The sequence below is a fragment of the Girardinichthys multiradiatus genome, chromosome Y (genome assembly GCF_021462225.1).
Source record: "Girardinichthys multiradiatus isolate DD_20200921_A chromosome Y, DD_fGirMul_XY1, whole genome shotgun sequence".
NCBI lineage: Eukaryota > Metazoa > Chordata > Actinopteri > Cyprinodontiformes > Goodeidae > Girardinichthys > Girardinichthys multiradiatus.
Window position 1 is genome coordinate 24,442,175 of NC_061818.1, and position 72,089 is coordinate 24,514,263.

The 72,089-nt window shown below is 38.3% G+C and overlaps 1 protein-coding gene and 1 long non-coding RNA gene across 2 annotated transcripts; one reads left to right on the forward strand and one right to left on the reverse strand.

Moving 5' to 3' along the window:
* Positions 1 to 3,649: 3,649 nt before the first annotated feature.
* On the reverse strand, positions 3,650 to 35,762 carry LOC124864901. Its single transcript, XR_007037378.1, has 4 exons — positions 34,450 to 35,762; positions 23,740 to 23,854; positions 21,538 to 21,678; positions 3,650 to 3,844 (listed from the first exon to the last, which is right to left on the reverse strand). It is a non-coding gene; the product is annotated as an uncharacterized LOC124864901 (long non-coding RNA).
* Positions 35,763 to 36,307: 545 nt separating this feature from the next.
* On the forward strand, positions 36,308 to 39,884 carry LOC124864900 (transcription factor Sox-8). The gene is made up of 3 exons (XM_047359860.1): positions 36,308 to 36,935; positions 37,238 to 37,473; positions 37,579 to 39,884. Exons 1-3 carry the CDS (start codon positions 36,520 to 36,522, stop codon positions 38,322 to 38,324), a joined length of 1,398 nt encoding a protein of 465 aa, XP_047215816.1. The 5' UTR covers positions 36,308 to 36,519; the 3' UTR covers positions 38,325 to 39,884.
* The last annotated feature ends 32,205 nt before the right edge of the window (positions 39,885 to 72,089 follow it).

Genomic DNA, 72,089 nt, shown 5'->3' on the forward strand with positions numbered 1-72,089 from the left:
AACTTCCGCAAAGTGGAACTTAAACCAAAGTTGCTGAAATTGATAGACTGAAAAGTTGATGTGAGTGTGTCATATAGTATTTGTGGTTATAAAAAGAGGAGAAATATCTTTTTTGACAGGTTAACAGGTTAATGAGACAGAGATCAGACTTCAAAGAAGCCATACATTTACTGGCTGATCAGTGTTACAGGTGGCCCAGAAGATTGTTCCTCCTTAGACAGCCATGCAAATTTCCAGTTAGGAGAAGGAGGAAGTGCACCTGTTAGCTGGGCAAACTCTGGTATTCATTTGCACACTGGTTTTCTGGACTTAATTTTGATGCTCAAGGGTGGATTTTGTTTTCCTTACCTGAAATTCTAACTTTATTGATTTAGTCACACAGCTTAACAGATGTTTAGGTTGGATTTTGAATAAACAGACAATTTAAAGTCAACTTCGGTTTAATTGCAAACTAAATGACGGGACCAGTTCTTGTGAGGATCTCCTGTGTTTCAGAAGTTACCAAATGAATGACAAATATTCTTTTAGTTCACAAAAACATCTCTAAATGGCTCCTTTCATCGAAGATTTTTGCCTTTTAGCATTAGCAAACAGAGATTGTTGATGGACAGAATGCTGATTATGCAGCATGTGTTTGGTACTGAAAGATGATTGGGGGTGTTAGATGAAATAACAGTGGTGGGACTGTTTAAAATCCCATCCCAAGCACAAAGTTTCATTAATAAGAAAGGGTCTTGTCATGAACTTGTGGACTGGTCAAATAATGACAACATTTGTAGCCGTGCTATAAAAAAAAAGTTGCTTAACTTCTTCTGTTCCTCAAAGTAGCTACTGAAGGCAATTTGTTACATTCCTACTGATTTTGTTAATGCGCTCTTTTGATGGCTGTGTTGATGTAACTTATCTGGAGCTTGGCGAATCTGTGGGGCTGTGTGGAACACCAGATGTGCTGGGCACCTGTAGTGTGCCGTCAACACTGAAGAGAGGACCAGGCCGCACGCAGGACAGTGGACCTTGTCCGAGCAGACACAGATGCACAGGGTCACACAGGGCGGTCATTGTGTAGACGCCATTTATGCACAGACACACACTCATACATGAGCGCACACACCTGGAAACACAGGCAGCAGCAAAGTGCCACAGTGATGAACTGAGTCAGAGAGCCAGCTGCTGTCTTGCTGTTATAGGGATCCACCAGTATACCAGTTTATACTGGCCTTAAATCTGTAGCAGTTAACCAGAGGCTGGCTGTTTTAACTCTGAATGCCCTGACATGCAGAGTGGCCAGAGATGGGTAATCATCTTTTATCTATTAATTACAACAAAAAATGGCATTTTGCTTCTTTTGACTCAATCTTTTTTTCGATTGTTTCTTTGTTTTCTGAGTTATGAATTACTCATACACAAAAGCTCCTACACTCAGAGAAAGGAACAGACTGTCATAAAAACATGCTTGTCTTCTTTCTCTTGCTTAATGGGAAATACTGAAATAAGGTTATCAGGGGTTTCACTTCTCTTTCATTTTATTAGAAACACCTGCTTTTACTTTGAGTCAACCTTATGCATGTATGTGTGTTTCTTTTAAAAGCTAATTTTTCCGCTGGCTTTGAAAGGTTTCTTTATATCTGTAGTTTTAAAAGTTAACCTTTTAAAAGCCTAATAGGCAGGGGCTGCCAGTTAGCCTCTGGCTAGAGGACAGCACAGTTGTTTCTTTACAGAAAAAATAAATGTAACATCGTTATATATTTTGTCCCTGGTTAAATAGGAAGTGAGTAAACTATTTGTATAGCACCCTTCACAAGTCAAGAACCATAAAGTGCTTTACAATACAAATATCCATGGAAAAAATGAGGAAAGGATAAAACACATGGGCATAAAGGTGAAGCTCAAACAGCATATACCATGACATAGAAAGCCCAAATCTAGTTAAAAGTCAGTCTGAATGAATAAATATGTTCTAAAAAAATAAAAAGAAATAAAATGAAAAATAAGCCTCAAATGCTGTGATTTAGTTTACACAGGATTTTTAAAGACAGGCCCAGTTATTTAATTCCACCTCATCTCGAAAAGTTGTCAGCTTTTAAATTTGTTAAAAAAAACATTTAACAATATTTTTAATTAATTGCTAAATCTGAATAAACTGCTGCAGCAGCAGCAGCAGCAGCATTCACTAAACATCTTCCTCTTCTTTATTGAACTGCTTCACCTCTACACACCAACTATCCCACGGCTTCATTCCACACAGAGAAACAATTTTTTTTCATATTAGTGTGGACATGAACTGTTTTAAAGTTGTAAACAACCCTTAAATTATACTTTCCCTTCTTTATAGAAAGCATGCTTCGAATATTTCCAGAAAAAATTATAATTTTTTGCTCTAAATTTGGATTTCACTAAAACAACAAGCTTGAGGGCTTCATGCTTTAAGTGCAAAGCAGCTGTCAATGTCCCTATAACCTACATTGTAAATGAACCTAGCTGCTATTTTTGAAAAAAAGAAACTTACAATTTATTGTTGTTGTTACTGCCACATACATCGGCAAATAACAAGTGAGCAGTAGAGCGAATAACAAGTGATGGACTATCCAATACTAATGTCATCCAAAGTCACAGAATTTTAAATCCAGCTTCCTGGCTTCACATTGTGACATAATTCTTCTCCTATTTGAGTCAGTTTTCACAGACCATTGTCCTGCATGTTTCAGATTATGTCCTAATATATCACACTTAAATCAAATGAATGGGTTCATGAGCAGGCCTCAGCTGAGCTAAATGACATGCTGAGGAAGTCATTTAGTCATTTAAATAAGCTGTGTTGGAGTAAGAACACACAATAAACCTGCAGAACACCGGCCCTTTAGGACTGAACCTGAACACTCCTGCTCTATAACCTCCAGGTATGATATTGCTATACTTGCCACAAAGCACTAGGTCTCCGTGTTAGGAAAACAGTCCAACAAAGGGCACTGACAGTAATAAAATTAGATTGTTCAAGATAAATTAAGTTAAAAAGGAACTGATGCACACAAATATTGTTTGTACAGAACAGTACAGGCTTCACTTTTACTCTTGAAATTTACAAAATTAACACTGCATGACAGATGGTTAACTGTGCTTTAAAACAAATATATAAAAAAAATATTTCCCATGGAGATCCTTTGATCTTTTATCAGCAAGTCACATGATTACATTAGCAAACGCTTTAAATGAACAAAGTGAGAAGGCCTGCTTTTTATAGTTGAAGATGTAAAACCAATAAAACATCAGTAAAAACTAGTTTAAGTTAAAAAGTTAGAAAATTAAAATTAAAATTCCTGATCAAATCAGCACAAATAGCATCACAGTAACTTTAAGCTGTTGACACATCCTGTGATGGCATGTGTTTGACAACTCAGGGGTTCCAGCTAACTTAGCAAAATAAAAATACAGGGATGACAAAAGCAATATAATAAACAAAAATCTGTTAAGTGTCAGGTTGACAGCACCACAGGGGAACAGAGGTGTAAATCTGATCAGAGGTAAAATCCTACTTAAATGTTAATTTCTTCAGCATTGTGGCATTTGTGACATGAAGATACCATTATTACAGAGCTAAATGCTCCGTCGTTTAAGAATGCAGATGTCAGATAGACCCCCCCCCCCTCCCCCCTTCTTGCCATTCCCTCTTCTCCTCCACTCTTGATCTCTCCACTTTGATTTATTCATTTTCTATGTCGGCGAGGCAGACGGGACAATGGTGTCTTTCATAACAGAGGCAATGTTCCCACTACCAGCACCTTGCGGCCCCCCGGTGATCCTCATCCGCCAGGCCGATCTGATGTGACCTGGTCATGAAGGACTGGTCCTACATCAGAAGACAACACAGAGGAATATAGATAATATATTTCAAATGTATTAATTTATATTTTAGCACAGCAATGTGAGAACAAAACAAATTTACTGTAAATACTTGCTGTTTTGATGCACTTTTGGTTGTGGTAAAATAAGTATAAAAGAACACAACCAAGCAGTGTGTTAAAATTTTACCTCTGGAAGCATTTGTAAATAAAATCAATGTTTTTGTTGCTTTAAAAAGAAGTTGCTTTGATGGAGATGTTTCACTTCTCCAACACCTGACAAATTTTGACATTTAGGCTTCTAAGAACAACTAAATTGGTGGTTAATTCTTCAAAGACAAACAAGAAAAAATAAAAATGAAACAAAGCTTAATGTAAAGATTCCTCAAACATCTGACATAATATTAGGAATGCCTGAGTTTGATATAGCATCAGATTAAACAGTCGTCGTGGGAGGAAAACACAGAATATGAATGAAGTTTTAGAGGGACTGAATGAGAGAGGAAAGCAGGCACATGAGAAGGATGGTGGTTGTGGGGAGAGTGGGCACCAGGGGTCATTTTGCCTCCCCCTGAATTTGCACTCAGAGGTGCACGAATAGTGGTTGACTGCACAGTTAAGATTCATGGTTAGAAAGAGCGCCTTTCTTTTCTCCAACCCCCCTCTGCTAATGCAATTCAAGAAATTAGTATAATTATGCTCCATGTTGCTAATTGAGGAGGTAATGTGGCCCATGGGATGTGGACAGGGAGGGTGAGCAAGTGTGGGTATTTGCTGACGAGAAAAAGTAATTTATTGGGTACTTTTGCCATTTATGCAAGTGCATTCTTGCATTTATGACATTAAGTCTAATCAAATAAAGGGGTCCTGGAATGCTGCATCACTCTCAAAATGAGATTCTGCTAATGTGAAAATGACTCCTCCTCCCTCTGCTTCTGTGGTCATCCTGTTAACCACATGTGTTTAGTTGCCACCACAGAACAACCTGTCTAAGGCAACAGACTCACTCGTAAAAAGTGTTAAAAGTATGCTGCATAAATACATGAGCTGATAACTTAAAATTCCAAAGTCCAAAAAAAATCAAGAAAACATGCTTCAACTTAAATAAGTCAAACTCTTTAGTTTTCCCTTAAAAAGAGGAAAATGTATTTTTCTACTGTGCATACCTAAAATATTGAGAAGAGAAGAATAGAAAGATCCGAACCTGGAGGAACATGGAGGAAAGGAACAGACTGCGTGTGCTCAGATTTTCTGCATGACAATAACATTCAACGGTGGTAAACACATATGTTAACTGTAATGTAATCAATATAGGCTAAGCTAGCTAATCCATTTATTTAGCTTGAGTCCATTAGATATTATATCACATTTTTGCTAAATCAATTTTTAAGTGTACCCTGCCTTTCGCCCATAGACTGCTGGAGATAGGCACCAGCTTCCCCGTGACCCACTATGGAATAAGCGGTAGAAAATGACTGACTGACTGACTGACAATTTTTAAGTTGCAAGCTTAGGACAAAGAAGTATTCAGCTTCCTCTAAAAATTCAAAATTAACACGAGGTAAATGACATCAAAAGAGATGGCTTTTCAGTCAAACAATAGTAGGTTATTTGTTAGGTCTCCACATTTTACATCATTATTGGGATTTAAATAATAAACAAATGTAACAATGTATTTTGCTATGTTTTGCATAGACAGCACATTTGGGAAACAATCACAGGTCAGTGGTTGTCCCAGTAGTTGTCATGTTTTGTGGTGTAAAAGGACCCTAGAGCAAGTGGGAAGCAGGAATAATTATATTAGAATTGATTCAATGAAAAGCTAAAACTAACTTACGTAAACTTAAAGTAATATGAAGAAGACAGGGAGACATGGGGGTAAGTAGAGAATACAATACTGAAAGGACTAGTCGACAACTAAGGCTGATTGCAGGTGAGACAGGTTGGGCAGGACAGCCGTTATATATTTTTTTAATAGCTGTTATTGAAAATAAGCACAACAAATGTGCGCAGAAGGCACCAAGAAAACAAAAAACTTCTTCCATTTATTTTTCTGCCAGATTTTAATAAGACAGTCAAAGAAGTAAACTCAGTTCACTTATGCACTCTAGTTAAAGTAATATTAATTGATGGAATAAAACAAAATTTCACAATTTACATGAAGCCTTTCTGGGTGAAATTGTGTCAAAATCTATAATCTACACTAACTAAATTAACAACATATTGTTAACAAAACATACATTTAGTTGGTATAACGTTATTAAGCATGGAGACATCATGTGAAATCGTGTTGTGTTTACTTAAACAAGACCCAAATGCTGGGAACTATATCAAAAAGTCCACGGAAACTGTTATCTAATTTTTTTGTAGCTGAATCAGTGTATTTTCTTTTTAGAGTGTAGCCAAAAGTCATTTGACTATTCCTCCAAGGCAAAACCAGACCATACATTTACACAGTGTAACATGATTTTGGGGCCCCAATCTCCCATTATACATCCAACAATTATCAAAGAATGCCGGAATAAGAGGTCAGAATGAAAATACATAATGACGATGATGATATTGATACTGATAAGTTTGTACGTGTAACAATATATAACCTTGAAACACACTTCAGGGTGATCTCGTCAGGCCCCACCCTGGAGAAGCGGAGGAACCAGTGGGAAGGCGGAAGAACATCATTTGATCCCTGCTCCAGAGAGCGCGGGCCTACACACCATGTATATCCTGTTTGGGAGAGCAACTGTTTGAAAGTCATCTCACTGGTCCCAACGGCATCATCAAAGACGGATACTAGACAAGAGCAGAGAAGAGGAAGAGGCCGGAAACCGGACACTGCTTTTTATGATTGGAGATGCAGAATTCGTTTTCAAGACATTCAAGGACAAAGTTTTTGAAGAAGATGAAAAGCTTAATTTTAAATAAATATCATCAGTTGAAAAAACAGAAAGTAAATAGATAAAAGGAAGTTCTCAGGAGCCACAAGCTCACATCCTCCCACTCTGATCATTTATTCAACTGTATTTTCAGGGAAATCCAGGTCAAATAACAGATGATGCCTAGATTTAGCCTGCTTTATTATTATCTGTCTTTTATAAGTGTGACCAAGAGTCTAAATAAGTAACTCAAGCTCACAGAGAAAAGACAGTTAAGATACAATTAACTAACAGGCAGAGCAAAGGGTTTAAAAATGGGAAACTAACTGAATTCAGATAGCAAGATAAAAGGCTTAAAAAAATATTAGAGGAAAAACAAGATTACTGCCAGAAACAATTACTAAGTTTGAATAGCTACTTAAAAACAAACAAACAAACAAAAAATAGATTTAAATTTAATTAAAAATCTTTGAAAGGTTTTTAATTTTTTTCACCAATGAAAAATGTAAAACAAGCCTAATATGTGAAAGAAAGAAAAAAAGAATCCATGCGAATTATATTTAAAAAATAATTAAAACAAAAACAAGATAAAAAGCCTTTTTATAATAATCATTAAGTCCTGCTAATATGCTTTAGTCACATCAAAAAAAAAAAAGGTATCGTTTAACTGCTTTACCTTGAAAAAGTGGTCTGAGGGAAAATTTTCACTGGAGATTTGTGGCAGTGCAGACCCATAAAAAGTTTTGTGACCGAAATAAAAAAAAAGAAAAATGACTGTCAAAGTTGTCAAGACACATAATGTTGACTGTTAATCAATGATGGAGTGGAGGGATGTGGCTCCCTCAGGAAACAATTAGCTGTGTTGGACCAGTTGCTAATAAAATACTTGGGTTACAAACTACCCAAAGCCCAGCCAGGCCGGAGGGGGGAGGGGGGCACCATGCACTTTGTTGCTTTTAATACATGTGTGTGTGACTGTGTTTGTGCATGGTGCATGTGTGTGTATAGTCAAGGAAAGGTACTGGTAGCATCTGGTCAAGATTGACATGCTGTTACAGCAACCTCCTAGGATTACATTTAAAGAATCGAATCTTAAGCCTGTTTTAAAACCGTCATAAGATGTGAGCTTTTTCATGTGGTTAATAATTAATTTCAGTACATCCAAATGTTATCATTGTTAAAAACAACTAAGTATGGTCATTAATGGAGAATTTGCATAATTATGACACACTTTTAGCGGTGTGGTTTAGAGATTTGAGAACGGAAACTAATGATATAAACTTCTCACTAAACGGAAGGAAACCTACAGGGGAATAAAAGCTTTAAATCAACCTTACAGATGTTGTGTATAGTAGTAGATTGTGTATAGTAACAAATAGTAATCCCCTCCTCCCTGTTACAAACTCTTCTGCAAGTCCTAATTATTTCTGTGCATGTCTTCCTGGTTCTTGCATCCAAAGAGCTGTATTTAAAATCCTTCTATCGAAATACAGTATTTCCAAATGTGATGAAAATGGGTTCATTCTAAATTTAGATTTAATTTCAAATTAAATTACTTTCCTGAGTAATACTTACCGTAGACCTTAAATAAATTAGCGGTCTTGGACAATAAAACATTTTCGGCAGTTCTTTGTGTACTTTGGAGATTTTGTTTAGCTTTATTTCCCTCAAGCACTTGGCATACCTCTTGCTTTCTGTTGGAACATGCGAAAATACACTTGCTCCTGATTATACCACTATACTCCTATGCTTTATACTACACTCCTATTAACACTATTTGTACCAGGGGTGTCTGAAGTGCAACCCGGGGGCCATTTACGGCCCTTGGAATGATTTTATGCAGACCCCGACTGCAGTTCAAGAGTGATACAAATTTGGCCTGCCAACGGGGGTTGATGCAAATTGAGACTTTTTATTAGGGCAGAATTATTACCAACAAATAAAAGTCTTCGCACAATAGGAAATGTTAGGTACAACACAAGGTAGTTGTCTTTAAATAACCACGCTTTTTGCATTCTCTTTAATTTCATGGTCAGTAGGACCAAATCTATCCAGACACTTTTACACAAAAGCAGACTTTGGTGAACCCAAATCTGCTTTTAATTAATCAATTAAACTTGGCTAAATAAAGCAAACAATTTCAAAGAAAGTGTTACTCAAATCCTCTTCTTATTGCAGAGAATAGAATATTTTTTCAGGTTTTTCTTTCAATCGAGCCCAAAAGGATTTGCAAACTGGACACCTTGCAGAAACCTCAAGTCTACAATGAGTTACACGCCCCTTTCTAAGAAAAAAAATCCAACTACTTTGTTTGTTTAAATAAACTATTGAATGCATATTTTACTGTTAAGCAGGTAAGAAAAATGAACAATAATGAACAATATCTTTTTTAATTTTTGCTTTTACATTTTTTTTGGCCAATGAATACTTTTACGTTTTGGCCCATGTGACAAAAAGTTTGGACACCACTGTTTTATACTGAAGCTAAGCTGAGCAACTGCGTAGTCTACCATACAGAATTATACAGTTTGTACTACAGCCTTAGGCGGTGATAACGGGCTGGTTTATGATCTGTCTTATCAGAAAAGAAGAGGAAAAAAAAGAAAGAATAAACATCAGTCAGTCATTTTCTACTGCTTATTTCATAGTGGGTCGCGGGGGAGCTGGTGCCTATCTCCAGCAGTCTATGGGCGAGAGGCAGGGTACACCCTGGACAGGTCAACAGTCCATCACAGGGCAACACACAAACAACCAAGCACACACACACTCATTCATACACTATGGGCAATTTAGAGAGACCAATTAACCTAACAGGCATGTCTTTGGACTGTGGGAGGAAGCCAGAGTACCCGGTGAGAACCCACACATGCACAGGGAGAACATGCAAACTCCATGCAGAAAGACCCCCGGTTGGGAATTGAACCCAGGACCTTCTTGCTGCAAGGCAAAAGTGCTACCAACTGCACCACCGTGCACACTTTTCCAGTTGCTTTATTAATAGCTCTGATGGTAGATACGGCCGACCTTACGTTTGTACTACTTTCTGACTCATGAAGGTCAACACACATCTGTATTACTTGAATGGTATATTGTCCTGTCTTTCGCATTTTGAGAAAAAGATCTGTGTATCAGGAAATACAAGATGACATACAGATATTGTTATTTTCTGCATTTTAGTTCTGTATTCTAGTAGTAGTGTCTGAAGGAATATATATCAGCAATTCTTTGTTCGTGCCACTGTCCCAGATCACATTTTAGGATAAATGGAAAAGAGTAAAACATCAAAGGTTTAATGTCTGTGCAATAAATGTGGAAAAATGAACTGGCCTTCACAAAGAATGAGAGACAATGTACTGAAATGCATTTCAAGAACATTCAGAATGAAGCAGAAAACCAACTTCTTCTGTAGTTGGGAAGCCTTTGACCTCAGTATGGAGGAGTCCAGAAAATAGCGACCAGCAGCCACCAAGAGAATCTAAAAAAAAAACTTCTTGTGGTGTGGTGAAGTGCAACATTAGATTTGAGTTAGAATCAAGGCCCCGGTAGAACTCAGGCAGCATACATAATAAACCAAGCAAATCTGACAAACAAAGCACACGCAATGCCTATTCATACTCTCCATGGGAGAGAGATAAGTTCAGAGAAGAGTATGGAAAGAAAGACAAAGTGGAGAGAAAGAGGAATAGGAGGATGTAAGTGGATGTAAGTGGATGCATATTGGAGGATGTAAGTGGATGCATATTGAAAAGCTGTACTAAGGCCTTTCTCTGCAAGTTTAATGCCCAGTATCACCTCCGTTGTTTATGGCCTCTTCACACTAGACTAAAACTGTCCCACGGTCTTCAGGATCACCATGACAGACAAGCATGATTGATGCTAACCTGGAATTTTTTCAAGAATAAAGGCAGTGAGGATAGAACAGCTGTCTGTAATGACCAAATAGGCTTTTCCAAGTAGTTTCCCTGGACACCGTCCCATACTGCTACCACCACAGCTATCACATAAACGCACTACAATGTCTTCTAATAATCTTGATTATTTCCCTATACACAGCGCTGTAAAAAAGTACCTAAAGCTGATTACTGGTTTTTCTACACTTAGTGGCAACAACTGCCATTAAGTGTTTGAGATATAAATTATGAGTATTTTACATCATTGTACAGAAATTGTTTTTAATTTATCCACATTGGATGGCTTTTCACATATGAACAGCCTGTGTCACAGCATTTCAAACAGATTTTAGTCTGAATTTTGACTATGCCACTCCAAATCCTTCATTTTGATGCTTTCTGAGTCAATCAATTTTCAATTGTTCACAGGTTTCTTTAAAAAAAAGGGGAAAAAAGGGGAGGCATGTTTACTTTAGATTACAGGTCCTTCTCAAAATATTAGCATATTGTGATAAAGTTCATTATTTTCCATAATGTCATGATGAAAATGTAACATTCATATATTTTAGATTTTTGCACACTAACTGAAATATTTCAGGTCTTTTATTGTCTTAATACGGATGATTTTGGCATACAGCTCATGAAAACCCAAAATTCCTATCTCACAAAATTAGCATATTTCATCCGACCAATAAAAGAAAAGTGTTTTTAATACAAAAAACGTCAACCTTCAAATAATCATGTACAGTTATGCACTCAATACTTGGTCGGGAATCCTTTGGCAGAAATGACTGCTTCAATGCGGCGTGACATGGAGGCAATCAGCCTGTGGCACTGCTGAGGTCTTATGGAGGCCCAGGATGCTTCGATAGCGGCCTTTAGCTCATCCAGAGTGTTGGGTCTTGAGTCTCTCAACGTTCTCTTCACAATATCCCACAGATTCTCTATGGGGTTCAGGTCAGGAGAGTTGGCAGGCCAATTGAGCACAGTGATACCATGGTCAGTAAACCATTTACCAGTGGTTTTGGCACTGTGAGCAGGTGCCAGGTCGGGCTGAAAAATGAAATCTTCATCTCCATAAAGCTTTTCAGCAGATGGAAGCATAAAGTGCTCCAAAATCTCCTGATAGCTAGCTGCATTGACCCTGCCCTTGATAAAACACAGTGGACCAACACCAGCAGCTGACACGGCACCCCAGACCATCACTGACTGTGGGTACTTGACACTGGACTTCTGGCATTTTGGCATTTCCTTCTCCCCAGTCTTCCTCCAGACTCTGGCACCTTGATTTCCGAATGACATGCAGAATTTGCTTTCATCCGAAAAAAGTACTTTGGACCACTGAGCAACAGTCCAGTGCTGCTTCTCTGTAGCCCAGGTCAGGCGCTTCTGCCGCTGTTTCTGGTTCAAAAGTGGCTTGACCTGGGGAATGCGGCACCTGTAGCCCATTTCCTGCACACGCCTGTGCACGGTGGCTCTGGATGTTTCTACTCCAGACTCAGTCCACTGCTTCCGCAGGTCCCCCAAGGTCTGGAATCGGCCCTTCTCCACAATCTTCCTCAGGGTCCGGTCACCTCTTCTCGTTGTGCAGCGTTTTCTGCCACACTTTTTTCTTCCCACAGACTTCCCACTGAGGTGCCTTGATACAGCACTCTGGGAACAGCCTATTCGTTCAGAAATTTCTTTCTGTGTCTTACCCTCTTGCTTGAGGGTGTCAATAGTGGCCTTCTGGACAGCAGTCAGGTCGGCAGTCTTACCCATGATTGGGGTTTTGAGTGATGAACCAGGCTGGGAGTTTTAAAGGCCTCAGGAATCTTTTGCAGGTGTTTAGAGTTAACTCGTTGATTCAGATGATTAGGTTCATAGCTCGTTTAGAGACCCTTTTAATGATATGCTAATTTTGTGAGATAGGAATTTTGGGTTTTCATGAGCTGTATGCCAAAATCATCCGTATTAAGACAATAAAAGACCTGAAATATTTCAGTTAGTGTGCAATGAATCTAAAATATATGAATGTTAAATTTTCATCATTACATTATGGAAAATAATGAACTTTATCACAATATGCTAATATTTTGAGAAGGACCTGTATAGGTATGGTGTGTTGCTTTTTGATATCTTTTAGCCTGTTGTCAGTCAGGTTTTCTTTAAGTGATTTTCTGATTCTGCAGGTGTGGCAATAATCACTCCTTTGTGTTGCTAGAGAAATTTAACTCCAATTCCCAGGAAATGTGGTTAATCACGGTTAATTGATCATTAACTGTGAGTAGGTGTCCAGCACATACTGATTTTTTTGTTTGTTTTTTTGGTGCTGGTCCTGGTTTGTTTAAACTACTTTGCAAGATCCTTTGTTTGCTGCCAGAGCTTTGGAGGGATATGATGTGCTAAGCAATCATACTGCTAAAACTTTAGTTAATTTCTCTGAGTGCTGCTGTTGTGAGGATTTATGAGGTTGCAGTTTTGACTTGAGGCCACTGTTGTCAGTCCCCCACACTAGGGCAGTCCACATGTTGCTGGCAAGCTGCCACCTTTGCTACCAGGCTAGTCTACGCTGAAGAAAAGACCCAGACATGAGGCCAACAGCCTCATCACAGGTATTTAGTGCATCCTCCAAATAGTTGGAAGAACTTTAATACTCTCTCACACATAAAAGGGAGGGCACTGCATGTTTGACCCCTTCAGACCTCTCCAAGAACCAAGAAAGACCATCCATGATAAGTTAATTTTAAATGTCCTGGTTGGAATTTAGTCTGGTGTGAAGGATGCATTGGGACATTTTAAAAAGTCAAGAAATGTCAGTTACAATATGTCTTTTTTCAAGCTAAATCAAACTATATCACACCTGGTCTTCGGGGTCATTATGTTAACACGCACCAATACGATCACTGTCAGAGTGGCCCTCCTCTACTGAGAGAACCCAGTAGTAATACAACTTATACAGATCAAATTAATAAACAAATACAAAAAGAAAAAGAAAAAACATTACATTATTACAACATTTAAAAATATACAAAACAAATAAAACAACTTTTTTGCTGTATTTTGAGCTGTTTTTCTTAGAATTTGCTTGAAATTTGACAGAACGGGGGTGAAGACTAATGATATTGTAGCATCTAATCAGATTATTAAGTTAAATCAAATTTATTTATATTGGATTTTTTTCGGGTAAACGCATAAATGTCTGTTTGTGAACGGCTAGCAAAAATTGTATTCATTACAATTGCAAAGTGATTTCTGTGTCTCAGCGTAATATTCTTTAGCCTCACATCTTAGTTTATCTTGAAACATTCAAGATCTGTTTTTAAAACAAAACAATAATCTGAATGACCAAGCAGCAAGAACCATTGTTGTGGAAGGTGTGTGAATAAAACGAGACATTAGTAAAATTAGATTAGGTGTTTGACATCTCAAGAAATGTCTCAGTGGTGAATTCAGATTAATACTGACAAACAAGAAGCTGGTGGACACACGGACAAATTGCAATTAGTTGCACCAGGTGCTCAAAGGGAATTACAAAATCAAATATGATTCCAGCCAGGCCAAACTCAGTGTGATGTAAATTTGGAGTCTTCCAGGAATGGTTCATAAATAATAATAATAAAATACACCAACAAGTGAATGGAAATCAGCTGGTGCCCATAAAGACAAGGACAACTGAGGAACATTTTTGGTTTCCACAACTGATGTCAATTTTAAATGTTTTTTTTTCTGTTTGGTAGACTCATTAAGTGACATGCTGGTGCTGATGAACTGCAGGCAATTACTTTATGTGTTTGGAGTTGTTTAGACAGCACAATCCGTCTTCAGTGGCTGCTTGTTTCCAGTGCTCTGCATAATTCAGCTAATAGTTCCATTCTGTAAAAAAGTGGCGATGTGTTTGCATCTCTCAGCTGAATTGTGAAGCCATTTGTGGTGAGAAAACATGTATGTGTGTTTTATTGTGCACAGAAACCGAGGTGTGTCTGTGGAGCAGATTTTCACACACTGTGTGGTCTCTTTGTGGCCTCAAGAGGTTAGGAAAAGAACCTCACCCTTTGTAAACAGAAATGGAAAGAGGACTGGAAACAGTGGAAGTACAACTTTTTCCAAGAGAATGACTCAATTTAAAGTTAAAAAGAGCAAGATATCACATAATTAGTCTCTGCTCTATCAGACTTGTGGGAGCCAATGGCAGGACAAAGACTCCCAAGAAGGTGGGCTTACATGGATAGATGAGTCAGCAAGCATGAGTAAGCTGGAAGCCTCTTTGCTAACATTCAGATGATTTAAGAAGAAAAATAAGAAAACAATGTGAAATCTGAAAGTAGGAGGGTCTGGAAAAGGGGAAGACCCGAGGCCCACCGAAGGCACCGGAATGTAGGAGAACTAGGGAATTCATCTGCATCTTTGTTTTTTTTTTTAATAAACAGATTAGATCAGATCCAACTCACCAATCCTTCCCACAGACCTACATATGTGCACATTTTTATTTTTATTATACACAACAGCTATTACTCAATCCTTCCAGCCTGGCAGGTGCACCTTCACGCTCTGAACAGCCGAACGAAGACCCTCGGCCCTGCCTAAAATACAAAACTAGCATGATGTTCACTGTTTCTTTGTAGGGAGAAGAAGAGTCAACACTGCCTTTATCAACCCTTAAAGCAACAATTAAAAAAACTGGAACTATGACAAACAAGGCTGGAAGAAGAAACAAGTGTATACTTGTATTGCCACCGGTAACAGTGAGAAGGATGGTAAGGGAGGTAAAAAAAATCTACTCCAAAGCTCACTTTTGGAGAACTGCAGCATAGAGTGTCATTTTGGAATCTTTAAGTCTCAATATCAAAAATTAGACATGCCATCTGGAAGATTGGGAAGTATGCCAGGAAAAAGCCTTTCCTGTCCTACCATGATAAATGTAAACGTGTGGAATTCACTAAACTCTACTGGGATTTTAACTGGAACTGAGTGCTTTGGTCAGATGAGACTTAGACTATGCTTTTGGCAATAATCACTTCAGAGGGGTCCCTTATCTTCTCTTCATTTTTCACCCTTTCTGTGAGAAAATGAAAAAATAAATCATCTTTTGGTCCAGCAGGGTAATGATCTAAAACATATGGCCAAATCAACACAAAAAGTGTTTCACCAGACACAAATACCAAACTTCTTTCATGGACGTGAAAATCCTATAGGAAACCTGTTTGGTGAGCCGAAAGAAATAAGCATAAGAGAACATTCTGGAGTCTTTGGAGAAGAAAGGTCAAAATCCGCTCTTTCTGTGCTTCAAATGTTACAGGACAAGAACAAGTGCTATTTTAATAGTCAAAGATAGTTGAGCAAAGGTTTAAGAGCAGCAGGCAAAGTGAGGCACCAGGAATTTTGTAAAAAATAAGTGAAAATATATTAAGAAATCCTGAAAAAGGATATTTTCTCCACTGAGTAGAAAAGGATAAATGTTTTTTTTTTCAGTAGGAGCTGATGCTACTACAACTAAAACTGGACGTATTTAAGTTTTTTTTTTACACATCTCTCCCAATAAGTGTAGAAAGTCAGTCAGTCCTCATATTAAAACATGTTTTTTACACATGTTTATTTCACCTCCCAGGAAAGCTCTATGAAAAAAGAAGACAAGGCTCTCTTTTGACAATATTCCGGCAAAAACAGGAGAACAGTGAAACTTCTACATCTTACCTCAGCTGCTTGTTTGAACCTTTTAATTAATAAAGGAGTCTTGCAGTAGAAATGACCTTACCCTCAACATGTTAAAGAAAACATAATCAGTCATCCATAGGATGGACTGTGGTTGTCCACAAAACACTATCAAAGGCAATTTTATTTAACTTGAAAGTATTTGTAGTGGTCTAAAATCCTTGTTTTGGGGTAAAAACGAACCTTTTAGATTTGCATTTTAAAATGAGAAAATGAATTCACGAAAATAAAAAACTATTTAAATTCTTAAAGAATTGCTCTTTGCTTTTACCTCTTTTTTACTGCTAATATCTTTAGTATAGTTCTTATAATTAGTTTCAGTCCCTATAAATCTGCTCTAGCTTTTTTACAGCCGTTAAAACTAAAGAAAAATTATATTCTTGGCACTGGCCGCACATGCCCTGGTCCATGGAAGTCTGATCGAAAAAACACCTCCAACAGCAGCCGCCTAATTGTTTGGCAGGCAGACAGGCAGCCGGTACAAGGAAACTGTACTATTCATTAAATACAAGAAAAGGCAAGAAAAGCAGACATTTTGCTTGTCTGCTTCGATGTTTACTGTTTCAGAGGCACTGTTAAGTTTTTTACACTGTGTAGTTACTGGCTGGAGAGGAATAGAGTGTAAAACAAATTAAAACTCAAGAGAAAGAATGTTGGACTGTTTCTGCAAAACAATTGTGCATACAACAGGTCAGATTGCCAAATGTTAAGTGAAATCCCCATTTGACTAGTGCCTCTGCAGTTCTGAACTGAAACTTTACTGTAATGCAAATGTGCAACTTTGCATCCTATTTTGCATTCAAAACTTTCCAGTTTGCTGTGACAGCTGGACGATGTACAGTGTGTTACGGGCAAATGAGAGAGAGTGATGGCTTTGAATAAGCAAATAAGTTCAGTTTACCTCTTTACATTTTCCATATTACCTGGGCCTTTTTTTCAATGCAAAGTGGCCCAATTGGAGTAACGCTTATCATGTTACTGCGGCCGCTGTAAAAATAAGGAAATGATGGTGTGACCATGACAGTTGGCAGGCATGGGTGAGGATCCTTTGCTTCCTCATTCTCCTAGAGTTCAGTTTGGTTGTTTGCATGTTTTCCTTTCTCACACGAAGCTTAGAAGTGAAAGGTGTCAAAAAAAGGAATTTGTCAAATCTTTACAGAAAATGTACAGTTCTGGACTACAGTTAGATACTTAGTTACTCTACCTACCCTGCAAACACACAGGGAATTATATTCTGCCTTGTTTGTGTTGTTTTCTAAACATAAAACGATTACAGAGTCCGTCCATCCTTTCCTAATCTCAACCCCCCCCTCCCCAGCTATGTCCCAGGGAGGTGAAATCCAAACCGGAGTGCAGAGAGCTCTCTCATCTCCTCAACCTCTCAACACATCCTCAGCACTACCCTTTGAAAATACCCCCCCCCCCCCCTCCCCCCCCCCCCCCATATATATGTGAGCACACATGCCACACACTCCACTGGGAGCTCTTTGGAGACTTCCCCACTGCAGTTCCAGGAAGCAGATGTGAGAATGGTGGCAATCAGGCGAGATGCTTCTCAAGGCAATGTGCAGACCATAACTCTCACTGCAAAGACATGGAAGTGAGATGAGAAATGTTGCATCTTAAGGCAGTTGCCCAGAATCAGTTAACATGATACAGCACTGAGCAAAGGGCAACTGCATCTGGTTTCATTTTGTCAAACTTCAGAAATATGGGTTGGACATATTTACAGGGCTTCAACAAATTCCTATTGACAAATGAATTGATGTAGATGATGGTAAATGACAATGATGGACTAGTAATTGGTCACAAAGAAACAGCCTTAGACAATAACTTCCACACACCCACCAGTGAGCAAAGGGTTGATGAAACATTTAGGGATTTGATATAAACCAGTGACAAGCTTTTGCAGCTTCCCACACTCTAAAACACAAGGACACGTAGCTCCAGATGGCTGAAAGTCTGCATTTTTTAAAATGTCCACCTTCTAATGATGATTGCGCTCCCACAGAAACTATTATCTGAACAGCTAAGACACCCAGAATGATCCAGAATGTGTTGTTTCTTCAATATCACATGAACCAGAGTGACAGATAAGACAGTGAATAATAACCAGGAGCACTGCATGAAGAAATGGAGCAATGCTTTTCCCCTGTGTGGGAGGGAGCAGTGAGCCTGCAGGGTGTGTGAGATGGAGCCATGTTGGAGCTGATATCATGTCACTAAACTCGAAACTATACATCTATGTAGGTGCGTTGGAAAGCGGGCAATATATATAATTTATATGGCAGTAGGCCCTGAACAATTTTTCTATTAGTTTTATACATGGGCAGAAAATAGAAAGTTGGCACTCCCATGTGTTGAATTGGTTGAGTTGCTTGCTGCTGAGAATAGGGAGACTAGGTTACGTGTAAGGGACTACATTGCATTTATCCCACTACAGAATCTCACATGGTTTCCACAGAAGAAGGGACTCATCCAGGGCACCATTTATGCAAGATCTGCCACTGCATGCATGATGTAGGTCAACTGATGAATTAAATAAAACCAAAAATCACAAATAGATTGTTTGTTGCAAGTTGAACTATCTTTTTGTTTAGTTTTTTTTTAATGATTCATATATCTGTTGGATTAAAGTGACAGTGTTACAAAAAGCAAAATGTTTTTTTCAAGTAGGTGAAGCTATTTTGAAAAAAATCTCTTATAAAACACAATTCGAGGTTTGTGGATCATTAAAAAAAATATTTGCATGCTAGTGTTGAAACTAGAAAATGTTTTTCAGGATTACAGGGCAGAAATGTCAAAGCAAAACACGAGGATTCACTCTGGAGCAGCATATGATCCTCAATATTGACAATATTGAAGTATAGATATATGCATTTGTCCAGAGAGGAAGAGGAAGTCAGGAATAATATCTTAGCTTACAGTATCTTACAGACCTAAATGACCGGCAACCTACCCATCTTTTAAGAAGTGCTCTGAGGCAAGCCCAGTCTGTCTGAAATTTACCACAGTGGTGAATGACTACTTGTGTCCTAGAATTCTGGGAGCATTCAGGTAGACAATATGATATCATAAATGTTACAGTGACAGGCGTGAGCTCCTGGTTTTTCAAGAGAACAATTTTTAGCAGATAATATATATTAGCCAGCCATGCAGAGTTTTGTAAAACTTAAGAGCAATAAACGGAAGAAGCTGGAAGTCTCACTTTTCCACATGTAATCAGTCCACTGCTTACTTCTGAGAATCTGCAGTGATGTAGCTGTCAAAATGATATTATGAAGATATCATCTGTTGCACACTTAAGCTCTATATTGCAGTCAACAGTTTTGCAAAATATGTCATTTGGTCCCAGATATTCACTTCAAGCTAATGCTGGACAAGTAGTTGACTGAAGGGAAGTGAAGATACTGATAAAATATATATTCTATCATTCATTTGGCTCAGATACTGACAAGGGATTTGTAAACACAACAGATGTTTTGTACTGACAGGGAACAGATAAACTAAAAATCCCCCAAAAAACAATAGATTGGTTGGCTAGAGCTTTATGTTGTTTTTTATACTAGTCCCTTAACCTTGGGTGGCTGTCTACCTTGAAACCAACAATTTAGATGCTCTACAATCCAAAACGTATTCCCAAAAGAGGGACTTATGAAAATAGGTGAGGAAAAATCTACCCTCTTCACTTGTTTACTCATAAATATCACAAATTTTTCCTGCATAGAAAGATTTTTGGAGAAAGTCAAAGTGCTTTCTTTATTCTGTTTCTGTGTTGCCGATAAGTGGATTGCATCAATTTAACATATTCCTATTAGAAAGGTATTTGTATCTGTTTTTAGTTTAAAACAAGTTAATTGCACTCTGCTGTTAAATACTGTGGATGATGATGTAGAAGTACATCATCATCCACATATGAAATGATGATTCTATATTGGAGTGCCATGCCTTCAAAGGCTCTTTTGTTGTACAAAAAATACACTTAAAAATTACTTATTTGCTTAAAAAATGATTGGGATTATATTTTATTTCTGTTTCATACTTTAAAGAGTTGTTTTTATTTTTTGGCTCTAGGATATTTCCCCATTAAAAATGTTTTGAACAAATGAAATTAAGCGTTTATTATATATATATATAAATACCAGCTCTACCTGTTTGTGAAAAAGGATTCAGACATTTTCAGAGAGAAACAGAAGGGGTTATTATCAACATAGCTTAATATTGGATCCATACCGGGGGATGGGCATACTTACGGGTTATGCATGCCTATCAAAACCATTTCCAAAGATATCGAGGGTCATTTATTGTTATTTAGTAATGCTAGAAAAATAGTTAAGAAGATTTCATTCCCTAAAAGCCCACATCGTTCACATACTATTTGTTTTTTGATTACAAAAAACGTATTTATGTTGGGATGTTACATCACAGTAAAAACATGTTGATCCAAAAATTCTTTCAGAATTTCCTTAGTATTATAGATGAAGATTTAGTTTAACAGATCCTGTGAGTGTCTACAGCTATGCACCTAAACTAATAACAATTACATATAGGTGGACGGCATACCACTTTGATCCAACATTATGTCCCCTGTAAGGAGGATGATTAGACATCTGAACCCATTCAGCAAACAGAACCACTCACCAGTACAACTTCCTCTCCGTTCTTTCATTCCTTTCCTCTCTCCATCCCCTACCACCTAGCGCTACAAAGCTGGATGAGGGTCAACTTACAAACGTCCCCCATTGTGATGCAGAAATCCAGCATTTTGGCAGCATCCTGGCCTGTTAAGATCTCCACTTCACAAAACTGACAGGATCTTCTTCTGTTTTCTGCTTTCTTTCCTCATCCTCACTGCTTGTAACGGATATAGAGAACAAAGCAACTAAGATTTAACTCAGAAATAGAATAAGCCTTTATAGGTACAACCAATTTTAGTGTTAGAAGGGTTTATTTTTGTGTTGCTAATTATCTGCCAACATTCTCCTACTGTATGAGGGGGCAGTATTTCCACTGAGGCAGCCCTTTTGACACGTGCATATTGCTGTATTCCCGTGTTGTGGGTGTAAACTGTGTTTGTGTTTTGACACGGCACCGCGTTTGTGTGCATATGCTGGTCAGGGAACAGCAGAGCTGAGGATGTGTGTGCATGTGTCAGTGCGAATCTGTGCAGGGGGATAAAAAAAAGGGAGGCACCGCTCTGCAGCCTGATATTCTGGGAACAGCAGGGTGGCGTTGTTGACCCACCTGCTCCCTTCTCTCTTCAGCTGGATCTAGTTGAATTTCAGCAGCTGCATCCCTTCACAAAGCACCTCTTTGTAATCTTCCAAAGGCGTACAAATACAACTGCAACCAGGAGAGGAGCTGAGAAGGAGGAGGGAAGATGGGCTGTTGAGACATAGAGGAAACAAAAAGGGCGTTAACTGTTCTGCATGGTGTGTACCAGTGTCATTGTAAATAAAGTGTGAAATGCTGTACAGTAGCAGGTACTAGTATAAAGGGAGCAAAGCTTTGAGGCGAAATGAGTAAATATATAATAAAACTAAGCAGCACACACATTTTTACTGTGTGAACATGCACATTAACCCAAAAACTTGAAAAAGAATAGCAGAAGATAACCTGCTCTGAAAAATGAGTTGCAGAGCAGCGAATGTACCCCAAATGTTTCCCATTAACAACATTTTCCTCTGGTACGCTGACTTATAATGGACCTTACGCCTCTGGAATATGCAGTGTCACATGAATGCCATTTACACTTTACACAAAACCCAAAAAGAAGTCTCCAGTCTTATTCTATTTGTCACGGAGTGACATTTTGGACTTTGCTTGTGGCTTTGTGCTAACTTTTGTTTAGTTGTTTCCATTTTGGATTGGGCTTCATGTTTATTAGTTTCTTTTCCTCCCTCTATCATTTCCTAGTATGTATTGTAGTCCTGCTTTAGTTATTGTTTTCATTTGGTTTGTTTATTTTGTAACTTAGATTCTCCTTATGGACTCTTTGTTTATTTATTAGGTTATTGTTTCTATGTTCCCCTCTAGTTTCTCTGTTTACTTTAGTTTATAGTTATTCTAGTTCTTTATTTCCTCCTCTGATTTATTTTCTTGCTCAGTTTGTGTTTTCTGTTGTTTATATAGTCCTTTCACTCTTCCTCAGCCTTTGTATTTGTTTCACCTGTTCCTGCTGCTTCCCTGCCTCCTTGTCGCACCTGTTCTCAGTTCCCTTGATTACCTGCCTTTGTCTTTCCCCAGTATATTAGTTGGTTTGGTGTCTCTGTTCGTTGCTGGTTCTTTGTGTTCGTCACTACCCCTTTCCCTACCATGACTATGTTTTGTTTATGCTTCGCTTATGCTACATTTTGCCAAGGTACCTGCAGTGTTTTGTAAGTTTTGGATTTTGTCTCTGATTCATACCTGCAGTGTTTTTGTTACGTTTTTGACCTTTTTGAGAATAAACTAAGATGCGGCTGCCAAGCTCTTGTCTGCACTTTGGTCCGACCCAAAATCCCTCTTCGACACTACTCTTCTTACCACAAACCCAGATCAGGCAGCTCTTGACTGCCCAGAATTTGCAATCACAAACAAGATCATGTTCCCTGTCCTCTTGTCAATTACTGTAGGAGTTGTTGATAGGATGTCAGTTTTAAAGCACTCATTTCTGCTTCTGCATATATAGTGCTTTGATAAATTATTTGCCCCCTTAGAGATTTCTTCTGTTATTGCTTTTTTTTAACCACAATAAAATTCTTAAGATCATTTAATAGATTTTAATATCAGAGAAATATGAACAGAATAACTACGAAAAGGAGTTGTTAATTCTTTTTTTTTTAATAAAAAAGAACAATCCAAACTGACCAAACCCATATGTAAATATAATTGGCCTCCTTATTAAATCAGTGGAACAGTGGTGAACCATCACTGGAGCGGCGGGCCTACCAAAATTACTCCAAGAGTAACACAACACCACTCAACAACTCAGTTTTGCACCGATTCAGCCAAGTATTTCTGTATACATACATTTTAACAAAAATACCCCTTATATATTTATATTTAAAATGTTTTTATTGCAAGCAATGTAGAACTGAAGTCAAATTCCTTGTTTGCATAAACAAACCTGGTAAATAAAGCTGATTCTGATTCAACTGCCAGAATAACAACTAAAACACTGCAGGCCTCACTTCCCTCAGTTAAGGTCAGTGGTCATGACTCAATAATCAGAAAGAGATGGGGAAAAAATGGGATCTACAGGAGAGCTCCATGGCGAAGATTATGGTTGACCAAAAACAACATATAGGCCCATCTCAAATTTGACCAAAGAACATCTTGATCAGATCCGACACCTTAGGGAAAACATTCTGCGGACTGATGGGACAAAAGTGATACTTCTTGAAAGGTGTGTATCAGTTACATTTGACATAAAACTACCAAAAGTAAAGAAAGAGAACATCTTACCGATAGTCAAACATGATGGTGGTAGTGTGATGGTCTGGGGTTGCTTGCTGGTTTAGGCCCTGGATGACTTGTGGTAATAAAAAGAACCATGAAGTTCTCTCTCTGGCAGGAAATCCTTGAGGAAAATGTTAAGCCATTAGTTTGTGATGAGCACTTTTCCCATGCAGCCGTACAATGCTAAAGCAAATCACCAATTCCCTCTGTAAAAGGCTCCAAAAATCTTAAAGTGCTGGAGTCAAAGTCCAGATAACAATGTGATTGATATCCTGTGGCATAACTTTAAACACATATTTCATGCTCATAAACATCGTTGAGGCTGATTTAAGAGAGGTCAACAAAAAAGATTCCCCTGCAGATAATTGCCGCCCTTCCGATGCAAAAGACTCATTGCCAGTTATCACGAACGCTTAATGGCACATGCTCACACCAAGAATGGCACACCCAGTTTGGGGGGCAATTACTTATTCACAAAAGGTCATGATGATTTGGACAGTTTTTTTTCTTGTTAATAATTAAATAATCATTTGAAAATTTCATTTTGTGTTTACCTTTGTCAGATATTAAAACTTGCTTCATGATCTGAAACATTTAAGTATAACAAACAAATAAAACAGGAGATCTGTGAGGGGGCAAATGTTTTTCATTGCACTGTGCCTAAATCTGATACCAAAAGGCTTAATTCGAGTTGTTTGATTTAGGACTGATCAGATTTACATGCAAGCCTAAATATGTTGGCTGCAGAAATATCAACAGGATGATTTATGTTATATATGCACAAATATAAATAAATAAAAAATCTGTCATTTATTTGTCATGAGATGAATTCTTCTAAACCAATAAGAAAAATGCTGCCACTACTTTAAAAATAACATACAAAGAGTGTACGTTTTTACTGAGCAGCATAAACTAGCTATATTATATTCCACCTTAAACATGACCAAAAGCGTACTCCAGATCAGCTCCTGGGCACAAGAAACAATAATATGTATTCCTTTATTTTTGATTGAATGAAGAAAGTGTAGCGTATCACCTAACAAAAAACTGTCCAGCAAAAATGACCTCTAAAGTAATACGTAAAAAGAAAACTGAGTAGGAGCTGCATAGAAAAAAAGGAAGGTAATTTAAGGTAAATTTGGTGAGTGGAATCAAATATTGGTGACTTCCAGAAGCTATGCAATTTCATCTGCACACTGATAGGCCTCACAGATAAAAAATAGTCTCTGTTTGTTGATAAACACAATGAACTTCACCAAAGGTGAGAAATATCCTGAAGTAACTCAACCCAGAGCAATTTTAGTGTTAATTATGAACGAATTTGTGTAAATCTAAAAGGCCTTGGCTTTGATGAGCATTTATATTCAGGCTTGTTTACACATGTACTTTCAAATATAAGCCAGGGCAACCAATTCTGTTCAGAAGTCATTTAATTAGCAAATATGTTTTGCCCCCAGAAATTTTACACAGGGGGGCCTGGATGAGGCCATTAAAAATCTCAGGGTGGCGCACCCAAATTATACTACTGACTGCTGTGATATTGTACCATTAATAGGAACTACAAAAAATATATCATAGACCAGTTGTCTTTTGTTTTATTTTACAAATTTAGATTTCAGACTGACTAGAAAAGAGCATTTAAAGGTTCACACCCTTTACATAAAAAAAAATCCTAGAAGAGCTGCTAGTTGGAGTCAGCATGAGCGCTAAAATACCAGATGTTTACAAGGTGTAAATATGCATAGAAATGGTTTGCATTCGTTTAAAAGAGAACATGTTAGACAGCAACATAGCTGAAAGACACCATCAACGATCTTTGCCTTATACAGATTATGGGGTTCACCATGTTATACATGTTACCAGGCGACAATTAAAGAGACAGAACAGTGGTTCATTACACGACAAGTATAAACAATTAATTTAACACATTATATAAACGGGGCAAGCTTTAACCATCCTTTGAAGCTACATTCACTGGTAATCGGAAAAGGCAGGTGTGTCTGCTGAGGCGTGGACAACTCAGCTTCAGTTGTTAAACCACCAGCTTAACACATCTGGGATGAGGCACTGGGGTGCCCAATGTGATTCCAAGTGGGTGTGACCCAAAATATGGCCATCCACCTAAACTGACGAGGCTGGGAAGGAACATATTAACAAAAGATGCATCCAAGAAGTGCATGGAGATGCTGCAGTAATTCACAGCTTAAATTAAAGAATCTGTCAACACAACCAGAAATTGGGCCTCTGTAGAAGAATGTTCATCAAAAAACATAAGACATCCAGGACTTAAACAGGTCTAGGGTCAGGAAAAGAGCTGCTAAAATCTCTGGAGACCCCACACACCCTGCACATAAACTATTTAGAGTTTTACCTTCAGGCCGTCGCTACAGAGCACTGTTCACTAAAACTAGCCGCCACAAAGACTGTTGTCCCCCCCAGGGGAACATGGAACTGAACATGGAAGTTGAAAATGCACCTTTGTATATGTGTATATTTGTATATATGTATTTAAGGACATAAAGATAAATGCATAAATATATCTTATAATGCATTAAAAGAAAAAAAAAAGAAAACCCAGGGAACAAAGTTTACCGGAGTCAAATTCCTTGTTTGTATGTACGAACTTGGCAATAAAGCTGATTCTGATTCTGAAGAAGTCTGATTTGCAAACTAAAAGCTGGTCAGAGTAGATGAGAACATGGATGGAGCTAACTACAGGGCAGTCCTGTAATATAAACTGTTAGTGGCAGAAAAACTTGAGACTAAAACAGGTTAACCTTCCAGCAGGACAACAACCCCAAACATACAATCAGAGCCACAATGGAATTGATAAGATCAAAACATATTCATGTATTAGATTATGGTTCTACAAAGTACTGATTAAGCTAGGTTGGATGCACACCACCCTATTTAGATTTCTTTTTGCAAACCATATATATTTTTTCACTTTACAATTATGCACTACTTTGTGTTGGTATATCACATAAAATTTCAGTAAAATACTTCCAGTAAAATGCCATTACTATTCTTATATGTGTATGTATAATCAATTAAATACACAAAAAAGGCTCTGGGAAATTAATTCCCTAGGTGAATGAAAGGGTTAGACTCTAATGTTTATCTGTCATTTTTTATTAGCTGCTACAGCTTAGTTTTTTTACTAAAATGAAGCAGACATGGTCTTAAAGAGATGGAACACATGATCTGGGAAATACAGCAACACATAGCCATGGAAAAAAGTCCCAACACCATCTAAATAAAATCATTACTTCCTTAATTTTGAACTCCACCTGTAGCACAGCTCAACTAAGACGTTGCCTGCCTTTAAATTACTACAGTATACTACAACACACGTTGATCTCTACATTTTTCTAGTTTTAAAAGTCAGGCTAACAGTTGAAAATAGTGAAGTGACTGCAGGAAATACAGTACCCTGTGCATTTGACCAGTGTAAACGGTTTGCAGTTGCTTCCTTTTTTCCCTGCCAAAGGCAAAATATGTCAGTGTGACAGTTGTTAGGGAAGCTTTGCAGAATGCCACAAGAATGTCAACCCTCGCCAGAAAGTGGTGAATATGATCATGAGTAAAAACAAGTAAACAAAAAAATGCCTTCAATGTATAAGAAGGTCTGGTCAAGGAAAAATAAATAAATTTTTGTATTCATGAATTAAATTGAAAATGATAAATTACTTTTCAGGGTTTGCTCATGTCATAACTATGTTTGGCTAATCTTAGAGGCATTTGTTTTTTAAATGCCCCATTCCTTAAAAGTCATGTGCACCATAGATCAATGTTCCTAATGCCATTTCTAGCCACTTATGGCCAACTGGCCCCCATCTTCACTCAGATCTTCAAAACATCTCTGGAGCTGTGTGCGTTTCCCTCATATATCAAATGCTCCACCATCATCCCAGTCCCCCTAGAAACACACCATCGCGGGGTTAAATGACTACAGACCTGTTGACATCTGTGGTCATGAAATCCTTTGGTGCTGAAGCATCTAAAGGATATCAGAGGCCCCCTACTGGATCACCTGCAATTTGCTTATTGAGCAAACAGGTCAGCAGATAATGCAGTCAACCTGAAGCTACACTTCATCCTGCACCACCTCAACCACTTGGGGACATATGCCAGGACTTCAGCTCTGCCTTCAACACTATCAACTCAAACATCCTCCACCAGACGCTCACCCAGCTCATAGTGCTGTCCTTAACCTGTCAGGGGATCACCAGCTTCCTGACTGACCTACAGCAGCATGTAAGGCTGGGAGCATCTTTTTCCACTCAAGAGCCATCAGTACCCAGCACCCCCCATGGGTGTGTTCTCTCCCCCCTGTGCTTCTTCCTGTACATAAATGACTGTACCTCAGCAGACCTGTCTATGAAACTCCTGAATTTTACAGATTAAGCCATTGTTATTAGTCTGATCCAGGACTGTGACGAGTCTGGATACAGACAGGAGGTGATCGGCTGGTCCACTAGTGCGGTCAGAACCACCTGCAGCTTAGCCCACTTCAGAGAGTGGAGAGGTGCTGGGTCAATATATTGTAGAATCTGTTTTCGCTCCAATTACAGCACCAAGTCTTTTGATGCATGTCTCCTTTGCACATCTTGACACCAAATGTTTGCCCATTCTTCTTTGCAACCTCAGTAAGATTCAACCAAATCTCTCTACCTGCTTAAGAAAAGCATACCAACAGCATGATGCTGCCACCACAATGTTGAACAGGGGGATAGAGAAATCAGAGTGGTGCACAGTCTTAATTTTCCACCAGACATAGCGTTGTATGCACCCTAAAAGGATTAGACATACTATATGGCTAGTGGCAAACTAAACATGACTTCTTGTGGCTTTTCTTAAAAATTTCCTCTTGCCACGCTTTCATAATGTATGTAATTGTAATTGTCCCGTCAACTGATTATCCATTCTGAGCTGTGGGTCTCTCCAGCTTCTACAGTTTCTTTGGGCCTCTTGGCTCTTTCTCTGAATGATGCTCTCCTTGCCCGACTGAAGTTTAGTTGAACAGCCATGTCTTGGTAGATTTGCAGCTATTCCAGTTTCAGACAACAAATCAAATAGACCTCCATGAGATCCTGAAAGCTTGAAATATTGTTTATAACCTTAAGGATGTTCGAGGTTTCATATTCATACCAATTTCCTATATATGAAGACTTTTTCCTGCCGACCAGTTTATTGTGTGATACGGAGTATGCAATCGTAAAAATTGAACTTTGTGTGGATGTGTCAGGCATGTGTCCGCTTTAAATCTACATTGAGTCTGGTTTGAGTACCTGCGGACATCCAAGGAGTGAAGTACGCCCGACTCTGTGGGAGCCTTTACCCTCCATTAAACCTCCCCACAACTGTATCCCTGACATTGCTGATCTGTTCCCTGTTCTTATAAAGCTGTTTGTTCACAAATGTTCTCTAACAAACCTTGGCACCATACTTAAGTTCTACATAACTTACTATCAGTTCAGCTTTTGTTCATGGTCAAGTTTTTGGAGTCAGAGTTATCTGTCTTCTCCTTAAAATACAGTAATACAGTTCCTGTTTGGTTAGTCGAACACAAAAAAAAAAACATTTTCTCTGTTGCTTGTGTTGGATATGATGCTGCTGCCCTTGTCAGATAAGTTCAACGATATACGAAACAAAGTCTCCTGATTCTGTTGGAATCTTTTTGTGGCAACAGATGTCAGTGTCTGTGCTGTCACAGAATTTGTAACCATGGTGCTAATCTATGAATATCATAGCAACGCCTTTTTCAGTTTGCAGTGCAGACCGTGGTGGGTGTTTTTAGGAATAAGATTAGGAGTTGACAGCATGTGTGCAAAATTGTGTCAAAGATGAGGATTTATAAGCTCTTCACTGATTAAAATTGAATAAGAACATTTCATTCTATGATATCCATACACACCCTATGGAAATACCTACATGGCTGAAGAATCATATAATTAAAGACAAAACATGAAAAATAAAAATCACAGACTGATTGGTCAACCGGTTAGCAGCAGGTGTGCTGATGTGTTCTTGACCACGGCCATTCCTTCAAAGGTTGCAGACTGGCTGGAGACAGACATACTAAGTGTTGCACATAAATATTGGCCGGTACACTGGAAGCCTAATTGGAGAATTTGATCCGCCTGACCAATAATCACTTTAATAGCGTATAAATTATCCTGTAATATATGAATTGCACACAGGAGATTTGGGGTTTTAAATTGCATTGTACTGCATGCATTGCACCCCCTTCGGCATTGGGTCCTATTTGTGCAAACTTGTACATGCACCATTCTTTAGTCTTGTTCCAGTAAAACACATGGATAAGAGTGTTTCTAATTCATGTTTTCTTTTTTTTGTGTGAAACAATAAGCAAGATGAAGTCTCTAATTTACAAGGTAAAGTCTCTACAGCCAGACAAGGGCATTTAAATAGTGTTGGTGTTACAGAGAGGCCTCCCATTTCCCGTAAAGTCAAAGGGTGGGCTCAGTGTTTTCTTGTTGCTCTAAGCCTTGTTCTAACTGTTTGCATGGTCCAAACCATGCAGTTCATGAGAAAATTAGGGAGATGATTTAAGACAACGAAAGACCAAAAAAGTAGACAATGTGGGAAACTCCACAGACCACAAATTCCTTTCAAAATATGATGAGAAGAAAAAAAGGGGTATTGTAAATCATATTTATATCATGTCACGGGGAAAGAAAGAAACAGACATTTCCAGTCTTCTTACATAATTAAAGACAAATCTGTTTTCTAATAATTGACAGAAACTGTTTTGTTGACAACAATTATGAACCTCACAAATTAACTTGGTGATCTGCATGTATCATTTGCAATCTCCTCTCTGCATTCTCACTTTCATCCCAAGGATTCTTTTTTAGTTTCAGATTGCTGTAATGCTAATAGAGATCGTTCCATTGAGTACTGAGAGGTTAATCATATGCCAGATGCTATTTTTATATAAATAAAAAAAACTTTTTTTTTTTCAGAACTGTTGGCCCTTTAAATTGTTTTAGTATCTTTTGTGAGATACTGGTCTCATTTCCTTCATTTCTTCTTGGTCTTGGGCTTAACTGTATGTAAAGAGCACACAGATGTAAGTGTAACAAGTTGACAACATAGTTCAGCAAAATACTTAATCCTGCAGTTGAAGGGACGTCTGATGTTTTTTCTGTATTATTAGCTGAATGTAGGCCAGAAACCTTTTCAGTTAACAACAGTGATTCACCCTGAAATATTTACATTTTTAAATAAGCTACTATCAATTTAAGTACTTCTCCTAACATAACAGCTTTATTAACTTCTAGGTTTTTAGGAAACATTATCATTACCTGAACACAGTGGCGTAAGGAACAACCTACATACTGATTATTTTAACATCAAAGGTTTCAAAAGAGATCCGGAAAACATTTATCCTGTCACAACAATAAAAACCTCCTTGTATATATTTGCTAATTCAACTGAAGTCAAAGAACGATCAAACCGCTGCCTCACAACAGTCATGTCAGAACGAAAGTAAAGCAAATAATCTGGAAACGCTTTGGCTCTTTTTTAACTTCTGACATTAAAATGGAAGAGTGAGTGAGAGCCAAACACACCCAGAGAAATTATGAATAACAGTTTCCATTAGGTTCCAAACACTCACACTCCAAAGCTTTCAAACACCACCCATCAATGCACCTTGCTGCATTTACTAATAGGTCTGAATAAAACCTGCTATTGATCCAGTGAACCCCTCATTATGGTGTTTTAATGAATTTAGTATTCTGTGAGGTCAATGTCAACAGGAGGAACTAACACGCAGCAGCTGTCATGTGGGTTAGACTGTGATTAGAAGCAGTGCAGTCAAACATCTCCAGGTCTGTGGCCTCACCTGGCAGACAACCTAGTAAATGTATCTGGCTGTAAGCCAAAATGAACATTAATTCGGTGTTCAGAGTTCAGGGGAGTAGTAGGTTTAGAGTTGAGAGGAAGATCATGTGGACCAGTCACAGATACTTTAGTATGCATGCAAACAGCCCTCAAAATATCTATACCTAAAAGTGTAACAGTACCCTATTCTGTACATCATCTCTCACTGGGTGGCAAAATGTAGGCATGGCTGATCAAAAACCAAAAACCAAAAAAAAACATAATTATTTTCCTATCCGGTATCCAAGCCTCCCACTTGTATTTACTGTAACTGTAAATTTGGCACTTATGACATTCTTTCTTAGTGTGGGAAACCATAGATAGAAGTGGTCTGGTTGATGTGGCATTTGGGTGAAGCATGGTTTGTTAGCAACCCAGGAGTTCTTTCTACATATGGTTGTGCAGTGGTTGCGATCGTCTGTGTGAGAAGGAGGGCATGCCACTCTTCACAGTTCACCCAGTTTATGCCAAATCATTTGGAGAGATTATTTGACCATATTAAAGCCTGCTTTTTGGGCTACAGTTTAGTTAGATTGTCTCTGTGGCTGTGGAGACAGCTGGGATCCATGTGGGGAACTAAAGAAAGTTTGACAGACATTTTGTGGTGCAGATTCTATGAATTGTGCACAAAAATTAGGATTTCTATAAGGCTGAGTTTCTTGCTAACCAATTTTTACCTTTTGTTTAAAAGTCCTTCTAAAAATAGTCATATGAATGACTTTTTTTACATTTTGTCATGTTATAACAACTAATTGCATTTTATTAGAATTGTATGTGATAAAATAATTTGGGGTTGATTATGAAATGAAAGAAAAAGAAAACATTTCTTTTTCCAGAAACAAAATCTGAAAAGTGTGGAGTGTGTTTGTATTAAGCCCTGTTAATTCTGATACCCCTTTTTAAAACAAAGGGCAACAAATTTCCTTAGAAGTCAGCTAAATTGTAAATAGAACCCACCTGTGTTTACTTTATAAATACAGATGTTCTGTGACTCTCAGAGGTTTGTTAGAGAACATTAGAGAACAAACAACATTAATCAGAGCAGCAGGTATGAGGCCTGTGGTAACTTTGGAGGAGCAGCAGAGATCACCAGCTCAGGTAGGACAATCTGTTAACATTACAACTATTAGTTATGCACTTCACAATTCTGACATTTATAAAAGAGTAGCCAGAAGAAGCAACTGTTTAAAGCCACAAATAGTCATACTGCATTTGCCGTTACAAGCCAGGTAGGGGACACAGCAAACATGTGGAAGATGGTGCTTTAGTTAGATGAGTACGAATCAAAACTATGCATGGTGAACAACCAACACTGCACACGACCCTTGCCACACCATTCTCCAAGGCAACATATTGCTGTGGCAATGCTTTTGTTGAGCAGGAACAAGGAAGCTGGTCAGAGTTTAATGAAAGGATGCCAAATACAGGACAAAACTGAATTAAAAAAACTTTGTTAGAGGCACCGTACACATATGAATCTATACAGTACAATATCAAGGCAATGTAACTGCTCCATATACTCAGTTTAATAACTTGGCAGGAATGAAGAAATATGCCTAACTGTACTAAAACACAGAAGCATAGAAACCAAAGAGGCCAAAGAGAGAAAGATTCCTGTGGGTAACTGTGTAATTTAATTTAGTATGCACATTAGAAGCCAGGGAGTATAATTTACATGTTGGATATAAGCGACTTGGGCCTATGCAGGAGACACAGGCAAACTAGTTCTGAAAATCAATAAATCTAGGGCGTGGTGCATGGTAGAGCATAGGCACATCATTTTCAGAGGCTATGTGTCCTTGACGCAGCCCTCCAGGGTTAGATTCCCGACCCTGCCCTATGCTGCATTCTTCCCCACTTCTTGCTCTGCCTATTTCCTGTCTGTTTACTGTGAAATAAAGGTCACTAGTGCCACAAAAGGAAAATAAATGTTTGCAACGCTTTAGAGATACAAGTCAGAGCAAACAGGAAAATAAAAATCTTCCCTAACTCTGAGGACACTGTATGTTCATGCTTGGTTACCTCTTCGTCTCTTGCCCCTTCCTGTTCTAATTAGGAGCCCACAAACTCTGGTTAGTTTCACCCCACATTTCAGGCAGGATGGCTAGGTCTGGTAAAAACTGTCTTCGTTTTTCTGTCCCTTCCAGTCAAATCCCAAAAATACTCAAGACACTGTCCTAGCTTAGCTGTAGCGGACTTTGACTGTCCCTAACAATTTGTCTTCTTTTGGCCACACAGTTAATGACAAAATGAGCAGTTTAACTAAACTGAGGAACTGACAATGATTTACCTTTTAACTCCATTTTGCTGCACTAATAATCATGGAATTTGTTTTGTATTATTACACCTGATTCTGTAAATGCTTATTTTTTTTTATTTTGTTTTAGTGTAAGATAAGAATCCAATGTGACAACTACTATTTTACATTCCTGTGTCATGTATGTTGATAATTGTATGCTTACACACGTGTATGCAATGCATGCATGTTCCTCAGAACACATTTGCAATGAGATGGCACTTTCCCCTGGATCAAATTGAAGCCAGAGACATTTAAGCTTGTCAGTTAGCTGATGTTCGGACTTTTTGCATGTACAAACACACACACAGACACACACACACACTCATACACTGAACCCTAGTGCTTTGACAACAGCTGCTAAAAAGGAAGCTGGCATCGCGTTCAACATGTCAGACGTTTTCAAGCCTTTTTTTATTCATTGGAGTTTACTGCTTTTACAGCATAAGATACAATACTTTTTCAACTTAAGATCAGTTTTAGTAAAAGTAAATATTATAACAACTTACCTTGGTGTGTGAGCCATCGGAGGTCAGCATGCACAAGTGTCAGTTTCTATTATTTCCACATTAGAGATCCTGTTCCCTTAGCCACCTGCAGTGTCCATGGAGTGAGCTAAACTGCTGTCCAGCACACACATACTTTGTCTTTTCACAGGAAGGTTATTGATAAAAATCCTCCCACAATATATGAACAAAGACAGCTGTAACAAAAACAGTGATTCAGTACTGCTGCTTATCTCCCCTTCTCTCGATAGTGTACCTTTAGGGTCATAAAATAAACGTTTCACTGGGTGTGAAGGGTTTAATGTGGAAACTAACTAACTTGGTAAAGGTTGGAACTTTTTGTTACAGTTCAGAAGGGACTCATAATGACCTATGAAGATGGAACTTTCCAAGCTGAAGTGGGTTCAGAAGTGAGGCCAAAAGTTTTCATTTGCTTACATTTAAATGTGGTTCTTGACTAAAATTAACTTACCAAGGAAATGTTAAAATGAAAACATAATATCATGATCTGAGCCTAGCTGTAACTGAATTACATTTGTTTTACAATAAATGATTAACTATTTATTTTTTTTAATCAGTAGGATAGGTGTAAAAATTGCATTCAATATATTTTGGTGGATTATAATCAGCAATTCATAGAATAAATAATGTAATTTTAACAGGTAAAATATATATTTAAATAAGTGTTAGATTCCAGCCGGTTTTTCAAATATACTTACCCAACGAAATTGATTAAATACTAATTACCAAAATTATTCTGGCTTTTCCTTCCATGCTAAAAGCTCTTCCGCTGACAAGTATGGCTTGTCATTCCACCCAAACCTGGAATTGGCCCGGAAAAGTCAGAGGTCACCAGACAGTCTTGACTTTGGGATCCAGTATAATTGCAATGAGTATAAAACATATTTAAAAAATATTTTTTAGCACTAGTGACAGTTTGTTTATCTTAAAATACGTGGCACGCCGTACTGTAAAACCACTATTTGGCAACAAAGTTAATTTTGTGTTGGCATGCATAGGGGGATAGCATTGTTAACAGCTTCGGTTGCATAGTAGAACAATTAGAAATTAAACTGGTTTTCTAACTTGTAACTAAAAGAAGCTCTACCCAGCTGGGGGGTCATTTCCAGTGCTGTTGCCAGACTAGTTAAAGCTGTTTACAAACTGAAATTCTTCCCCCAGCACAGAAACCTGTCTAACCACCAGTTTTAGGGAAGTTTATAACTTTTACTAAGTTATATATTCATTCATAATGCAACCCAAACATTTACTATTCTCTGTTGTACAGGTAAATAGGAATAGCTAATGAGTGATTGAACCAACATCTTCAGTTAAATTCGTATTAAACTAATTTGGTGGGACGTATTACCAAAATTAATAAGCAAATTTAGTTAGAATTTAAACATTAACTGTTATACTGACAATGCTTAGGTATATAATTTTAACAACTAATATTTAACACTCTGCAAAATTCATTTTTATAGCATAACATGCAATTTACATGCCAAAAAACATATTGTGGCACTCACATTTCTGAATATATATTTAATATTTATTCTGTGGATTTTTTAAATATCAATGATCCAACCCGTGCAGAATACCGGTTTCTGAGTGAATATATTTTGCTATTTTGTTATGCCATTGCAGCACAGAATGTATCACAGTTTGTACAGCTCCTGCAGAGCCATAAAACACTATGAAAAACACAAGTATTATAATAATGAAACCCCACAAATCCTTCGACCAATGACGAGAAGGTGGTGATTTGCTCCAGCCAATCCCAGGCGGAAGGTGGGGTGAGAGATTTAAAAGTCTGACTCAAGTTGCAGTCGGCTCATATTGTGAACCACAACTTTGACGACCGCACCCCCAATGGCAGTTTAGGAAAAACAAGACAAACAAACAGGGGAAAAAAACAAGTAGGCGCTCCAGGTGACTGAAACGGTTCAAGGAATTTAACCAGCGCGCAGCGTGGGTAAAACGCGCAGCGGCTTTCTTGCTGCGCGCTTCCTTTTCTTTTTAATCCTATCAAAACAGTTTTGTACTTTTTATCTGTGCTGGACTGAACACATTATGTTAAAAATGACAGAGGAGCATGACAAGTGTGTCAACGACCAACCTTGCAGTCCATCAGGGACAAACAGCTCCACGTCCCAGGACGAGTCCGACTCCGACTCACCGTCCTCACCAGCGGGCTCGGACGGCCAGGGATCCCTGCTCAGCGGGTTGGGCAAGAAGCTGGACTCCGAGGACGATGAGCGCTTCCCAGCCTGCATACGGGACGCGGTCTCGCAAGTCCTCAAAGGATACGATTGGTCCCTGGTTCCGATGCCAGTGAGAGGCAACGGATCGCTGAAGACCAAACCGCACGTCAAAAGACCCATGAATGCGTTCATGGTTTGGGCACAGGCGGCCCGCAGGAAGCTGGCGGATCAGTATCCACATCTGCACAACGCTGAGCTGAGCAAGACACTGGGGAAACTCTGGCGGTAAGAGAACTTTTATTATAGGAGAAATGTATGAAGTAAAATAAAATGTAATCCAGGTTTTAATAAAATAAGCACTAAGGCAGTTACTGACACTATTACTGCAGATATGAACTCAGGTACAGTCAATTAAAATTAAGTCTGGGTTGACAAAACTTGACAAATTAGTTGACAAAAACTATAGTCTAAAGGCAGCAAATATGCTTAAAGAGCTATTTTTAAATTAAATGTAGCTTTCTCAATCCGTTATTTTTTTTTTTGCTGGTCAAATTTTAAAGTTTTTTCTTGTATATTTTTTACAACAGCCTTCTTTCTGAAAGCGAGAAAAGGCCCTTTGTAGATGAAGCAGAGAGACTGCGGGTTCAGCACAAAAAAGATCATCCAGACTATAAGTACCAGCCACGGCGGCGGAAGAATGTGAAACCAGGCCAGAGCGACTCAGACTCAGGGGCAGAGTTGGCACATCACATGTATAAAGCTGAGCCAGGGATGGGGGGACTGGCAGGAATGCCTGATGGACACCACCACCCTGAACATGCAGGTATGTAAACCGAGAATGCAGACAGGAGTAGTACTTTTTAGGGTTCGTGGTTATCTTTAGTTTGAGTTAATCGCTAAATTTTATTCTGAATATTTTAATTTACAGGGCAGCCTCATGGACCACCTACACCACCCACCACCCCCAAAACAAATCTCCACCACGGAGTTAAGCAGGACCTGAAGCACGAAGGCCGCCGCCTTGCCGACAGCAGCAGGCAAAACATTGACTTCAGCAATGTGGACATCAACGAGCTGAGCACTGATGTCATCAGCAACATGGAGACCTTTGATGTTCACGAGTTCGACCAGTACCTCCCGCTAAATGGCCATGCATCGGGCTCCTCCGCCTTATCCTCAGACCACAGTCATGGACCGGTTCCGGTCCCCGGCAGCTCCTATGCTTCCTCATACAGCACTGGTGCTTCATCCTGGAGCCGAAAATGCGTCATGTCCTCCACTTCTCCCCCTGCCGGCGAGGTCGGCCAGCACCGTCTCCACATAAAAACAGAGCAGATGAGCCCCAGCCACTACAATGAGCATTCCCATGGGTCACCGTCACACTCTGATTACAGCTCCTACAGCAGCCAAGCCTGTGTCACCTCAGCCACTTCGGCCGCCTCGCGTGCTGCCTCATTTTCCAGCTCCCAGTGTGACTATACTGACCTGCAGAGCTCTAACTATTACAGCCCCTACTCTGGCTACCCCTCTAGCCTCTATCAGTACCCCTACTTCCACTCATCTAGGCGGCCCTACAGCAGCCCGATCCTGAATAGTCTATCTATGGCTCCAGGCCACAGCCCCACTGCCTCCAGCTGGGACCAGCCCGTCTACACCACCCTGTCTCGACCTTAAAGAGGACCAGAAACAGTCTGTTTGCACCAGAGACTCATTCAGTTTGATGCACTACTAATGAAGGACATAAGGCAAAGGCGAAGAGCTCTATGAAGGGGCCTGTAGGGCCACCTGCGACCCTTTGAACATGAAACAAACACAAGAAAAAGTGCCTGCTGATTTTATACAAAGTTCTATTGTTGAGATGAAAAAAAAAAACCACACTTGTACAGAGTTTTTACACAAAGAGAACTTGTGTCGTTAAGAGAGCCAAACTCCTCCATGAGGACATGTTACTTAAGCTGGCTTCTTGTACATCCCTATGCTTTTCAGTTTGAATTACAAAAGTGCACCGTCAAGGTGAAGGTGCAGATTTGCTGCAGGAATGAAAAGGTTTGGCTGTGCACACATGACCAGTTATGCTGAAGCTGTAGTAAAATTTAAATGATGGCCGGAGCTATATAAACGCAGCACACTATTTGCATCAATGAATCAGACTTAAAAGGAAAAAAGGCTCATCTGAATTTTGTGTCATTTTGCATAAGAAGTCTTATATGTATTTATGTTTATGCATTATTGGATTTTTGTTTTTTAATAGATAAACACATGGTACATGTGAGTTCCTTTTTTTTGGTTATTTAGAGTACTGTTTTATTGAGTTAATGAAAAGGAGGTAAATTAAGTGAAGCACCGTGCATTTAATATTCCGTTGAATTTCCAGCTGGATCTCCATTCCAGGTTTGGGACAGACAGGACCAACAGACTCTTGCGCAGGACTCAGAACAGGTGTCTGAAATCTACGCTTGGCAAATCGCAATTAGTCATGATGTGGGCTTAAAGGAAATGGAGTAAAACAACACCACACGTTGAGTGACACGTCAGCTGGACCTATATATGTCCATGGACAACGCGAGAATACTTGAGCGAACATGCATCCATGTGTGATGGGAGAGATAATGTGCAGATGCATGTGTGAGAGCATTTTATTGGGGGACTGAATACATATCCCATGACATAATCATAATATACACCAAATGATACAGAAAACATCTTTTTTTTTTACTTTATCCCCTGGAAGTTAATTTAAGCGTGACTGTTTTCCCATATTTATTTCATTAACCATTGAAAGGCAACTCACTGCTGCATAAAACTGTTTTTGTGCCTTCTAATGCTTATTGTCAGTATTTTAAAATGAAATTGAATTTTTTAACTAACAAACAATGCACTCCAGAGACTTGCTCGTCATTTTGTCCCTAATTTGATATCATTCCCTAAAGCATCAGTTTGCAGAATAACAATATGGCATAACTGTATTTTTGTGCATCATTTGGAAAGAAAGGCTGTGAAAATGATTGTTCTATTAACTAGTTTCATGCGCACATGCACATCTAACCCTTTTTGCTGGCCGTTTTTAAAAGAAAAAGAAATAAACAATAGATTTTCTTGATGTTTTTCTTTTTTTGTTCCTCTTATTTTCCAACTACACTTCCGTCAGTTCCGTCTTGTACATTTTTGTGCTCAAATATATTTGGAAACGATTGTGGAAAAAGCTATAATAAAATGAGAAATATTTCAACTGTGGATTTGCCCTTGTGCTGGTTGGTTCCTATTAATCTACATTTTTTACTTTGAAATGAGGGAGGCTTCACATAAAACACATTAATCAATGATTTGCTGGTATTTTACCTCAAGGGGAAACATTTTTAAAAAAGCATTTAAAAAGGTAAAAGATCTTTATAAAAATTTTATTTTTTGTTCAACTTTAAGTATTTTATTGATGGCATTCTGCAAATGCGTATCAACATATCTATTCAAGTTGTAAACTTTAGATTTATTCATTGAACAAGCAGCATAAAAAAATGAGAAGAGATCCTGTCTCCTTTGGTCCAGTGTTGGCTCTGGCCTGGCATGCCAAGCCACCGTTCCTAACCAGTCCAAGGACGAAGCCAAGTGCCAGGGCCGCTCTGCTGAATTTTAATGATCCATTATGCTGTGGATGGGGCCCTATTGTGTCCCTTTATCCGGAGAGCTAGAAAGGAATTAATTGGACAGAAAATGGAAAGGCAAGGGGAACTGACAAGCCATTAAGAGTGTCCTGAATGGATGATTAGATTCACTAAGGGGAAAATCTCCCCCCTCATATTGCAGCACTCCACAAACAACAAAAAAACAACAATAAGAACAACCGCATTGACCACTGGACTAAATAGCAGAAATAATATCAGTGCACATAATCTGAAGATAATAAAATAAGATAATACCACAGCAGATGGGGTGTGGGTGGCTCAAGAGCGACTTGTTGTTTTTCTTCCCTCAAACTCTTTTTTTTCCCAAGTGTTTGCCAAATACTTTCAGGAGGAACTCTTGAGAAAGAAGAGGAGTGAATAAAAGTGAGGCAAAAAGGCTCTTCAGGGTGCTTGGGTCCTGTTTCCTTGGAACAGATCCACAGTTTCTGATTAGGACTCTTGGAAGCCCAAATGTAAATAGGAAGGAATTAACTGCATCAGGGAGCTTTACTGTCAGACAAACTATCACATTGCATTGAAGAAATGACTGCACAGTCTATGAATTACACTATGAATTATGGCTCGGTGCTATTATAAGCTTCTGGTGCAAAACTACTCCCAAAATACACTGCAGAAAATTAATGCATTAAATAGAAATATTTTTTACATTTTTGTTTTCGTTGTTGTTGAGACTCTGAGACATTCCAGAAATCAAATAAAGTTGATGGAAAGGAAATGGCGTTACTGGAAGTCAAATTGTGGTCGTTTGCCCACTGAACATGATGGAAAGGGAGGATGTACCCTGTTAAGCTGCTGCTTTCAGTCACCTGACCACGTAAGCATTGTCAGGAATTGAGACAGCTAACCTGGTAATAGTCTCATCCCGCGTAATGAGCCTGGCTGACTCAGGGCATGTTTTGGTGAAAAGGGAGGGATCTGGGAACTGTGAAAACCCCAAGAATGTGAGGCTGATTTGCAAGGGAAATGAAGTGGACATAAAGCACAGTTATGGCCCACTTCTGAATCGGCATCGCCCTATTCAACAAAAAAGAGTTTCCTGAATGTTCTCCGAGACTTTGTTCGGTCAGTTGACATGTTTGTATGACAAAAGGAAAAAAAAAACAAAGTTGCAGGTAAGAATTTATCTTAATAATGTTTGCACTGTTCAATGCCTTGCAAACGTATTTATGCCCCTGGAAGTTTTTCACATTACAACCATGGAATTTGGTGTATTTTAATTGGATATTATGTGATAGACCAACATAAAGAAGCACGTAATTGAGAAGTGGAAGGAAAATTAAACATGTTTTTTACTTTTATGATACAAATCTGAAAACCTTTGTGTGAATTTGTCTTCAGTTCTGAGTCATTGCATTGTAGAACCACTTTTTATCACAATTACAGCTGCAAGTCTTTTAGTGTTTTGCAAATATAGAAGCTGAAATCTTCACCCATTTCTCTAAACTTTGACTAAGCCATTCTAACACAAGAGTCTGTGATCTGAATATTTTGTTGTAGCTCTTCCTGTATATTTAGGACCGTTGTTTGCTCAGAGGTGGACCTTCACCCCAGTCTAGAATGGGTTTTCTTTCAGAATTACCCACACAGCATGATGCAGCCACAGTGTTTTCAGGGTGACAAGCAATGTTCGGTTTCCACCACACATTTAATTTTGCATGTGGTCAAAAAAGTAAAATTTTTGTCACATCTGACCAGAGAGCCATCTTGCACGTTTGTTGCGTCTCCTACATGGCACTGATTTTCTAAGGCCTTTTCTCAACAAGGACACTTCTTACCGATGTGAAGGCCTGATATGTGGAGTGGATCACTAATAGTCACTACATCAGGCATGGATCTCTGTAGCGCTTCTAGGTTTCTTTATATTTATTTATTTACTTTTCAAAAGGTTAAAGGTATATGAATACTTTTGCAAGGCACTGTGTACATCCACTACAATTTATGTCAGTGACCAGATATTAATATATATTTTAAACTCGGTAATTTTACTGTAAAATTTGTAACTTTTGCTTATCTGCAGCAGAAATCCTTTTTGTTTGCAATAACATCTCGCTTCACATGCAAAATAACCACATAGCGCAAAATTTTAGCATCTCCACCCAAGCAAAAAACTTCCTGAAAGTTATTTATCTCGTCTCCTTGTTCCACTCATGAACTTTTGGATTTGTGACATTATGTTCCTGTATATGCAGTTATGACCAGGCCAAGCAAAACATTGTGGCAGACAGACCAAAATCTAAATAGATTCTGGTTCTACTGAGGACTTGAAATGAAAAAAGAATGTTGCATAAAGAAAAAATGCTTATTTTCTATCACATCTGGTGCTACTAATGTGAAAATTAAATTAGTTTATGTTTGTAAAACTATTTATTGGCAAATTAGGAAAGATCAACCATAGCTTTAAGTATCAAACTTCAAAATTATAATCTTTAGCCAGTTTTGAAAGAAAATCCATTAATTCCCAGCAGTGTTATTTTTGTCATTTAGTGAAAAAGTAATAAAACCTTAATATGTAAGTATTTGCAAATATATCTCTATCAGTTTGCACCTATTGCATGCCAGATGTGAGAAATTACAGAAAGTCAAAAAATATTAAGATCCTGCTTTTTTGTGATTTGATAAGAAACTTTGTTATATTATAGATTTCATACACTCTCTTCAAGCCAGCCTAAGATTGTAAAGGCCCTAAGTGCAATTTCAGTTGGGGATTCACTTCCAGATAAACCCATCACAATTATTAAAGACTTGATGCAGTCAGGATGGATAGGCTTTGCTTACAATTGACAACAGCAAAAATGGCTATTATCTGCTGATCTGCTTATTTACAGTTACAGTGGAAATACAAAACCAGCTCAGACAGTACAATAAAGAAATAATTAATGGAAAAGGGGACTCAGTTGAAGTGAGTTTCAAACTGAAGGTTTTAGATGGACACTTAGCTAAATTAGTTAGATAACGTATTGCCAACTATGGTGGGGTTTAAGCGATTAAGCTAGTAAAATTGTTGGAGAGGGGTTCTGGTAAAGTTGATGGGCCAGAAAGACCGTGCTGTCCCCTTACCAAATGTACACTGCTCAAAAAAATAAAGGGAACACTCAAATAACGCATCCTAGATCTGAATGAATGAAATATTCTCATTGAATACTTTATTCCGTACAAAGTTGAATGTGCCGACAACAAAATCACACAAAAATCATCAATGGAAATCAAATTTATTAACCAATGGAGGCCTGGATTTGGAGTCACACACAAAATTAAAGTGGAAAAACACACTACAGGCTGATCCAACATTGATGTAATGTCCTTAAAACAAGTCAAAATGAGGCTCAGTATTGTGTGTGACCTCCACGTGCCTGTATGACCTCCCTATAACGCCTGGACATGCTCCTGATGAGACGGCGGATGATCTCCTGAGGGATCTCCTCCCAGACCTCCTCCGCCAACTCCTGGATAGTCTGTGGTGCGACGTGACGTTGGTGGATGGAGCGAGACATGGTGTCCCAGATGTGCTCAATCGGATTCAGGTCTGGGGAACGGGCGGGCCAGTCCATAGCTTTAAGGTCTTCATCTTGAAGGAACTGCTGACACACTCCAGCCACATGAGGTCTAGCATTGTCCTGCATTAGGAGGAACCCAGGGCCAACTGCACCAGCATATGGTCTCACAAGGGGTCTGAGGATCTCATCTCGGTACCTAATGGCAGTCAGGCTACCTCTGGCCATGCAGTCCTCCAAAGAAATGCCACCCCACACCATTACTGACCCACTGCCAAACCGGTCATGCTGACGGATGTTGCAGGCAGCAGATCGCTCTCCACGGTGTCTCCAGACTCTGTCACGTCTGTCACATGTACTCAGTGTGAACCTGCTTTCTTCTATGAAGAGCACAGGGCGCCAGTGGCAAATTTGCCAATTTTGACGTACTCTGGCAAATGCCAAGCGTCCTGCACGGTGTTGGGCTGTGAGCACAACCCTTATTTGTGGACGTTGGGCCCTCATACCATCCTTATGGAGTTTCTAACCGTTTGTGCAGACACATGAACATTTGTGGCCTGCTGGAGGTCATTTTGCAGGGCTCTGGCAGTGCTCCTCCTGTTCCTCCTTGCACAAAGGTGGAGGTAGCGGTCCTGCTGCTGGGTTGTTGCCCTCCTACATCCTCCTCCACGTCTCCTGGTGTACTGGCCTGTCTCCTGGTAGCGCCTCCAGGCTCTGGGCACTACGCTGACAGACACAGCAAACCTTCTTGCCACAGCTCGCATTGATGTGCCATCCTGTTGAGCTGCACTACCTGACCCACTTGTGTGAGTTGTAGAGTCCGTCTCATGCTACCACGAGTGTGAAAGCACCACCAACATTCAAAAGTGACCAAAACATCAGCCAGAAAGCATAGGTACTGAGAAGTGGTCTGTGGTCCCCACCTGCAGAACCACTTCTTTATTGAGTGTGTCTTGCTAATCACCAAAGATTTCCCCCTGTTGTCTATTCCATTTGTACAACAGCAGTGAAATTGATTGCAATTTGATTTCACAGATGTTTGATTTATTTAGAGTTATATTGTGTTGTTTAAGTGTTCCCTTTATTTTTTTGAGCAGTGTATAAAGAGTTGCAAGGTTTGCTTGTGCCTCGGGTCAGCTCTACACTGACAGTAAGCACTATTCCTTTGGAGTGCCTAACTGTCTTGTATTTAATGAATAACACCTTTAAATCGCTGTAAGAAATGTAACAACCATGAAACATAATAAATACTACAACTGTTCTACAAGAGATTTTGCTCAGCACAGGTGCAGTGTTCTTAAAATTATTAAGAGAAAGTTGATAAAAAACAACACTTTGACATCTGGTCATTTTCAGCTCCCTGAACAGTTGTCCACAGTCTTTCACTTTGTTTTTTTATTCGTTCTCTCCTTTTCACTTTTCTTGGCAAGTCTTGATCGTGAATGGGGTGACAGCATAGCTGCTCATCTTATTTCCACAGCTTCAAGACTGAGACTGTGTTTTCATTGTCACAGCTATTTTGCTTTTGTTGAACTATGGCAGTCTTCCATGATCATGTATTGTATATATCTTTATGTAAACAAGTTCACCTTACCCATTTTCAAGTCCTTTTTCTCCCCATTTAAAGCAGTTTAGCACACTTTAGTTTAGTGGTAGATAATTTGGCTTGTTTTAAAATTCTATTTTGTAACAGGATACCACCAAACATTCAGACTGGCTGTTTGCAGCAATCTATGACAGGCCGGCACAATTAACCACACTTCCATCTAAATTTCAGTTTCAGCCCCAAATGATCAGAAAAACAATGTAAGCTTCACAAAAGATTAATTTTACAAATATTTTGTCACATTCTCCTTCCCTTACAACTAATGCAATGTGGACAATGTGGATGGAAAAAATCCACCTGAAAATCTGATATTGCGGAATTAATATGGGATGTGACCCAAAGAAAATTAGTTTTCTCTAAGAAACTAATTAGTTCTTCTGAGTAGTTTTTCCAACCTTTTCCATGACTACTTCAGTGCGCAGTAAAACAGTGGTACGGGAGAGACCATACTGGTCGCAGCAGCGTTCTGTCTGTGTGAAATGACCTGTTCATTCAAGGGTCAGCTCTTTTTCACATAGACGGCATAAATGAGGCGATAATGATGAAATATAGTGGAAAGATTATGTGCATATCCTAGCAAGGACTGTGTTTTTTATCCCAATATCTAAGAGAGATACTTTATTGCAAATAATATAATTTTTCAATGACTAACATACATTTTTAAGGACTTCACCATAAATATAATGCCTTTTCATCTTTTTTTTGTTTTTTGTAGACACAATTGTAGCGTACACAATTTGATCACCAGCTAAGCAATCCTGCCACACCTTTTTTGTAAGCATGAGCATTACAGTTCTCACATGACATGTAGTCTGCACATGCGTGTCTCAGATATGGCAACAACACTCCAATAAATACAGTACTTCATCTCATACAACACCATAAAAATGCTCATATTGGCATTCTTGTATATTGTACATTGAAATTCCATTGCAAGATGGTAAGTTGATACTTAAACATGAAAAAGAAACCTCAGGACAGTGACGTCATGGCAAACGTAAAGTACCCTGTCTTAATGCAGTTGAACACTACTAATTTGTCACTGTTGATCCCAATGCACATTAACTATTCAAAACAGGAGAACATCAAAAGTGAAACACATATTTCAATGAAGTGACAACTTAATGTTCCACAAAATCTGTTTCAGTTCCTCAGATTCAAATCTTAATAATATACATTTTATCAAGCAAGGTAAGAAATGTTATAGTGAATAATTAATATATATTAATGGAAAATATGGATAAAAATGGAATTTGGAAGGCATTTCTAATTTCTTCCATTTTGTCTGCATATGCAGTGTGTTTTCAGATTCTGTGAATAATCGTGCAGTCTAATTGACTTTGACTATGATTTCAATTTTAAATCTAAACCAATACAAGTGGACACTTGATGCCAACTGAGACACAGTGAGTGATTCAAAACAGTTATGTCAAGTATGGAATCTCTCCACTCGCTTCATGTAATTAAGTGCAATGAATTAACATATTACCCCCCCCCCCCCCTACACACATTGACATTGTTGTCCGGTCCCACAGCCCTGACACCCATACAGTCCTATGTTACCAGTGAAAAAGAGACAGAGAGAAAGGCAGAAGCTTGTGGAGTCCTGCAAGACCCTGGAATTTCAAGTGTGGGAGGCACATTTGCTTCAAAATTTTCATGCACAAAGATTGCAGTAAATGGATGACGAGAAAAAATGTCCACGATTGTGAAGAAAGAAAAAAAGACATTGCAAAGAAACAAACAGAAGATTCACGTAGTAAGCAAAGAAAGAGAACATAGTTTTTTCCCTTTCTTCCTTTTTTGCAGAGCTGTTTGGCAGAAAGTGCAGCAGGGACAGCAGGCCCAGAGTTTTTAAATGTTGCTCAGTGCTGGCAGAGCCATGTGTGAGTGCACTCTGTGGGAGCACTGAATTTTGTTGCCCAGCACAACATGGTGATTCAGACACAACAGCAGAGACCATCAAAACCCATTTACCCTCCTAGAGCATAAAACCCCCAAGAGATGGTAGTTTTCTCAAGGCCTGCCATGAGGAATGCATTTTAAAACTGTGTCTGGGATGCTCCATTTTTTGTGCTTTCACAGTCCCTATTAAGCTAGAAAGTACATCGCAACATATTAGGAGACAATCGCAATATTTATCTAATATGCACATGATCAGCAACACATGGCCGTCCTCTCACATTTGATAGCGTTTGTGGTATGACAAAGAGCAGGGGAAGAGGAAAAAATAGGGAAGAGTTTGTTCTCCCATGTGGTTTTGGCCTGTTCTGAGGGGGTTTGGAGCCCGGCCAGTCTTTCCTGGGGTTAGTTTTTGATATGGATGGGATTCATTATGTAACTGAATCTATTGTCGGTGGAAAAACACCCCCCAAAAAACCCAATACGGGGCCAAAAACAAGGTGTGTTCAGAGAGGACCTGAAAAGCAAGTGAGTGAAAGTGCATTTACACCACCTTCTTTACAGCTTATCACAGTCTTGACTGTGAGAGGAATGGTTCATGCTTTGGCTTTAAAGCATCACTATTTCCATCCTAACAGGTTTTTCTCTTTGCAGGTATAGTGAAAAATCTCTCCTGAATTCATTCAGTTATTTTTTATACATCTGCAAAGAGTCAGTGCAAAGCCTGATCTGATAATCATCTTCTGAGAGCTACAAATGGATAGCATCAACGACATTTTCCCAAATATCTACAAAGCAGCTTCACTGCTGTTTCCTGGTCTTCAGATTCAATGAGGCTAAGGATCTGGGATCTATATTCAGGGCTCTGACTGGACACATTTTGACCCAGCAATATACTTTAATCTAAGTCATTCCAATGTAGCTCCAGCTGAATGTTGGGGTTCATCCTGTGTGAAACACCACCCAAGTCTTGCAGCATTTAAATGGTTTTCCTCCAGGACTTTCCTCTATTTAGCTCTATTCATCTACCCATTAACTCTGACTTCTCACCTTTCTAAAGAACAGTAATCCCCACAGCAAGATGTTGCTACCACAATGTATTACATTGGGGAATGTGTGTTCAGGGTTACAGTACCTTACCTGTTTTTCAGCTTAGGTGGACATCCATGTCTTATCAAGTTTAGATTTGTTCCATACCCTTTAATTTTTGTATGATGGACTGAGCAGTGCCCATAAGATGTTCAGTGTGTGGAATATTGTTTTACAACCTAACCCTGACCAGCCTGGGGTGTTGGTCTTCACAATGCTTTTTATTCACTAATGTTATTCAACAAACCTCTGAAACCTTCACAAAAGAACTGTATTTATTCCTAGGTTAAATTATACACAGATGGACTCTATTTACTAATTAGGTGAACTCTGAAAGGGATTTGTTTTTTGGGGTATCAGACAAAAGATGTTTGAATAGAAATCCATGTATACTTTACTTCTCTTTGCATGTGTTACTTTATGTCCCCAAAGAATAAACTAAGTTTTTTTGTTGTAATGAGACAAAATGTGAAAAAAGCTGCTAGGTGTCACTTTGCCAACCTAAATCTGCTGCTTCCAGCCCTGCGCTGATGGTCACGTCTGCTCTCATGCACAAGAAAAGAAGGTACCAGATGAGTGTCTGGTGAAGCTGTAGACCAGTTTGATTTGACTGTAGCCAACAAAATGGTGCTCTATGCAAATAGGGACAGTCATCTATATTTGGGCAACCAGAGGCTAAGGGTGATTTGAATGAATGAAAATGAGAACAGCATGTTTGCTGTTTGAGGGCAAGATATTAGAGGCTCAAAGATAAAGGCATACTTAAATTTTACAGTCTTACTTGCATGTTACCGGTGTAATATTCCAAACCTGGTATGTTGCAAAATCTGTAGGGAAATAAGGAATATAAAATTGATCAAAGGTGGTGTTTGGGTCTAGAAATAACAGCTAGGAATAACAGCTTTGACCACAAAAAGGATTATAAGGCAATACAGGGATAGAAGAACAGCAAATAGTTTCAGTTTAACTCAGTGTTTCTTAATGTAATTTTTGGCGAGGTTCTGCTTCACTGTTTTCCCCCATACTGGAAATCAAAATGACAACAATCAGTGCTCAAAACTATACAGTCAATTTGTTTTTTATTCGGAATCAACATCAAATCCTGACTAAAAGGCTTACATATTTGAGTATTCAATAAACAGCTTCTTAATTTTGTACTGATGAGAAACACGTTAGAAAAAAAAAAGATTCAGTTAAACAGTCCAGATCTCACTTCTGAAGTATTCTGTGTTGGACACTAGAAATCTCTCATGACCAGAGATAAAAGCCTCCTTCACAAGTTTCTCCTCAGTTCTTCAGTCAAGAGTCAAGAAGAAACACCCCGTTGTCATCTTATGTGCCACTTCCAGTCACATGTCACAAGCAGACAAGCTGCATCACTCTCAATTAACACCAAGTAAAAAGCAAAACAAAAAATGACATGACAATAAAGTAATAATCTTGTCAGATTTTAAAAGTCTGAGACAAAAACACGAGAGGATGTTAGAGATACTGAACTTGACACTGTAAGGTAGATGTGACCAAATGGTTATTTTGTCACAAGACAACTTATTTCTTCTTCCAGTGAGTTTGAATTTACACCCCCTGAAGGCAGGGTGTTTGGTACATACACATAAACATAAATCCATGGAAAATCTAAAGGGTTTCATGCATTTATAAAAGGCAATTGCACTGTTGAAAATATGCTAAAGTTTTCTTGTGAAAAAAGAATATGTATGACTGTCGGCAGTTTTCTTTGGGAATTAGTGTGTTTTGTTGAGTTATCTCCTATTTTATATTACATTAATTTATTCATATGATTTGACTTCATTTTATCCTTTAGTCTTGTTGCTTTGACACAACTGCATAGGCATTTGGTGCCTCCTACACTTATTAGTAACCCTGATAAAGATGTGTGAAATTAATTACAATAATTTCCAGTTTCATTGAAGTTGCATAGTCTCAAACAGAAAATTTAGGAAAAATGTATCCTTTATTTCAACTCCTTTTATTCAGTGAGGAAACACTTCATTGTTAATAGTCATTTAAAAACTGCTTGTGACATAATCCCTCTACAGTAAATTTAAATGAACCTTTTTTTTTGCTCTATTTTTTCACATTTAACAGAATTAATTATTGAGTTTCTGCTCCCTGGGGTTTAAATGTACCTTGATATAGAGACCTATTTCTTTTAGCCACTGACCAATAGGTTGAACACGGAGCCATATTTATCTTGCCATAACACACAATGAGTAAGATGGCAAGGGAGGTAAAGGAAATCTTCCATGTTCACAATTAAAGAACTCCAGCAAAGAATGGCACCAAGTCTCCATAACAAATATTAGATAATATCTACAGGCCAAATACTTGTTTGATGAAGATGCCAGGATCTGTGATGCTGTGGGCCTGTTTCTCTTTCAAAGACACTGGGTACCTTGTTAGAGTACATGGAGTCTACTTTTTTGAAATACCAGAAGAAAACCTAATGAGTTGTCATTTTGGTGGGATTTGCTCAAAACACCACCAGACACAATATCAACCTTTTTCAATGGCCATCAGTCCCCGCACCAGAACATATGAAGGGACCCAGGACCCATGAGATTTTGCAAAGAGAAATGGTCACAGATTTCTCCAACTGAGGGAAACTAAAAACTGAATCACTAGTAATTCTGTTAAAATGATGATTAATACGTTTACAGAAATTAAGTTTGAATTCAGTGAAATATAATGCAACTGCAGTAAAAGTGAATTTACACATCTTCACCAGTGTGCCAGTAAACATGGCAGACACTTTAAATGAATCCCGTATTTTTACCTTGTTATCATTTAAGTTGGAGTTTATAAGCCTAAATTTGGTCATTTTTCTTTATCTCCTTTATGAAATCACAGATGCCCACCAGATCTTGGTTGCATAAGAATTGTGCACAGGCAGGAACTGACTTGCACAGCTAGCCAGGTAGCAGCATCACAAGATCTGATTGTGTTGTTTTGGGTTAGAATGCCATGTGGTTTGGGAGGATTTTTAAATAAAACAGATCACTTACTAATGTGTGCAATGATATCCCTGAGAAAAGGTGCTCTCGTTGTGTGCAAGAGGAGGTTACTGCAGGTGAGACATTAACACATATGATTTAGGAAATAGCGAAAAGACTCTTCATGTTTGGAAATTTATGGATTACAATAATAATATAACTTGTTTTTCAATGTATTTTCAAAGTTTTTTCTATTAGCTTTAAAGCCAACACACACATCATATGTGAGCGTGTTCATGCATTCTTGAATGTCTGCACATTTGTGATTGTGGCCAGTCTCCCAGGATGGGGCTAATCCCGGGGTGGCAGCAGTGGAAGAGAAAGTCTGCCCATGTGCAGATCTTTCAACTGTGGTTTGCAATGTTTAGTTTTGTTTCATCAGCCAAACTTGAAAGTGGTCCAGAAAAGCTTTTAATTGACCATGATTCCAAAATCCCCCTGAATCCCAAAGCCAAATCACACTCCCTGCATCAGGGGTATATAAGTATAAAACAAATCCTCAAATTGTGATCTTGATGGACAGTTTGGTAGTGTGGCGGTTAAACACTGTCACCTCAAAGCAAGACAGTTTCCATTTAAGTCTCAGCTGGAGTCATTCTGTGCCGAGACTGCATACTTATCACTGTGAATGTGTGGGTTTTCTCCAGCTATTGCGGCTTCCTTCCACAATCCAGAAACATGCATTTCAGGTGAATGGGGATTATAAATGATTTAGTCTTGATTGTTGCAACTCCCATCAGTTGTACACAATGATTGATTCATCCCTGTCAGCAGGTTTGAACAAAAAATGAATTAAAGATTGTAATCTTGATTTGCTCCAGGTAAAGGCGCTTGTCTAAGATTGATTAACTTTTTATCCCATATTCTGTACTCATTTTCTCCATTCTCACGTCCCCATTTCTCCTTCGTCAGGGCACCTGATTTGGCATCAACATGAACCACTTTTTGACAGGAAAGTTGAGGGGATTTCCTGCTAATTCTTGGGCTGCAGTCCATCTCTGTCAAATACAGCCCACAGTCATATAATTTTATCAAATTGCAAGAAGACGGGAAAATGCTTATCACATGTTTTTTTAGTCAAATAATGTTAAAACATTTAACTATTACTAATCTAATTTAAAAAAAAGGCCCAATATTCTTTTGTTGCTTTGTACATGTAATGTGGAGCATAATTCTGTTTAAAACAATTGCAGTCCAACATCACTAACCAGATCAGACCAGATTTTAGTGGAAAGTACATGGCAAATAATTTACTAGTACATGTTAAAGATTGATATAAAACCAACAGAGCCAACAGTCACCTATGCATGCTGCTGATTTGTGTAAAAATAATTTATTAAAAGGGGCATGTTAAAAATAATAGCAGTGGAGTTTAATTAGTGAGGTCACTCATTCTGTGACCAATCAAGTGAATGTTGATTAATGATAAAGGAGGCAAATGTTGTACAGTTCATTTTGATAAAAAAAAATAAATGAATAAAAAACAAGAACTTGATCATAGAGGAGCAAAACCCTCTCCAGTTCTCTGGGAAGAGTAGGTATCTTGCAATCTGAAAGTTGTGGGTTCGATTCCAGCTTCCTTCTGCCACATGTTGGCACCTCACCTCAAGTTGCCTACCGATTTGTGTATCTGTATGAATCTGTGCACATTTGTGAGTGTGATTGGGTAAATGTGACTTTTTGAGTGGTTGGTATGACTGGAAAAGAGCTATATAAATTCAGTCCACTTACTATTTACCATTTAAAATATAAAGGAGTCTAGAAAATGATAAGCTGATTGCAAACACCTGACCAAAACCAGAAAGATAAGTTAGATCATAAGATAAGGATCAAACAGGCGACCATGGTTTAGTGGGTAGTGTAGTCATCGTGCAATTGAAAAATTGCTGTTCTATTCCACTTCCTTCCAGTCACATGTTGATGTACCCCTGGGCAAGGCACTTAATCAAAGTTGCCCACTACTCTCCAAATCAGTGTATGAATGTTTGTACATTTGGGAGTGGGACATGGTGAATGTGGCCCGAGTGTGAAGTGCATTGAGTGGTCTATCTGACTTGAAAAGTGCTATATAAATTTTGTCTATGTACCATTTAAGAATCAACTGGCAAAGACTCAGCCAATGGTGAACTGTGAGTACTGTAATAACCATCAATTTGAAGCCACAAGATCAGGAAAAAGCCCTCATGAGGTCCCACTGTTGAAATAAATTACATGAGCTAAAGAGGTTTGGCAAAGTACACAGTAACTGGACTAAAGAGAAATTTCACAATATTTTACAGACTGGTATAAGCAAAGCTGTTCTTTTTAGGGGTCTGGATACTCTGTTGGAAGACCCACAAGCTCTGAATTCAAGTCACAGTACACTGTGAAGCATTGTGGCTTAGGTTTCGCTATAGAGATGTTTGTGGGACTATGATATCAGGCGCATTTATTACATAACAGGGATAAAAGATCAGTTTTAATGCATCAAACTACTTGAACAGTTTATGTTGTCTTATGCTGGGAGGGAATGTCCTTAAGATGTGTGTTTCAATAACAGAACAATCACAAACACACCAGTAAGCAGGCTGTATTTCATTCTGGACCAAAAATATTAATGTTGTAGAGTGGCAATCCAACTCCATAAAAAACAAGAAATACAGAGGAAACATGTAATGTAGTCCAATTGTCCGGAGCTGAAATACCTGTACCAGGAGGTAGTCAACTCCATGTAAAAGAGATGTGGCTCAGTTCTCAACAACAGTGGCTATACAGCTATAGATTGCTTAAATAATTCTCAGAAAAGCGAACTATTCAAGCTTTTTCCAATTTTCACAGTAAATGTTTTGTTTGTAAAAAAAAAAATTCAGACACTGTTGTTCTTCTAGAACAACCTAATGTTCTTTTTACCTTACTTTCTGTGGAAAGATATAATTGTTTTAACTCTTTGATTTGAAACAGAATATGTCATGTTTCCGATGGATTTGTATGTACATAAATATAGGTATTTTCAGCTTTCCTCATTCTTTTAAATGCACTGCTATAATTTTGTTCATGGAGCAGAGAAATAAACAAAAACAAAAAAAACAAAAAAAAACAAACACTTTGCTTTTCCCTTTCTCCCTTTCTTTAGTGTGTGCACCTTCAGTTATAATAATACTCAGTGACCCTAAACACGACAACTGCTCAGTACAGCAATCACTTTTGCTTTCTTGGCCCTTTGCAGCTGTCCACTCACCCAGGTCCTTTGGTTCATAACAACAGCTGAAGCTCAGTCTATTTACATGCAGCAGCCTCCCTGTCATGAGTGCCAACATGACCTCAGACACAATCCTTAAATATCTGCTTCCTTTTTACTGCCACTTCACCCAAAAGTAATCATAATGTTTTTCACATAAATTAAAAATCTAAATTTTCACAATAGTACCAAATAAACATGTTTTGATTCATCCTGGTCAAACTTTCTTATGACCAAACAGGACCCCTCATAACAAATACAACACCCACTTTATCACTCACATTTGTGACTCATGTGTTTCATACTGTCTCACCCCATGCAGTTGTAAAATTATGTCAGAGTTAATAGATGCTCACCTTACACCTCAGACGTGAGATAGGGATTGTTTGGTATCAAAACAAGGTCTGCCCAGAGTCAGAGACTGTGAAGACGATTTTATCAAAAAGTCCCACCTGTCCGTATAGTTACAATAGAAATTCGTCACAGCTGGTTGCTACTGCAAAATAAAATTTAAAGCAGAAATGCAAGTTATAGTGGTTTATACTAATTTTTGCTTATGAAAACATATATTAAACATGTTATATTGCATAAAAAGTGACTTCATTTGAGAGCCCCAGACGCCACAAAATGTCTCTTCAAGTGTTCACCACAAGATGGTCCTGCAGCTCTTTAAATGACGATATGATGAAGAAGGGGCCAAGTGCCCCATCAAGTGTTAAGTAGAGAACATTACAAAAAAGTAATTGATCTGTTTTTAAAAACTTTTGCAGACTGTAAACTCAGTTTGTCATATTTATGTGTGCATTTCACCAAATATAGTGTAAAAAACAAGGATCAATAAATCAATCCATCAGTTTATAAAGCATATTTAAAAAGACAAACAGTTTGTGCACAATAACTAAAGCAGTAAACGAACAAGCAAATAAAATCAAGAGATATCGGAAACCATTCACTTCAAAGATAATTTACTTTAAAAGGGGAAATCATTATTTGCAGTGTTTCTTAAGTTGTGATTATAACTCCTCAGTGGAGGGGGCAGACTTAATTAAAGTGGAAGGTAGGGTCCTTTAAAAACGTGACTCAAATGTAAACCTTTGGCTCCATAACATGGCATTCCATAGCCACTCAGTGAAAGGTGTTTTGAAAAGGTCTAATAAACTTCCATATTCTATAATTGTCTTGGTAAATCATGAAGACATTTATGGTCTAAATTACAATTAGGTTTTATAATTTGAATGCATTACAGTCAATTTCCTGGCACTCTATATGATATCACCTGAGATACATGTTGCCTCATTAATTAAAATGTCTTGCCAAAGTTCTTTCACTATGAGCCCTGGTGAAACCTGGCAACCAGTCGTGTTTGCACATTGCTGCTTCCCTTAGCAACATATACATGTTTTTTTCTTTTTTTTTCCAGAAGACCATAAAATAGTTGCAGAGAGGAGAGACATCTGTGTGGAGAAATAAAAATAACAAGGACAGCACTTAAAAAGACTCAGTGTAGCAATAAAGACAATCAAAACAAAACTGTTTTTCTGAAGGGTTAGTTTATGCATGAAATTATGGTTGTTAGACACAGAACATTTTACACTCAGACCTCTAGGGGGGAACAGTCTTTATTCAGTAGGTACAGAGTACCAGCTAAAACCCGCACTTCACTTGATGACAATGCATATTTTCTGTATTGGTCTATAGTACATCATTTATCATTTACATTAATAATTTAACCAAATTTCTGATTACAGCAGTTAATTAACTAGTATACTGTAAGCAAAGTTCAGAATATAATGAAAAAGTTAAAGTAGCTTCCATCATTATCAAATCCATCTAAATTGGTCAAATAAGACTCTAAGACAAAAACATAAAGATACATTTCAAATACAGGATCATCTGTAATGGTTGTTTGGTTACAGAGGATAATGGAGAAAGTTTCACCTTTCTGAAAATTAGTAGGACCCAAATGCATACAGGAGGGCAGAGCCAGTGTGGTAAGTGAAAAATGTTTAATAAATAAAAAAAGGAAAACTAACAGCAGGCAGGTGGTAGCAGATGCAGGCATAGACATGGACACATGGACAGGCTTAGCATGACAACGGTCGAGGACATAGACAAGCTTGGCTTGAAATGAACATACAGTTATGGACAAGCTTGGCATGGGCAAACAGGATACTCCAGCAAGGAGTAAACAGAATATAGTTTATTTAGAGAAACGCAGGGGGGCTGTTTGGCATGGTGCAAGTGGACTGAATGAAAAGGATTACAAGCTGAATGGCAGGGAGTGGTAACAAAAACATGAATTAGCTGAACAAAGATGCAAGAACATATCTAACCAAAGCCAGCTCTTACAGACTATAAACTAAAATCCAGCATGAACAGAATAAAATAATTATTAAGGAACTACCCCTGAGGAATGAACTGAAGCACCACCTGAAAAACATAATCATGATCAGAGAAATACCCAAAACAAACTTAAACACCTTCAAATCATTAAATTACTAGTAAGTTCAAGAAATAAAGAAAAACATTAGCCTCTGGACTCCAGCCTGGACAATTTGGAAAAGTACCTTTTAAGTTAAAGGAAGAAACCTGTACTTGGAAAGTATTCTGCAAATTAAGAATGGTAACAGGAACGTTATGGAAATAACCCAGTAAGTTAATGAAATATTTTAGGAAAATATGTTGTAATGTCCCAAAGGTGATCAGTTCTGGAAAGCACCCAGCAGATTCCAGGAAGGTTATCGGACAGTTATAGGAAGTACCATGAGAGTTCCAGGAAAGTGTCCTGTAAGTTCCAGAAAGTAACCAGTAAGTTCCTTTAAAGGACCAGACAAGAGTTATCAAAGTAAACAGCAGGTTACAAGTAAGTTTGGGAAAGTAACCAAAAAGTTAAACCATCTCCAGTTAAAACCATTGCCAAGGTCAACTTTATTACTGAATGGCAGTACAACAAAGATCAGTTCTAGCCAACTAAATGTTACTCGATGGAGCCTAAAGTTAAAGCAAAACACTACTGAATTGATGTAAACCTTCATCAACCAGTCAAGTTTATCACTTCACAGATAGATCAGAAATGACAGAAAAAAAGTATGAATAATTATTCCATTGGTTAAAAAAAATTCTACATGCCCAGAAGAAATATACCTATGTGTGGTAAGTTTGCAAATTTTAGAAGGAAACTCTGGCAGAAAAGAAAACAAAAGACAGAAAACAAAAGAAAGAAACAGAAAAAACATGTTTTTCCCTAATTGATGTGCATGTGTGAGTGTGTAAGCACAAAAGCCAGATAAAATTATTTCTGACTAAGCTCCTCCATTGGGTACATCAACACCAACAAAAGCAAAAAGAAGCTGAAAGAGTCTCAAGGCTCTGAGCTCAATCACTGACTCTGTGCGCTGCCAGACTGTACAGATGTGTTCTGAATGAGTTTCACTGTTTGGAAAAATACAAACTCAGAGGGGGAGCAGAGGAAAGGAAGGCGCAGGAGGAGAAAGATGAACATTAAAAAATATGAGGAACAAAGAGCTTTATCAGTTTTCTGGACCACTGGAAAACACAGCAAAGCAACTGCTTCCATCCATGCCTTATCATTGTCATGAAAACATTGCAGAAAAAAAGAGCAATTCTCAAAAATCTGAATCAAAATTTTAACATTGCAGGGATGAAAAAAAAGAAATCCATCCATCCATCCATTCATCCACTCATCCACTCATCCATTCATCCATTCATCCATTCATCCATCCATCCATCCATTCATCCATCCATCCATCCATCCATCCATTCATCCATCCATCCATCCATTCATCCATCCATCCATCCAGTGATCCAATCAGTGATCTTTCTTGAGTCAACCTTTTCAGCTCATATCAGTTGACTGACTGGTAGAGTTGATTTATTTCATGTTAACACAATAAATAAGCTACATTATCTGGAGACAATTGGATAAACGACTTGTTGTTTTGAGAAAATCTACTATATATAAATATATATATATATATATATATATATATATATATATATATATATATATATATATATATATATATATATATATATATATATGATCACAGATTTGTTTAAGGTTGATTAAAGCTGAAGGAATGTTGAGATAATTTCATGACAACATGGTTGAATTGTCTGAAAGAAAAACAACACTCCTCCCTTCCTGTAGGTAAATGTGAAGACTGTACCTGTTTGAACTTGTCTTTTAAGAAAATTCATAAACTGAAACAGCTACATGTCTGATGTTACTGCCTTTGCCACTTCTCCAGATTCTGTCATAACTCAGCAATCATGGGTGACCTGCTGATTATTGATATATTGCATCAGTTTTAAAACGCCCTTAATTACATTTTCTACCAAAGACATATCAATGTTGTGTAAATCAGTGGACCCTTTCTTTTTACCTTTTATAACAATATTAGTTATTTCTTTTTCTGTTACTGCACTATGAAATGAAGCACTGAGTTTAGATTTATTTCTACTAATCTATCAAACTCTTGTGCTGTGTTTAATGCTTCAGGGATGTTTTTAGCCTAATCTGATCCAAGATTTAAAAATAAGTAATTTAAACTGTGAGATATTTTGGTCGTGTTATAATTTTCAGTTCCTTTATCAATATAATAATTAGGGTATTTTAATTTATGTGTGCCACTTCTGCTAATATTATTTAGGGAATTCAATATTTGTTTCAAATTACGTTTATTTTCATCTAATATTTTTTTCATAGTTATCTTTACATATTTGAACGATATGTATCAATTTGTTTTATAATCCTTTAGCCATCCAAGGTCAACTACTGCATTTTCTTTTGTTGTTATGAATTTTCAGCAGATATGTTTTTATCATATGTCATAAATATTTTTAGAAATGTTTCATAAGCTATTTTAATGTCACTGCTTTGTAAGATGGTGTCCCGATTCTGTCCAAATAGATAACTTTTTAACTTATTAATCGATTCTTCTGTTTGAACTCTCTTAAATATGTTTTTTTGTTGTTAGTCTTTTAATTCTTGTTACATATTATAGAACTACAGATGATCTTTGATGTCATGGATAAATAATCTGCCAATTGAATTATTACATCTTTTATTATGCCTTTTGTTAAAATGTTGTCAATTAAAGTAACTAAGTGGGATTTGATTCCACTGGGTCTGGTGATTTTTCAGACAACAGACTTAGCCTGTGCATTCTGTTAATGAAATCATTTGTGTAATATGCATGTTTTTTACGACCCCAGAGAAAACCCACTTATGCACACTACAGCACATACAAAAAGTGTGTGCATGAAAGAAAAATGCTAAAAATGTAACCTAGATGTGTGAGAAAACTAACATTGTAAATTACATTTTCTAATTGCACACATAAAAATAAAAAAAGTGAATAAAAGAAGTCTGCTCTTTAGTGTTTAACTACATTGACCAGGTTCATACAATGTGTCCAAAATATAGTGTCCCCAGAAGGTATTGAAACCCGTTCACTTTTTACATCTGCCAAGGAGATAATGTTTTTGTCAGTGATTGTCTGTCTGTCTGTCTGTCTGTTTGCAAAATATCTCAAAAAGTTACAAACCCATTTGGATAAAATTTTCAGACAAGGTGTGTGTTAGGACAAAGAAGAGATGATAAAATTTTAGTGGTGATGCGGAGCACTATCTGGATCCATCTTTTAAAGGATTCTTTATCATTGCCAGACCATGGTGCGACAACTTGGAATCCCCACATGGCTCATCATCAGCTGACATGCAGTGATCAGAGGTGTTCTCATCATCATTGAAAAAAGCTGACTTGTGTCAGTGATGTCAAGGTTTGTGTAGCAGAGGACCCCAGAATGCAGACGGACAGGCAGCATGACGGTAAGTAGAATATTTTAATCTTTAGAAAAACACAACTCACTCATAAGAGGAGGCAGGAACAAAACAATAAATATGCTGGCAAGGCAGGCATAGCATGATCCGTAATGTTCCGTGAGGAAGGAACAGAACCAAAGTGTATATATGGAGCAAGAACCAAGTGAAACGAGGAGACTGAAGGCTAGGTGCAGGTGAACCGAATAAAGTTAATTGACAGACAGGAGAGAAACAAACGTGGCTGAAGCAAAACAGAGACTCTTGAATACAAACTAATAGAAACACAACTAGTAAACCATGAAACTAAAGCATAACCAGATCCAAAAAACCTAACTTGACAAAACATAAACTAGAAGACAAAAACTAAAGCATGACCAGGAAAATAATAAACAGAAGCATGATTCAAAACCTATCAAGAATAACAATAATAAGAATAACCCAAAAACACCCACAAATCATGACAAGTGATCCTATTGCCTTAGTGAAAGTCTGTAGTGCTTAATGAATATTCATGGCTCAATAATTTGTTTTAGCATTTTTGGCAGCAATCACAGTCTCAGCTCTTCTTGGGTATGTCTCTACAGTACAAGCTGTTTTGTGGCATATTCTAACATTCTTCTCTAAGTAGACAGCTCCTTGTAGACCTTTGCAGACATGTTCAATTGGATTTAAGTTTAGGCTCTGACTGGGCGACTCAAAACTAATCATTGATTGCTCTTGAAGCATCTCCTTTGCTGTTATGGGAGTTCTTTGGGTCATTGTTGTGTTGGAAGATTCCTTAGTCTGCATTCCACAGCATTCTAAAACACGTTTTCTTGAAGTATCTATCTATATTTATGCATATTTTTACATTTCCAAAATAGTCCAGAAGCATGTTTTCACCATGCCACTTTAGACTATTTTGTAAATATATTGTTTTAAAGAAAACTAGACTCATATCAGCTTTAGTATGTTTGTAATGTAACAAAATATGGCAAACGGAACAGGGCGTGAATACTTACTGGCATTTCTATACTTACTGCATTGAATAACTGGTTACTTCTTTATGGATCCCCCAGCATTTAGCTCTGATTTGCTAATGAACCAACTTAATTTGATGTTTTATTAAAATATTTAGCTTTTAAATGTCTTTAAATAACATGAAAGGAGCTCTTAAAATCAGGAACAAAATGGTTCTGACATCTTCTCCATTCAACACCCCCCGGGGCCGAGGCCCTGCTACTAAACCAACATCTTCCAAATGCCGCAGACCTCCACCACCTCCTAATCTATCTCCTCCTAATCAGGACCTTCAAATCACTTCTCTGTGATATAGTCTGGGCCCCAGTGGTAACTCTATCAGAAATGAGCATGTCCAGGAAAAGGTTGGGCCCCTAATAGGAGATAGTTGTAAAATATCTGTGCTTATACGTGACAGAAAGAACAAAGTCAAAAGGATAAGAGACAGTAATAAACAATCAACAAAAGCCATAAACTGTCAGGTACAATCACACACAGAGTTAATATCAGCAACTAAGTCATATAAACTGGCTTTACTGAACATTAGATCTCTGTCAGGAAAATCATTTTTAATCAATGACTTCATTACTGACCACGATCTTGATGTTATGTTTTTAACAGAAACATGGTTACATGAATTTAATGAAGCTCCCATTCTGATAGAGTCGATGCCTCCAAACTATAATTTTCTTTGTGAGAGCAGACAGCAAAGAAAAGGTGGAGGGGGGGCCACTTTGTTTAAAGATTTACTAGAGTGTAAAAAAGTATTTCTGGGCAAATTTGACTCTTTTGAATATTTGGCTCTCTGGGTAAAGAGCCCGGTCCGAACCATGTTCTTGAATATTTATAGGCATCCTAAGTCTAAAACAAACTTTATCAGTGATTTTGATGAGCTTTTATCTGTGATATGTGTTGACTATGACTGTTTAATTATTGTGGGAGACTTCAACATTCACATGGACAATCCTGAAGACAGAAGTACAATAGATCTATGTGACACTCTTAGAAATTTTGGTTTGACTCAACATGTTAAACAGCAAACGCACAAACAGAGACATATTTTGGACTTGATCATCACTAAGGGTCTAAACATTTCCAAGGTGTCTGTAAATGATGTTGCTCTATCTGACCACTTTTCTGTTATTTTTGAAAGCATCTGCTATGACTCAGTTTGCCAAAGAGACATGATAAGAAAACGCATCTTTAAGGACGGTGCTGCTGAAACCTTTAACCAGATTTGCTCTTCTACCTCCACGATGCCCTGTAACACTGTAGATGAGCTGGTAGATAACTTTCATTCTAAAATCTCCGACATCATTGATTCAATTAGTCCAATTAAAGTGAAAGTCGTTTCTGGGAAGAAAATGTCTCCATGGAGAAGTGCTCCACTAGTCAGAAGTGAAAAAAAGGAGTGTCAAAAAGCTGAACGCAGGTGGTGAAAGACTGGACTCCAGGTTCACTATATTATCTATAAAGAGACACTATACAGATATAACCTACAACAGAAAAATGCAAGGGAATCCTTCTTTTCTGAGATCATCAGCAAAAACATTAACAATGCTCGTGCATTATTTGCCACGGTCGACAGGTTAACAAACCCTCCTGTAACTGTAGCATCTGAACTCCACTCTACCAGGGCCTGCAATGAATTTGCTAAATTCTTTACTGAAAAAACCCAAAAGATCAGAGAGGCAGTCAGCACATCCACATCAACTCAAGTACCAATGTTGTCTCCAACTAGAACTGATTTTGACAGAATTTCCCAATTTCACCAAATAAACGACAAAAACTTAGAAAAAAATCATACAGCAACTAAGCTCTTCTTCCTGCTGTCTCAATGTTTTACCCACAGCTTTCCTTAAGAAAGCTTTGCCTGTAATAACATCTGATTTAACTCAAATAATAAACACGTCCCTTTTGTCAGGTGTTTTCCCCCAGGCCCTAAAAACAGCAATTATCAAGCCTCTATTGAAAAAGAGCAACTTGGACAAGCTGCTACTACAGAACTACAGGCCTATATCAAACTTCCCCTTCATCAGTAAGATTATTGAAAAAGCTGTGTTTCAGCAGTTAAACAACTTCCTAACAACGACCAACCGCTTCGATGCCTTCCAGTCAGGCTTCCGTGCTCACCACAGTATAGAGACTGCTCTTGTTAAGGTGTTCAATGACATCCATATAAATGCAGACTGTGGAAGAATTATTGGACCTTAGTGCATTCGACACTGTTGATCACTCCATTTTATTAGAGCGCCTGGAAAACTGGGTCGGCCTTTCTGGTACAGCACTCAACTGGTTTAAATCCTACTTGAAGGACAGGGACTTTTTTGTGTCAGTAGGTAACTTTACATCAGAGAGCACAAAAATCACATGTGGCGTTCCCCAAGAATCCATCTTAGGGGCCCTCCTATTCAATATCTACATGCTCCCCCTAACTCAGATTTTAATAAACAACAACGTAAGTTATCATAACTATGCAGACGACACACAGCTATACGTTACGATGTCACCAGGTGACCATGAACCCATTCAAGCGCCGGGTAAATGCTTAGAAGAAATCAATGCATGGATGGGCCAAAATTTTCTTCAGCTGAATCAAAACAAAACTGAAGTAATAATCTTTGGACCAAAGGAAGAGCGTTTAAAAGTTAGCACACAGCTTCAGTTAATACAGCTAGAAACCACCAGTCAGGCTCGAAACCTGGGTGTAGTGAAGGACTCAGACCTGAACCTTCAGAGGCCCATAAAGATAGTAACAAGGTCGGCCTTCTATCATCTAAAGAACATCTCCAGGATTAAAGGACTAATGTCTCAGCAGGACCTTGAAAAACTAATTTATGCGTTTAGTAGGATTGATTACTGCAACGGTGTCTTCACAGGTCTGCCTAAAAAGTCGATCAGACAGCTGCAGTTGATCCAGAATGCTGCTGCCCGCGTCCTCACTAGAACTAAGAAAGTAGAGAACATCACTCCGGTTCTAAAGTCCCTACACTGGCTCCCTGTAGCTCAGAGAATAGACTTTAAAATACTTCTGTTAGGCTATAAATCACTGAATGGCTTAGCAGCAAAATACATTACAGACTTGTTGTCAGTGTATCAACCACCCAGACCTCTCAGGTCTTCTGGCTCAAATCTACTCTGCAGAACCAGAACCAGAACCAAACATGGAGAAGCAGCTTTTAGTTCTTATGCTCCACTAATCTGGAATAAACTGCCAGAAAACTGTAAAAGTGCCGAAACCCTAAGTTGCTTTAAATCAAGATTAAAAACCTATTTGTTAAGAGTGACCTTTGACTGTGCCATTTAGGCATGATTAGTTGGTTTTCAGTCCAATTTTCCTTTCATTTTCTTGTCCATCATTCTATTCTCTTTATTTTATTTTATTTGACTTTTTTTTAAATTACCTCTGTTGCTTGATTTTATCATTTGATTTGTTTTTCTGTGTGTGTATCTGTGTTTCTTTGCTTTGTGATTGTATTGTAATTGTATGTACAGGGCTTTGAGTGTCTCGTTGCTGAAAAGCGCTATATACCTTACCTTACCTTACCTTACCTTACCTTACCTTACCTTACCTTACCTTACCTTACCTTACCTTAATGCTTTTAAGGCCACAAAATGGCAATATAATCCAATGCTGCTGTCAATTTGTTTTGAGCTTTACTGCAGACTTAAAGAATTTATTTTATTATTTACAGAATTGCTTTGAGAATATTGAATAACTGGGGACAGTGCTGGAAAAACTAAAATTGAAATTTGCCTGCCGTAACACAGTGAGCAATAGTTGTCATGTTTCTGAAAGGAGGAATCCTCTGAGCCTCTGAGCTGAAATTTGTTATTTACTTTTCCTGAGCTAAAACTCTCAGGAGTCCTTCATTAAATGAATTAGCTTCACTGTATTTCAGAGGGTTTAGTTGCCTTTATTGAGCCTTGGGAATGGTGAATCACAATGAGACATGCCTGACACTCAGTAGAGGTCAAAAAGTAACTGAAATCAGATATTTTAAATGACGGGTGTTGCTGAGGTGTTGATGATAACACACTGCACTATTAGCTCTCTGATTAACTTATATGCTGAGGTAGCTCCTCTGATGTTGAAAAGCTGACAGCTACCTGTGTAGTAGTTTCTAAATGTACATATATATTTTATTTTGCTCTTAATATTTTCTTTTTAAAAAAATCAAAAGCTTTCAAATTTGTGTAGGTTGACAATGGTCTAAATTTAAATGGCATCCATCCATCCATCCATCCATCCATCCATCCATCCATCCATCCATCCATCCATCCATCCAAGATCGGATCATGGGGGGAAATAGGTCCAGGAGGGAATCCCAGTGCCATAGAAAGAGAGAGTTACGACATTCCCATTGACTTCTATAGAAAGAATGTAATGTGGAAGTCACGTGGGTCATGGAGCTACTAATAGTTCCAAACATCAGCAGCTCCAGCATTGGAGGTAGTTCATTCTCGGTGTTTCGGAAGGATTTTTTACGGTAAGTTGATGGAAATACAACATTATCTTGCTATTGTGAAGCTTTAGTTGACTGTTCTGTATCGCAGTTTAGGAATAATATTTTATATCGCCAGGTTTAGTTAATTAAGCATGTTAACTTCTTGTTGTATTTTAACTGCAGCTAGCTCATTGCAAGCATGATGGGTTTAGACTGTGAAGATGAGTAATTTTTTATTATTCTTTTCCAGGTAAACCACACGAGAATGGCTTAAATGAACTGCTGAACCATGTTGCATACAAAGCACCACAAAGGTAACAATATCTCAGTTTTCTGTCCTCAAAAATAATAAGAGCTGAATCAAGATGTTTGAACAAAATGATTTTAAGACCTTCACAAAGCTGGTATTTACAGCAGGACTGTTACTTAACATTTGTTTTATGTTATTAGTTTTGCATTTGCAAGTCATGGGTGAAGTTGAAGTAGATATTAGAATCTATCTCAAGACAGAACAAGAAATTAAGAATTATTACTGGAACATATCAGCATCAATACACAGTACAACAGTTACAAAAATACTTTTGAAAAATCAATGGTAACACTGCTGACATTGTATTCTTGTTGATTTGGAGTGCTGGAGCTGACTGGTTGATGGGGAGGCTGTCAAAGAAAAAGTGATCAGGAATTATATATATATTTACAGGTCCTTCTTAAAATATTAGCATATTGTGATAAAGTTCATTATTTTCCATAATGTCATGATGAAAATTTAATATTCATATATTTTAGATTCATTGCACACTAACTGAAATATTTCAGGTCTTTTATTGTCTTAATACGGATGATTTTGGCATACAGCTCATGAAAACCCAAAATTCCTATCTCACAAAATTAGCATATTTCATCCGACCAATAAAAGAAAAGTGTTTTTAATACAAAAAACGTCAACCTTCAAATAATCATGTACAGTTATGCACTCAATACTTGGTCGGGAATCCTTTTGCAGAAATGACTGCTTCAATGCGGCGTGGCATGGAGGCAATCAGCCTGTGGTACTGCTGAGGTCTTATGGAGGCCCAGGATGCTTCGATAGCGGCCTTTAGCTCATCCAGAGTGTTGGGTCTTGAGTCTCTCAACGTTCTCTTCACAATATCCCACAGATTCTCTATGGGGTTCAGGTCAGGAGAGTTGGCAGGCCAATTGAGCACAGTGATACCATGGTCAGTAAACCATTTACCAGTGGTTTTGGCACTGTGAGCAGGTGCGAGGTCGTGCTGAAAAATGAAATCTTCATCTCCATAAAGCTTTTCAGCAGATGGAAGCATGAAGTGCTCCAAAATCTCCTGATAGCTATCTGCATTGACCCTGTCCTTGATAAAATACAGTGGACCAACACCGGCAGCTGACATGGCACCCCAGACCATCACTGACTGTGGCTACTTGACACTGGACTTCTGGCATTTTGGCATTTCCTTCTCCCCAGTCTTCCTCCAGACTCTGGCACCTTGATTTCCGAATGACATGCAGAATTTGCTTTCATCCGAAAAAAGTACTTTGGACCACTGAGCAACAGTCCAGTGCTGCTTCTCTGTAGCCCAGGTCAGGCGCTTCTGCCGCTGTTTCTGGTTCAAAAGTGGCTTGACCTGGGGAATGCAGCACCTGTAGCCCATTTCCTGCACACGCCTGTGCACGGTGGCTCTGGATGTTTCTACTCCAGACTCAGTCCACTGCTTCCGCAGGTCCCCCAAGGTCTGGAATCGGCCCTTCTCCAAAATCTTCCTCAGGGTCCGGTCACCTCTTCTCGTTGTGCAGCATTTTCTGCCGCACTTTTTCCTTCCCACAGACTTCCCACTGAGGTGCCTTGATACAGCACTCTGGGAACAGCCTATTCATTCAGAAATTTCTTTCTGTGTCTTACCCTCTTGCTTGAGGGTGTCAATAGTGGCCTTCTGAACAGCAGTCAGGTCGGCAGTCTCACCCATGATTGGGGTTTTGAGTGATGAACCAGGCTGGGAGTTTTAAAGGCCTCAGGAATCTTTTGCAGGTGTTTAGAGTTAACTCGTTGATTCAGATGATTAGGTTCATAGCTCGTTTAGAGACCCTTTTAATGATATGCTAATTTTGTGAGATAGGAATTTTGGGTTTTCATGAGCTGTATGCCAAAATAATCCGTATTAAGACAATAAAAGACCTGAAATATTTCAGTTAGTGTGCAATGAATCTAAAATATATGAATATTAAATTTTCATCATTACATTATGGAAAATAATTAACTTTGTCACAATATGCTAATATTTTGAGAAGGACCTGTATATATCTGATCCACCCCACAACTGCAGAATCATCCGAGTATTTCTGCAGATGACAGGAGTCTTTCTGGTCCTGGAGGTCTGAGATGTACAGAGGGAAAAGGAATGGTGAGAGTACAGTCCCCTGTGGTGCTCCTGTGCTGCTGACTACCTGGTTAGACACACAACCCTTCAGTCTACCAACTGTGGTCTGTTTGTCAGGTAGTCTTTGATCCAGGAGATTGTTGAGGCCTCCACCTGAGTCTTCTGGAGTTTCTGACAAAGCAAATCAGGTTGAATTGTGTTAAATGTTCTGGAGAAATCAAAGAACATGATCCTCACAGTGCTGCTGGCTTTGTCCAGATGACAGTGGGTTTGTTGAAGCAGGTGTTTGATGGCATCTTCAACTCCAACTCCACAGGGATAAGCAAACTGAAAGAGGTCCTGATAGTTTATTGTTTGTTTACTCAGGTGGGCCAACAGGATTCTCTCTAGGACGTTCATGATGTGGGATGTCAGGGCAACAGGTCTACAGTCATTGAGGACTGATGGGTGAGTTTTCTTTGGTACTGGAACAAGACAGGAGGTCTTCCACAAGACCGGAACCTTCTTCTGGTCCAGGCTAAGGTTGAAGAGGTGCTGCAGAATCCCACAGAGCTGCTCTGCACAGACCTTCAAGACTTGATCTGGACCTGCAGCCTTGTTGGATGTTGATGGAGCTTGCTCTCCAGCTTCCTCTTGTACACCTCCTTGGTGTCTCTTATCTTGACTTTAAGTTGCTTCTGTATACTCCTCAATAATTCTCTGTCTCCCTCTCTGAAGGCTCTTTTTTTTTTGTTAAGCAGGTCCTTCAGGTCACTGGTGATCCAGGGTTTGTTATTGGGGAAGCATCTCACAGTTCTGGTGGAGATGATGCTATCCACACAGAAGTTTATAGTCGGTTACACACTCAGTCATGGCATTGATGTCCTGTCCATGTGGCTGGCACAGTGTGTCCCAGTCTGTAGCTTCAAAGCAACCTTGCAGGGCTTCTTCAGCTTCCTGTGACCATCTTCTCACAGTTCTCTTTATTACAGGTTGCCTCTGAACAAGAGGCTTATATTTCGAGCAGAGAAAAACAAGATTGTGATCTGATTTGCCTAGCGGAGGTCTTGCTGTAGAGATGTATGAATCCTTGACATTTGCATAAAACAAATCCAATGTTTTGTTTTCTCTGGTAGAGAAGCTGGCAAACTGTTGAAACGTTGAAAGTGTAGCAGAGAGTGAAGCATGGTTAAAATCACCAGAAATTGCCACAAAAGCATTGGGGTTTTGTGTCTGTAGTAGCTTAGCAACAACTGAGCTGATGGCATCACATGCAGCGTCGGCAACAGATGATGGTGAAACGTAAACTGTTGCCAAAATAACCCTGGTGAACTCTCTGGGTAAATAATATGGACAAAAACTTACTGCCAACAGTTCAATATCTGGACTGCAGAGACGACACTTCACAGTAACATGTCCTGGATGACACCATCTGTTGTTCACAAGTACTGCCAGTCCACCTCCTTTACATTTACCGCTCCTTTATATATATATATATATATATATATATATATATATATATATATATATATATATATATATATATATATATATATATGAGAGAGAGAGATAAACACATATATATAAGAGAGAGATAAATATAATATATATATATATATATATATATATATATATATATATAGAGAGAGAGAGAGAGAGAGAGAGAGAGAGAGAGAGAGGTAGTGTCTTGAAGAAACACATTTACTTTTCTCCGTATTTACTGGAAGGCATTTACTTTTTTTGCCTCCCAGTATGACCTTCTAGCTATGATAGTGATTGATTCTGAGTCCTCTAAACTGTTTCTGTATTGTTTTCAGGGAGGTCAGCAGATTTGGTGACTGACTTCAAAGGGAACTGCTGCCAATCATGCCAAGGAGGATGAACCCTCATTCGGACTTGGGCACATTTCTACCTTGTCCAGATTTGATCAGATACAGTTTATTGGTGCAGATGTAATTAATAAACTGTATAAATGGTAGTGCAAATACTTCTTTATTAAAGCTAGTTTTGCATTTTATATATCTTACAATAAATTGTTTGGTCATTTTTTTTGCACAATTCACAGTTTTTGTCATCTAATGCGATTTTAACTACAGTTTCAATTAAATGAACATTTTAGTCAATGAATTACAATTTTACAACAGTTGTCAGACTACAGGCACAATCAACTCTGTTATAGATACAAGTACTCAGTTCGCATGGCAGAAAAAAATAGAATAATTATGTATTCTACAAAAATTAAGTCATCCCTGGTCTTCAGTCATATTTTCATACAGCTACTTATTTTCCTAATTCGTTTAAAAATTATTTGACTTTTAAATTAAATAATAAAAAAATTAAATTCTCCTCATTTTCCATCTGTAATATTTGGATATTTTTTTGAAATACATAGGCAATAGATCTTTCCACGTAGTATAGGATGTAGATCTGAAGGTAATTTGATCAGAGGTCTTAACTGCTGGCACAGAATGCAATTATAGCATTCCCATGCTAGCATGTGCTAGCATACGGAGGAGATCAGAAGGAGCACTTATATTAGGTATTGTTACTTCTGTTTGGATTTTCAAATTATGATTTAGTAACCAGTAATCTGTTCATTATTAATGAATTACTGAAAGTTGCAGAAAAGAGTGAAAAAAGTCGATTTTTGCGTTATGTCGCGCCTGAAGCCGTTCAAACTGACTGACACCGCTGAGATGTTTGGAACTATTGAGAGCTACATGAACCACATGACCGCCTATCGGCGAGTTCAAAGAGTGTTGTAACTCTCTCTTTCTATGGCGCTGGGGAATCCCAGACATCCCTTCCCCCAGTAACATCTTCCAGCTCATTCTGCGGGGATCCCAAGGTGTTCTTGGGGCAGATGGGATATACATATCCAGTGAGTTCTGGGTCTTCCCCAAGGTTTCCTCCTAGTGGGATGTGCCCAGAAAACCTCCGAAGGGAAGCGTCCAGGCATCTGATTTTATGAATAACCTCAGCTGACTCCTTTCAATTTGGAGAAGCAGCGGCTCTACTTTGAGCTCCTCACCATATCTCTAAGGCTGAGTTTATCCACACTCCAGAAGAAGCCCGATTCAGCCACTTGTATCTGGGATCTCATTTATTCTGCCATTCATATCTAATGACCATAGGTGAAAGTCAGAATTTAGATGGACCAGTAAAAAGAGAGCAGTGCCTGCATAACTGCAGCCCCAATCCATTTTGGCATGTCCTGTTTCATCCCATCATCACTTGTAAACAAGACACCAAGATACTTAAACTGCTCTTCTTGAGACAATGACTGACCCCTTTCACTACTTAGCACTACTAAAGTCCTTTCTTGTTTGAGCAGTGGGTGGGCATCAAGAACATAGCACTGAAGTGGTTCAGGTCCTACTTGGTGAGTCTTGGTGACCACGTGTCCTCTGCTCATCTGTTGTGTGTTGTCTCACAGGACTCAGTTCTAGGCTTCCTCCTCTTTTCTTTGCATTTGCTCCCTCTTGGTTTTATACGAAGCATGGCACTACATTTCACTTGCTACGCTTAAGATTTATATTCCTCTAGAAGAAAAAAGGCACATATACTCCAGCCACTACCTCCAGTGGGGAGAACAAGTATTGGATACAGTGCTGATTTTGCAGGTTTGTCTGCTTGCAAAGTATGTAGAAGTTTTTAATTCTTATCATAGGTCCTCTTCAACTGTGAGAGACGGAATCTAAAACAAAAATCCAGAAAAACACATTGTGTTATTTTTAAGTAATTAATTTGCATTTTATTGCATGACATAAGCATTTG

Bases quoted from the DNA above. Each gene is read 5' to 3' on its own strand.
- LOC124864900 (XM_047359860.1), top strand. From the start codon at position 36,520: ATGTTAAAAATGACAGAGGAGCATGACAAGTGTGTCAACGACCAACCT. The intron at 36,936-37,237 runs GTAAGAGAACTT...TTTTTACAACAG, and splicing joins ACACTGGGGAAACTCTGGCG to CCTTCTTTCTGAAAGCGAGA. The intron at 37,474-37,578 runs GTATGTAAACCG...TTTAATTTACAG, and splicing joins CCACCACCCTGAACATGCAG to GGCAGCCTCATGGACCACCT.